The sequence below is a fragment of the Carassius auratus genome, linkage group LG44F (genome assembly GCF_003368295.1).
Source record: "Carassius auratus strain Wakin linkage group LG44F, ASM336829v1, whole genome shotgun sequence".
Taxonomy (NCBI): Eukaryota; Metazoa; Chordata; class Actinopteri; order Cypriniformes; family Cyprinidae; genus Carassius; species Carassius auratus.
This window is the reverse complement of record NC_039298.1, coordinates 5194265-5248775: the sequence shown is the minus strand read 5'-3', so window position 1 is coordinate 5248775 and position 54511 is coordinate 5194265. Positions and strand designations below refer to the sequence as shown.

Here is a 54511-nt window from a genome sequence, read left to right as displayed (position 1 = left end):
ATATATATATATATATATATATATATATATATATATATATATATATATATATATATATATATATATATATATATATATATATATATATATTAGAATTTTAACTCATTACTTTTCTAAATTTAAACTTCTCAATAATCCTTAAATTTATTTATTTATTCAGTATGACATAATCTCAGAATTATTTTATTATTTAGTTTGGTTTAGTTTTTTAAATCAGATGATTAATGTTAGATTGTAAATCATATTTACTAACTTTACTCAACATGCATAACAATTTTTTTTTTATCCTAAAAATACTTTCTGCTATTTATTTATTGATTAATTTAATGATATAATATAATATAATAATAATGTTGTACTTCTTTTAGTTTTTTTTCACTTCTTAATATTATAATGTTATATAAATATTTCACATTTTAATGTAAAATGCTGTTAGCCAATTACACAGAACACCATTTGACCAATATCTATTTGTCTTAATGAAAAGACTCTCATTCATCTTATTTTGAGAAAAAGTAGTTAGTGATATTTCATATATCATTGAATTATTTCTTACATTATTTCATTATTTCTGTATTCTGTTTCATGAACCACAAAATGATTTAATGGTCGAACATGCAGATAATCTTGCTTTTTTCCTCAACAGTTGTCACAAGAGGGCAGCAAACTCTATTGTATTATTTAATTTCTGTTTTGTTTTCTCCTAAATCCCCATTAGAGAGTGACCGGCAACAGTCATAATATCAATTAAAAATAAATTAAATATTATATATTTATTATATATATTAGCATATGCCTTTATAAAAGTAATTTAACCGTCTTGTTGACACAATTTCAAGCATTGCTTGTGTGCATGGGAGCCAGTTCAATAATGATTCAGGCATGAAGTGGATATCAGTGTCGTAAAAAGAGAATTATTGACTGGTAGCCATTTGCTTGACTGAACTACTTTTATGATCTTTTTAAGCGTGGCAGAGAGCTGCTCTTCAGATCCCTGACCTCGGGCTCCATGTCCAAACGGATAGTGAGATCAATACCATCAACCTGTCTGCACAAGCTGTGACTGCTTGATGGTGGTTTTATTGTGCCCTCTCAATCCCATATCTAATAACATAAACATATGTCAACCTGCTAATTACACCTGACAAAATCAATTATGTTACACCAAAATGTAGCAGCACGAGATGGGGGAAGAGTTTCTGCACTACCTGTTAGCTACCCAGACCATTATATTATTTGCATTACTCCATTTGCATAGTCTTTATTTTTCTTTCTTTCTTTTATCTATTCTTTGAGCCCATTCCTTAATGACTTTCACCAATACTGAAGACTTGGGGTGCTCTCAACTGATACCCTCTGACTATTTTCAGAGCCTAATTCACAGAAGACCATGTGCATGATCCAGATATGAAATTACTCATGAAATCTTTGCTCATCCTCCAGGCCTTGTTCAGATTCTAACAGAAAACTCTGCTAAGTCCTGGAAATGTCAAAGAGAGCAAATCTGAGTCACCTCTGTGAGCAAGGTCAATTTTTCCAATTTAGAGCAGCAGGATTAGAAAGCCAGACTCCTATCAGTGCGTGTTACAATCAGAAGCCATCAAAATGGCACAGTGGGGTGTCGTGTTGGTTTCTTCACTCACAAAAGAGAGTATTTTGTGGGTCTGTGCTCTCATGGGAGAGTTTGGAACAAGACGCACTGACCCTCTTTAAGGGTCGCTGACCTTCTTTAAGCTTGTTTAGTTTCAGACTTTAGTGCTGAATCACTGATATAAACAGTAATGTGATTGTATTATTATTCAAAACTTTACATTTGTAAAGGTATTATATTTTTTTTAATTAAATATTGTATTTTTATTAAAGTCTTTAAATTTATGTGTGTGTGCATGCATTAATGAATATTTAATAAAAATATAGTTACTTATATTATTATATTAATATATATTTGTATTTTTAACTATTTTATATATTTCATTATATATATTTTAGAATATATATATGAATATGAATGTATATAAATTCTAGTATTTATTTTATATGCATTTTGAATAGTTTAAAATATATTTAAATATGGAAGTGTTCAGCTAGTAGTAAACTGACTCATCTCTACTCCTGTCATGGTACGACTGAACACTGGAGTCTGACAGACACATGGTCACTTCCCAAAATAACCCAGTCATCACTGACACAGATGAGTGGAAGTAAAGAGAAGATACCGTAGGCATGTTTCCAAGTGACAAAAAAGAAAAAAATGAAATGAACATTTCCAGAAAGCCCAGTGAGATTAAATCATTCAAATTATTAAGCAGAATGAAACATTTTAGTCACCATTCAAGACAAAAATAAGCTATTTTTCAGTATTATGACTTTAATTATACAGTGCAACTGTATGTTGTCGCTGCTCTCTTTATCTTTGTTAGCTTAAATGAGGACCTTTTGTTCTCTTATTAAAAATACACCTGCATGCAGTTTAGTATAATCAATATTCCCACTATTGGTTTAACCTTGGTCTTTGAGGGTCTTGTATTAATAAAAGTGATGTATATATATAAAAGTTAGTGATATGAGCCAGAGTAAAAACCAGTTTCATGGTTCAGTTCATGACCCACAAGTCAAGACAGATTAGACCTGATTGGGTTGTTGGTGCCATATGTGACCTACAATCTGCTAGCATTAATAGACATGAGGGTCGCCAATCTCCCTGGGCAAAGGTTTCCATGGAAACGACCCCTGGATTCTCTAGTCTGCCGTTTTGCAGCCCTCACTCATCTTGAGGCTGAATTATCCTAGATTCCTTTATGTCAGTTCCATATCCTTCTGCTCTATTTCCTCGCTCTCTCTCACTCTCTCTCTCTTTCCCTAACTCTCCATCTCTCTCTTTCCTGTGGTCTTTCCCTCTCGTGCTCTTGCTAAGAGCTTTGTTGAGTGCCGTTAGGGATTTGACAGAAATGTGTATAATCATGCTCTATTTTTAATGAGTCATTATGATTTTCCTCTAAGTAAATGTGCAGTACAAAACCATCTTATGAATTCCGTGTCAGTGATTTACAGTTTGTATTAACTTTATTTGCTCTTCCTGCAAAGATCTTTTAGACAGAATCTACTAAAAGTAAAATATTTTTCTATTGTGATTTTTTTTTTTTTTTTTTTACAAAATTTGAACTGCAACTATACTAATAGCTCCACTATTCATGATCTGAAATGATATCTGAAATCCAGTGCTACACTAAGTTAATTCACCGGGAGTACAGTACAATAATCCGTGTCTGAGGCCTGAAGTACTAATGTGTTGAGAAATGAGGTCATTTATCTTCTTCACACCAGCCCCTAGTGTGATCTGTCAGCTTTATTATCTTCAAAATGATAAAACTGCAAGTGACTCAAGGGATTAGAGAACTATTTGATAGACGATCCCATGCATTTATCAGTTAACTCCATCAACACCCTGCACCTAGACAACACATTTTTCACCCAAACTCCAGGGGGCACTGTTGCTATAATATGAATTTATGCTGTCATTGATCAAATAAGTAAATTCAGGGCAAATTAATTGGCTTGTGCATCCAATAGAAGAGTGCTACTTATTTCAAAATTCGAAATAAATAATCATTTTGATTTAAGTGCCTCCACGGTGTCTTTAAGTTATTTAGATATTAGTAATTTAATACAGATTAAATTACTAACCTTATAAATATTTTCCTCTTGCCAGTTGCTAACATATATAGGGAAAAATATATATTAATAAATCCATAAAAATATATGTAAATTAAAAAACTTTTTTTTTTTTTTAAATAATCCGTTTTTTTTTCAGTTTTAGAAATTAAGTTTGTTTATTTTTGGGATTTAAAAAAAAGTATTATTATTTAATTACAAGCATTATTGTTTAATTTAGATAAATTTATAAAGTAAATTAATACATTTATGAAATAATTTACTTGAATTATAATTTATATTTTATTACATATAATATGATCTGATTTTATCACATACAATTATATTATTATAATACAATATAATATAATATAATATAATATAATATAATATAATATAATATAATATAATATAATATAATATAATAGTTATTATCTTGCAGACACTATTAATAGTTGATTGTTGAGAATCACTCAGTCCCGCCCCCTCGTCTGCGTTTCAGTGGTTTCGTCCAAACTTGCTTTAGTTCTTCCAGTCCGATGGGGTTTATTCGAGTGCTTGTGATCATAGTGTATTCACAGATGGCCTGCCGAACAAGTTTTCAATGAATATTATAGGTCTTTACAGTCAAATGCCCAAATTCACGGCAATTATGGATATAATTCGTTTGTTATGGATAATACGGATTGTGTGGGCTGTTGAAGGTAAGAGCATGTGTCTGTGTCAAACGTGCGCGCTTTAAGATGTCAGATACTTTTTACGCTACATGATGCTGATGATATTGATGATGAAATTAAGATGATACTTTTTTTTAATAAAGCCTCCGACACTAGTGTTTTACAGTCATGTCCTATTATCTCAAGTTAAAGGCTTCCGTTTCCATTAAAGTGCACCGAGAACAGGTGCACTGTAACTGTCTGAGGGAATAAATGAGTTGAAATGGCTTTTCTTTGGTCAGCTGCTACTCTCCTTTTACATCAACACAATATAAACCTTTCAATCAGAGCAAAACCTAAATGGAATTTTCACCACAAAATGAAATTCTTTCCTCATTTACTTACCCTCATGTTGTTCCAGACCTACACGACTTCCTTTATTTCTGTGTAACACAAAATATGATGTTATGCAGTTTGTTCCGTTCACTTTCATCAAAGTAAATGGTGACTGAGACTCATTCTGCCTTACATCTCCTTTTACTATTCAGAGAAGAAAGACAGCCGTATACAGATTTGGAGCAGCACGAGGGTGTAAATCATGTCTCTTTAAGCAGCATTACCAAGTCCCTCTCTAGAATGATCTTAAGTAACATTTGAGAACATATAGGCTCATAGCTAGTGAGCTGTCTAGTAACTACACAGCATTTTTGTCTATTATAGAGTGAGAATGCAAATAGTAATGCTGTCTAGCTAGGTTTTGAAAAGCATGCTAGAGTAGTATTGTAAGTCAAAATGCCTTAAAAATATTTTAGTCCTTTCCATAGTATATTTTTGTCTGTCATGCTCCAGTCTTTCTGTTAGTACACGTGGCCCATTGTCTCAAATCTCCACCTGGAGACCTGCATCAGCACCTCATCACCACCTGAGACCTTCAGAAAAGCTGCAAGGAGCTTCATCTTAAAAAAAGAACTTCATAGTGCAGTCTTGTTTTAATATATTATGCAAAACAGTTGCTTAATTATGTCTGCAGATTTGTCCTTCAGTCTTTTGAAGTAATTTAGATTGTCATTAGAAGTCTGTACATTCTCATGTTATATTGTAGAGCGATTCAGTGTGCTTATATACATTTTTACTATACCCATTATTTCTTAGAGAAGGTCCTTAATGGCGGACCTGTTGCAACCAGAGATGGTAGGAGAGACAATAAAACAGTTACACATTTCTTTTGAGTATTATTTTATAGATGATATTGTCATGTTGTTCTTAAACACTTTTTATACATTCTAAAAAAATTCCAAAAAGGGGTTTGTGATGTCATAGAAGAACCATTTTGGGTTCCCCGAAGAATCTTTCAGTGGACAGTTCTTAAAAGAACTTTTTTCTTTAACATGAAGAACCTAATGTAAAGAATAATGTAAAGAACCTTATAATGTGCAATGGAATGCAATGCAATGCAATCTGGAATCTGAGGGTGCAAAAAAATCAAGATACTGAGAAAATCGCCTTTGAAGTTGTCCAAATGAATTCTTAGACTTTTAGTTTCAATATTTCTGAAAATACTGCATCATATTGTGCTTTGTTTGTAAGCAAGATCACAGAAAATGAAGTGAATTAAGAAGTAAAGTTCATCACTGTTCACTCTTATGATAAAAGAATAAGAGAATTTCAATTTTCTCAGTTCGTGACCCCTTTAAGAGTTGTGATTAACTAATATTTGTGACCTTTTGTATGGACATTTCTCTGTGGAACATCAGATGAGAGTTTTGCTTAGTCTTGTGCCATCTGTTTATAGCGATACACTATGAACAGTGTCTACATGACGCTTAGCCATACCCTGAAATCACAGCCTCCGTTTGTTTGGTCTGTCTGATGGATGTGAGGAGTTAAAGCTCATTTATCACACCTCAGAGCAGATCCAGATCTTGGGAGTGAAATAATTGTTTACAGCACAGAGACACAAGACTTAGGCTGCGACTAAGGACATGGATAATTCCTCAAGTGAGTGAGGATGTCTCTGTGAATTAGACCCTGCTCTGACTAATCTAATGAATCCATCCTGTTTCAGTTGTGTTCACTGGGTTCTTTGTTTGCCCAAGGGCAGTGAGTAAATCATTTGCTGTAACGTGAAGAAAATACATGGCTGGACTGCCACTGAAGCTCCTGTTCTGTTTTGTTCTGTCAATCATGTTGCAAGCCATGATGACAGGACTGTGCGGGAAAAAGCAGACCCCCCCTCAGCTTTTGTAGAGAGAGTAGTATGCATAAATTATACTAGCAACACATTAGTGTCTATTTGTTCTGTTAGAAATACGCTATTTATGGTTTTGCACAGGATGCACTAGTGAATCTAACCTATACTGTATATCACTACAGGGAATGGTTATGGGAAGTTTTTTTATTGATATGTTTCTATTAATAAGGTGCTATTAATTTATTCAAAAGTATAAAAAGTATACATGTATTCTCATTTTCATTTACCTTGTTGTACTAAAATAAACTATAGCTGAAAGAAAAATAAGTACATTTTATATAAAAATCGAAAAATATTAAAAATTATAATAGGACCTCATTATTGAAAAACAATGCTCCTGACAAACAAATAAATAAGTACATTTTAAGAAGTGTGCTCACCTGTGTTCAAGGTCTTTTTATATAACGGTTATATTACATTTTAGTCTGGTATTTCATACAGTTATCTTTGAAATTGATGGTTTTCAAAGACATTTGAAACCATTCTGAATACACTGATGATATAACCAGGTTTTTCTTATATGTCATTGACTATAGATGTGGGAGATTCTTAACTTCTGCAGTTTTTCTGACCTTAACACCATTATGCAACCACCAACTACTTTTTTTCCATTAAAAACACCGCAGCCGTGTATCCCAGAAAGCACCTGGGTTGGTGTGATGTGTGTCCTGCTGCACTTCCTCGTCCCTGTCTATTAGGACCAAGACCTGCCTCTGGCATCTGCGACATCTTTCTGAGCCTTGAGCCTACATAAGCACGGCAAACCTGACCAGTTTCTGTCATGCCAGACAGCGTCGGCTCTGTGGCCTGGCAGACAGAACAAGCTGTCTCTGAATCAGTGAATTTATGTGTGATGGGAAACTGGGAGTTTCCATATGGCCTCTGATGAAATGACATGATTTTGTCCACAGGCTTGTGAGGGGGTCAAAATGGTGAAATTATCAGGTATCCAAGAGGGACTTGCCATCTGCTTGACAACTTAATTATCCATCTGTCTTTCTGTCTTGTTGAGTGATCATTTTGAATAAAATGAGGTGAAATGGATTGTCCTCTTAATGTTAATTATCAGCCAGTTTGATGAGCGCCGTCATATTGATTTAAATTCATGCTATTTTTGAGTGCAGAGATAAGGGTACAAAACAAATTTGGTTCGTAAACACTCAGAATCTCATTTAACAAAATGTCAGAGTGTCAGTTGCTATCGAGGAGCAATATCTCTCGAACCACCACGCATACGTGGGTCATTTTATTAAATGGAGAGCACAAGCAGGGTATAGTGGTCAATGTGAGAGAGCAATCCATTTTATGGATGTTTTTAAGCACAAAGTAATAAGAAGCACACAGGACAGGATGATATTTCTGGAGTTTCTCTCCAAAGTTGAAAAGAATTGTAAAGTATTAATACTGAAGTCCTCCAGTTTCCTCCATAGTCGATAATTTGGCCGCAAGTTGGTACAAGTTGCATTTTTGTGAAAGGAGAGAGTGCATCTGCATTATAATACAAGCACCTGCCTATTCATGTTTGCTATTGATGACGGTCATTAGCAGAGAAAAACTGACCAATCAGAACCAGCCATTTCAGAGCACCATGTAATAAAGTTTGGTTAAACCAGTTAATTTTATTTATTTATTTATGAACATATTGTTTTGACTGGATCTATTAAATAATTAAAAAATACAGAAAGAAATTGGGTTTATGCATACAGTGACATGAATAAACCACCATGATGAGCATGCTTTTAATATCTTACATTTTTGGATGGCAGAAAGTAAAAAGGGTCAGGAGGATACAGCTGTCCTTACTTTATAATGAAAAGAAAATTAAGTTTGGCAAAAGTAAAAAAAAAAAAAAAAAAGAACATTAAATACATTAAGTTTTTCGTCTTCTTTGCTGTGGACTTTTTAATTTGACATTAGCCCAAGTAGGCCTAACACTGATAAAATGAGTCTAGTAGCTTCATGCACTTATCTGATAAAGATTTATTTGAGCATGTGGCTTTATTCTGCATTATTGTGTTGTTGTTTATCTGATGAAGATCTATTTGAGCACATGACATTGTGTTTGTGCTCATATGATTAAAATATATTGGATCATATGGTACATTAAGCATTTCACACCAGTCAGATCTGCATGCTACTCAAGCTGGAAAGATTTTCATCTTGCTACTACAGAAAAAGCTAGTGTGTTTTTTTTTTTTTTTTTTATGCCAGTCCAAACAGAATGGATATACAGTACAATAAGTGCAATTAAATTCATTACCTGTACCTGAAAGGGTTCAAACCTGGCCTAGTCTCTACTCACGGGTGTCCAATAGACTGTGTTCTAGAATTGTATTTTCTTTGTCGAAAACGAATCTGTAAGTTGTTTTCATTGACCCATAAGCTTTACATTCTGAAGTGAACTTAATGAAAAGAGAAGAGAGATCCCTGAGCTTAAGAATCTCTATTCAGGGTGATTAAAAATCAGATGAAAAGTTAATTTGCTCCCATAGCCTGAAGCTGCTAATTTACTCTGAAATCCACCGAGGATCTGATTTGCGAATGGTTTGTTCTTGAGTGATCGTCAGTATTCAGTCAAAGCCTTCTCAAACCGAACCGTTTGGAATCATTTTTAACCATGTTCTGTATTTGTTACTTATTTTCAGATAATTGATATTCATCTACTCCATAATCTTTTTAGATGGAGATAATTTGCGTCTGGATGTGACGTCTGTGTTCCATGTATAATTTTGTTCTGTGTAAACTTCATTATGTGTTCTTTCATTTTCAGGTATTGAATGTCCCAAAGCAAGCAAAAATGAGTATGAATGGACATCCCAGATAATGAGCTGATATTGCATAATCATAATATCCTCAATAGTTACAGATGCAGATGCAGTCAATCCACTGCGTCTTTGCCATCAGAGCAGAAGTGCTCTTATTCCACGGAGAGCTGACATAAAATATTGAAATTCAAAAAGCTCATGACCTACTTGCTCACTATTCTCAATTTCAAAACTATCTGAAAGCACAAGGGTATGTGTTTGGTTGAATATCATTTGATTTCTCAGTGTATACGTTAGTGTTTTTGATGCATAGTCATAGTCTTGTGATGCTTCTTAACATCCACCTCCTCATACATTAGTCATGCAGACTGTATTTGCATTTAGTGTATTTATGGAGTAGATTTTTTTAAGGTAATGTATTTGCCATTAGTAATTCATGAATGTACTCTTTCTGTACCTTCATTTGGGCCCTTTTCTGCACCTTTGATTTAATCATTGTTTGTCTGACATGAATACACATAACTGTTCAAAAGTTTTTGGTCAGTGAGTTTTTTTTTTTCTTTTTCTTTTTTTAAAGAATGTAATACTTTTATTCAGCAAAGATGCATTAAATTAATCTAAGTGACAGTAAAGACATTTATAAAATTACAAATGATTTATTTTTCAAACTTTCTGTTCATCAAAGAATCCTGAAAAAAAAGTGTATCATGTTTATAAAAAAATATATTAAGCAGTACAACCGTTTTCAAAATTGGTAATATTAGTAAATGTTTCTTGTGCATCATATTAGAATGATTACTGAAGGATCAGACTGGAGTAATGATGCGGAAATGTCAACTTTGTGTCACAGAAATAAATTAAGTTTTAAAATATATTCAAATGCAAAACAATTATTTTAACTTGGAATAATATTTGAATCCTTGGTGTGCATAAGAGATTTCTTAAAATAGCATGATTAAATCTTACTGAGCCCAAACTATTGCATGGGCAGGGTTGAAACTAACACTCAGAAAGCCCGAAACGTGAATGGCCTGTAAATAAAACAGCAGTTGGCCTGTAAGTGAAGTATAAATATAAGTGACATCAGCGATTCAATTAAAAGTCTAACCGTCTACTAAAACATCTGTCACAACCTCTGTAAACTCTTCCTTCAGTGTCAATCACAGGTTCATATAAGTTTTTTTTTTTTTTTTTCAGAACTGTGTGACAACAACAAATGTGTGTAATATTCAGTGGGTTTATGAGTCTCCAAAAAGAAAAAAAAATACAAATCAGGATCTGTATAATCTCGAATGAGACGAGGACCTGTGCTGTTTGTCACAAATAATCCCATTGTTGCAGGCATAGAAATCAATAATGCGAAATATACTCAATTGGCAGGTGTGGTTAATTTTGGCCTCTGAATGCAAGTGGTCAGAGTATGGTTTGTCCACTTCAGGGTGCTTTTTTTCGGCTCTTGGCCCATATCGCTACGGAGATGAGAGTTGTAAATAGGGAAAGAAGGGGATTAGTGTTGGGTCTGTAAACTGTGAGCAGGCTGCTCCACTGACCCACTGCTCATTCAGAGCCATCACATTTGGCTCCTGTCTACAAATGTTAGACAGTCACATAGCAGAGATATGCTGGGGTTATATGTAAAACGTCCCCCTGATGTCTGCTCAGAATCCTGACAAAACCGAGTGAAACAAATCTCTTGTTGGACTGCAGCGAATGCTTTACTGACACACAGACATGTTTCCTCGATAGCTTTTTTAGGTCAGTAAATCCCAATTCTGTATCCAACAAAGGATTTATGAGGAAAATGCTTGTTTGATTTCTTAAAGGGATAGGTCACCCCTCAAAAAATTAATATTTTGGCATTGTTTACTCACCGTCATGTCGGTCCTAATGATTTTCTTTTCTGTGTGCAACACACAAGTCGCAAATTATAAATGTTTTTTTTTTCTTCTTCATTAGATTAAAAACATCTTAGATTTGTTGCATTATCAACTAAATGAAATATACAAGCGCTAAAATTTCTAAAACTAAAACTGAAATAACAATGGAAAATTATAAGGTAAATAGAAAAAAAACTAAATAAAATTACAAAAGCACATACATAAAACAAAAATTTAAAGAATTTAAAAAATATATTTTTTAGTATTTTAGTATGTGTTAATTACATATAAATAATATTAAAATAACTGTCAAAAACATATTCTTTTATGTTCCACAGAAGAAACCACATCAGGGTGAGTGAATGATGACAGAATGTTAATTTTTGGGTTTAGTGCTTGAAGTGCACTGTGAAACTACAAAACTGTTTCCTTGCTTCTAGATGTCAGACATGACTAGTGCTACTGTTGTTTTGTAGATGGATTGTGACTTGACACACTGCGGCAGTCCCCGTGGTCTAGTGAATGTTTTAACGTCCCACCCACAGGTTGACTGACAGATCTGGAGCACAGAGGATCAATGCACCCTGTCCCGTTTCTGGATGTACAATTCTGAGCGTGTCCTCACACTAGTTCACATGTTCACAATGTGTCATAGCTGCTCACTGTAGGGCATGGAAGCTATTGATCAGTTTAGAATATCTATTACAATCAGCACTGTCTGAATCCATCGTGTGCTGGAGACATGCTGTTTCAGTTACATAATCATGTTTATGGTTAATTTTTTTTCCTTTTCAAATGACTACAACCGCACTCAAGCTATATACTGTACATTAACTACACAAGTTTGGTCAGAAGTTCGTGCTTCAATGAGATACCATCTGTGCAAAGGAATCACATGATCAATATCACATTTTTTTCAATTAGAGATCAAGAAGCTTATTCAATTTGAGTCAGCATTTCTTTTCTTTTTATTTCCAGGTTCAATTTAAATTTTGAATCCCAGACTTTCAAAGAAGTCTCAGACTTTTGGATCCCAATGTATGTAGCAGTATATAATATCAGTGTTGCGTGTGTTTATGTGTGTGTGTTTTGATATAATGGAATGTAAGACTGTAGGGATCTGCATAGTTTGTGAGGGGTATTCCTGTATGATCAAAACTTGAGTTAATACATTTTTCAGTATGTTTCAAGGGCAATGTTTATGCTTTTTCCATCTGAAAAAAAAAAAGAAAACTGACAAAATCATCTAAACCTCTGCATCAGGTACATGTTTGTCATGTGAATTCGCTATATTGACCAACAGAAAGTCTTCTGACAATAGACTTTTTTTACCCACAAACCTTTGCAAAATTATGATAATCTGACTGCAACTTAACTCGATGAAGCTGTTTTGATAATCTTTTCGACTTGCTTTTATAAAGAACTGCTTCGTAACATTAATTTGTTAGTGATTAAGACATCATAACTTATTCTATGATTGTTGTAATATGAAGGAAAACTGTAGTGGGTACTATAACAAGAATTATTAGAGATTTTTTTTTTTTTTAGCTGTTATTCTTGATATGTCTCAATCTGTTTTTTTTCATACAGCCTCATACATCCCACAGTATGGAAAGGCAAAGGAACAGCGCGGCCATAAAAAAACATTAAGTGTAGCTAATACAGTAGACTCTCAAGAGTACCCTCACAAGAGCAAATTAGACTTCAAGTATTCAGCTTCTCAGCCTCTGTTAGCCGAAGTGGTGTTTACCGAGCCTGTTCAGATTTGTAACTGGTAGTGTTTACCAGTTTCTCCACTTAAAGTTGCACTGTTGATATTTTCTCACTTGTAGTAATGTCACGAGGGAGGATTCTATGTTTATCATATTAAAGCATTTGACAGAAAAATCAACATTCCTTAATCCTCCGTGCCTTTATATATTGGTATGTGAGATTTATTCGGCTTCATTTAAATACCACACTGTGATACATATTATATTTTAGACATAGCATGGGTAACATAATGTTCCAAAGAGAGTGATTTGGTATGAGGAAGATGAGGATCTGTGGATTTGGTGTATGTGCTTGTGTTTACCGCATTGGCATGGCTCGGCATGTGCAAACTGGATGATGAAATGAATAAATAAATAAAAATGTGGGACTGAAAGTTGTGCCTTGGCACGCTGACCTAAAATCCAGTGAAGACTCGCCATGTTTCCCGTGGGATTAATCCAGTGTGGCATACAGAGTGTAGCGCAGCCTGTAAGGATTATATGTGCTGGACTTGGGCTCCCGCTGCCCTACTTTTCATTAAAATATATAGAGAGAGAGGGAGAGAGAGAGACTGCATGAATGCCTGGACAGATGGAGTGGGGGTTTGATTAAACAGTGCACCAAGAACTGGGAGATGCTACAACTTTCTCTGTCAATGCACAGACAGTTGTAAATTGTTCTGATTTTCATTATATTGTTGCATGGATCTTTTATTTGAATGCATGAGGCTGTATTAGTAATCATGTTTTGTGCTTTTTTGGTTGGACCCGAAGGCTTATAAAGTCTAAGAGGATTGTTTGTTTCGTCTTGCATTTTCCTCCCAGGCTCATCATATTCTCACATTCACAGTACTAAACCCACAGCGACAGTGCTGTTCCTGAGAGAAATATCTTTGGTTGCCCCTGAGCTGCAGAAGCTGCTGAAATATAAATGAGACACTTAATGGCTGAGGCTGTATCGAGCCAGTGTTTACAGGGATCCCAGGATTGTGTGACATGGGACTTCTGGCTTCGATCTCAGGAAGTCCTCTTGCCACTTGCCAAATCCTGATTCATAAATGCCACGGGGAGTCTGTGTGTCACACTAGATGTGTTTATATTGCCTTGACTGAGGCCCATATGCCCTGGCAGGACCCCCATATGTGATCATCCCCCAAGACATGAAAAATGCTCAGTCACATTTCTTATATACATGAAAATAAACGGCTATACACTGTATTACAGCTTTGGACAGATGGTTGCACTCTAATTTTTCTAAATATTTACGGAAAAAGTTTCCCGTCTCCATTCTGAATGTTTCACGCAACTGGCTAATGGGATTTTCAGATTAAGACCCTATAAAATCAAAATTCTTGGGAGGTTTAACAACTTTAACTTTATTAGCTTTGAGACTGTCTATGCTCCTTAACATTGAAAAAATACAGATTTTTGGCAAAGGTACAGATTACTAGAAAAACAGACTAGAAATACTGAAGAATCACCCTGCACTCCATAGACTTTTTTTCCTTAAACGATTGGTCTTAAACAATTTCTAAACAAATACGGTACTCCATTGGCATCTCAGTCAGTCCAAGATTTTCATTCATCAAGTGCTAAATCCGATTCAAATTCGCAAGTCATTGGCAAGCACCTCTGTAAAACGTTACTTGCCAGTTGGGCGTTCACTTTTTAGGACTTCTTACAAATCATGGTCGTGAAAACCCATTATGGCTTATCAAATCGCAAAGGCTGTGTGTTAATTAAAGGGTCATGAAACCCCAGACTACTTTTTTCTTAGATTTGATCAGAGGTGTTTGTGTTGCACATCATGGAAGACAATGTTAGCATCCGATTTTTTTAAAAATTTTAACTGTTGGAGAAAACTAGTTAATTTGAAGCTTTTTTGCACTATTTAGATCTTCCAAGTTTAAAATCTACATTGTGTTGATGTCACACATTTGTGACGTGGCAATGGACTATAGTACATTCCTAATTTGTGTTTTGTTTCCTTAGACCAGCTTCAAAGCAGTACAACAAAATCTTTCTCTAGAGTCTCAAACCTGTCTAGAGTCTCAATTATTATGATTTTGGGAGTGTGTGGAAGCCAGTTGTACCTGGCTAAATAATGTGAGATCAAAGTCATATTTCTGGACTATTTTATCCTATTTGCCTGCCATATTGAAAAGAAAGGCACCCTCTGTCACCCGGGGAAATTACGAACTAGATGTGAAAGGGAAGCAGATGTTAGAACATGGTGTGATCTATCATCTGTGATGGATAACACTTCCAATCTAGAAATGGCCATTTGTAACATTTGATTAGCAATAAGAGTCAAAAATAGCTAACTATTACCACTGTGAATTGGGCAACTGTTATTCTTCATCTCAGTGTGAATCATCCTTCATTTAACATTCAGAAAAGCTATCCATTATGCATCATAATTACTGTTAGACTTGAAGAACAATGACCTCACAAATGCTCAGTAAAAGGCTCTTAGTGGAAGCATTTTAAACTTACAAGTTTTTGACATGCATTTCTTTTCAGATGTGTTGATGGACTCCACGACGGCAACGGCAGAGCTGGGCTGGATGATATATCCATCATTGGGGGTGAGACTCATTGAAATAATTTAGATGATCAGACCTAGCATAAAAAATGAATAATTGAGCGCTCAAATTCAGCGTGACTCAAGTGGTGCAGAAATAGAAGTTGAATGAATTCCAAATTAGATGATTTTTAATGCAATCCATGCCATTTGTCTCATTTCTGCACATTTATACCTTAGACGTCATGATGTGTCTGTAATGGTGCGAAACAACAAATGAATGTTCCATAAATATGCAAATGGCATGAAAAACTTGCTTTTACTATTAGAAGCACACATTGCTTATTCAAACATTATTATCTGTGCTTTGTTCCTAGTGGGAAGAGGTGAGTGGCTATGACGAGAACATGAGCACCATTCGCACCTACCAGGTGTGCAACGTCTTCAATGGCAACCAGAACAACTGGGTGCGCACCAAATACATCCAGCGGCGAGGAGCCCAACGGATCCACGTGGAGATGAAGTTCTCCGTGAGAGATTGCAGCAGCATCCCGAACGTCACTGGCTCTTGCAAGGAGACTTTTAATCTGTACTACTTCGAGGCTGACAGGGACGAAGCCACCAAGGTGTATCCCGCCTGGATGGAGAACCCTTGGATCAAGGTGGACACCATCGCGGCCGATGAGAGTTTCTCCCAGGTGGACCTGGGTGGCCGTGTGATGAAGATCAACAAGGAAGTACGCAGCTTCGGTCCGGTGTCCCGCAGAGGCTTCTATTTGGCCTTTCAGGATTACGGAGCATGTATGTCGCTCATCGCTGTGAAGGTTTTCTATCGCAAATGCCCCCGAGTTGTTCGGAATGGGGCCATCTTTGAGGAGACCTTGTCAGGTGCGGAGAGCACGTCTCTGGTGTCCGCCCGGGGCAGTTGTGTCCCTAATGGAGAGGAAGTGGATGTTCCCATTAAACTGTACTGCAATGGAGATGGGGAGTGGCTGGTTCCTATCGGGCGCTGCGTGTGCAAGGCAGGGTATGAGTCTGTGGACAATGGGACCATGTGTAGAGGTGAGTTTTGGTTCAATGTTGCTTACTGAGTATTTTGAATACTTTGATCTGCACTTAAATGCAACCCGTCCTCCAACCAATACGCTCGTATAGGTCGTTTGTCCAAATCCCTAAAATACGACTCATCAGAGCCGTATACTACAATTGCGCCCATATCGGCAAAAGGTTGTTTTCATATTAATGTTTTGTACTCTTTTATTTGCACTCTGGTTTGCGTTTCGTGTAGCTCAGTTGGTAGACTATTGCGTTATACCTTTATATGTAATCATGCTATCATGGGTTCGAACCCAGAGAACGGACGTGCACATAAAATGTATATGCTCAGTAAATCATAACTTAGTATGATTTCTGTGAGGGTAAGGTTTAGGGGTGGGGTTAGGTGTCGTCATTCGAACGAATAAGCCACCTAGTAAAATGTACGAATTACTGTGAGATCGGTGTAAAAAGTCTACACATTGCATTTAAATAAACGTGCATTTTGACTGGTAATGACGTTATACGTAATTTCATGACGACAGACGCAACATGATACTGTCATTTTTTTTACGCCTGCTAAAACGTAAATGTAGGTCATAATAAGGTGCTTGCACAAATGACCTATATGGTCGTTTTTTTGTTGGAGGACAGGCTCCTTAAATGTATGGAGCACCAATTTGTTTACCCCTATGATTTTACATAATTCTTGATGACAGAAAATATTGTGTTATAGTTGTGATTGTGTTATTATCAAACAGTTAACTGGCATCATGGAAGTTCAACACTTGGTTTTGCAATTTTTTATATTCTTTTTAGGAATTCAGGTTCTTATTAAGCTTTGTTTCTAGAACAAAGATAATAATTAGGAAAAAGAAAGCATTCTTAAGAAATGTTATGCACTTAACTTAGCCTTGAGTTATACTAACTCATTCTTAGCAGAAAGTAAGTTTTAAAAGTAGTTTTGGCTAATAGTTTTGTTAATCCATCTCAGAAGATATGAAATATTGAGTCATACAGACTTTAGAATACTTTTACATCCTTTTTGGAGCTAGACAGCAGCACTATCTTTAAAAGCTATTTTTGTGTCTAATGAAGTTGGCATCAAAATGAGAATTTGAAACTACATTATGCTGAGTAATTAATAATTAATTACCAAATTCTGCCGATCTCATCCTTGTCTGGTCTGATTTTAATGACACACTAAAAACTGAAACTTTTGTTGTTACATGGGGAGCAATTTCCAGCAGAACTGACCCTTAAAAAGGTCGTTCATAGGTGTAACTGGATGTTGTCAGATTGATTTAGACGTTACAACATGAAGCACATTTTTAGGTAGCCGGACATTTTTTTTTTACGGTGCTAAATGCCAGCAATGATAAATAAATAATGAATAGCCTCAGCTTCAGCCTCAGATTCCTGCACCAACCTAAAATACAATGAAAGAAGGGATACATCGCCAAATTAAATTTGAATTAAAAAAATAAAATTTACACTATCACAGAAAAGGACGACAGTGTCCTTCCTGAATGAACACACACACACACACACATACATTACATAGTCTTACTATTGAGAGCTGCCCTGCAGGTACAAAACATTCACTGGCCTTAACTCTATTGAATCCAGTTGAAAGACATCGAGCCATTGTGTCCTCCAGCCTGTGTCTGTCCATGTGCAGCGTTCTTCTTACAGTGTTATTTCAAACAAAATGTGCACACATGCATGCACACAAGCACTGACCCTTCAAACTGTTTTTATAACATGAGATTTTGCCGTTAGTCTTACATTACTCGACAAGGAAATAGCTCTCTGTGTCTGAGAACAAGGGAGCTATAATGAATAGAAATCCTCCAGTCAATTGTAACGCTGCATTGATTGGAATGAATAGAGGGATTTGGGTAGAAAAAGGTGTTTTTTTTTTGCACTCGCTTAGCACTCTGCAGATATGATTACATTCAAGGAGAGCAGGGCGGCGATGAGGGAATGATTTTGGCAAGGTTCTCCTGGGTACTGTTGACAGAATCTAAATTACTAATATCCCCCCATCTGGAGCAGCTGATGGATAGAAATCGGCAATATCCTGGGTGAGCACAAGGCAGAGCGTCTCTTTATTTCCCCTGGTGTTAATCCTCCTCGCTGCCACCACTTTAATGACACTCCTAATTGACTAATTTGGAGTGCGCAGGGGGAACTGGGTGGACGCTTAGACGCTGCTCTCCATGGTGAGTCCATTTGGAAATCAAGCACAAATAATGAATCCCCCTGTGGTTGTTAACCAAGGGCTGCATGTAGCCAAATGGATTTATGAGTTCCATTTTCTGTCTCTAAAGGAAATATGCTGTAGCAGTACTCATTAAAGCCAAGTAGAGACATAATGGTTTAATTGATAGCAAGCTTGATGTGTAATTCTCTTATACTATAATACTGGAACAATGGCACAGCACTACATACTTCAGAACAATGTGACTTCAAAAGCCCTACATGAGTGGTTTCATCTTGTGTGTGTGTTTTTTAAACCTTCCATTGCTCAACCATAAGGATTTTTTTCTGTTGTCTTAGCTGTACTCAGGCTACTAGTTTTGTACTTGCTTTGATAATGTTTTTAATGGCTCCACCTCATAAAATGCTAACTTTTCAATCAATTTTTTTTTTTTATATAATTGTTTCGAAAAAAAAAAGGAAATCTAAATAAAATAAATAAATAAAAACGAAAAACATTTTTACGATATGGACTTTCGTCTTTTCTTTTGATTTTTATTAGTTAATGTAGTAATTAAAAATGTAAATAAATTTTTTGGATTTTTTTTTTAATAAATGATACATATTTTAATAAAATAATTAATTTTTACTGCATTCAAAAAAAAAAAATTTGCAAAAAAAAAAAAATTTGCAGAAATTTCTTTTTTTAGAAATATAAAATTATATGATTTATTGTACTTTTTAATTCAAATTATTTATTAATTCTATATTAAACCTACAATTAATGATTTAGGTTTTTGAGCAAGAAGAATAGCTATAAATTATACTGAGCCAAAACTCTTACACTGGCCCTGGGCCATCAGGCCGTTCTTATTGTTGATCCCTGTTAAATATTTAGCCTATTGAACATGACTAACCGTCCTTATGAAACGAAGTATGGGAACAGCTTGCGAAATAACATTTATATGCGTCTTGTGCCAAGAACGCCTCTCCTCTCCATAGCCGAGAGCTGAAACTCACCCACACCTCAAGTAATTATAGGGGTAGCACTAATTCATTTAATCCAGCCGACATTCTGACCCTCTCTGTTCTTCTCTTGAGATCTTCTTCAGTCCGCTCGCTGTCTTTCACATGTGGTTTGTGATGGATATTATTGACTGGCCTTCTAGATTGCATTTCATAAGGAATTACATAGACCTTAATGTACAGTTTCTCCTTGTTTTAACGTTTAATGATTACAAATAGCGAAATTCAACCGGACAGTGTTGGCTGCAGATGAATTACCTCTACTGTATGGAGCTGGACTGTGGCCAGTCCCTCAAGCCAAGCCCGCCTGTGTCTCCAAATAAGATGAATGTCGGCTGATTTTGCTTACATTGTGTTATGACCAATCAATACAATCCTCCACAGACAGCTGCAATGTGGATTTGTTTCAGAATGTTGACCTTTCAATTAGAAGTAATGGTTTTGTTATCTTATCTTTCAATATGGGAGTACCTTAGGCCTTAACCTCAATTTTTGATTTGACCTCAAAGCTAAACGCTTACAGTTAATCAAGGCTGGGTATTCTTAATTATGTAAATGCAATGTATCTGAAGTGTTACATTTGCTAAATCCGTGTCCACTGGAATGCTGTAACTATCTTTTAATCTTTCACGGTCACTGTTGAGGGCCACTCAGTGACCTTCGTGCAATGCTGCCTCTGTTTAAAAGCTCTAGTTTCATGTATTTACACTGGATAATGTGTTCAGATGTGCACTATAGATCATAATGTACCAACACCCTATGTTTTCAGCACATTGGGGTCACAGAGTCTGTCTGTTCCTCAATTTTACTTCAACCTTCATGACTGTAGATGTTTTTCCTGATGTATAGAGAGCTATGGGTTGGTATAAACATGGGTTTTTCTGATTAATTGTGATCTTCATTGATGATTGATGAATGGCATGACTGAGCATTCTGACTTGGAAACAGATGACTCTTATAAACTAGTTCTTAATTAATTAAAAACATACTGGGGGAGCAGTGTAGGCTGATTAGCAATTTGATTCATGAACAAGTGACTCTTAAGAACCAATCCTTTTTAGTTAATTGAAAACATAGTGTGGGACCAGATTCACCAACAAATGACTATAACGGGGCGGTTCTTGGTAAAGAATCAGCTGCATACAGTGAGTAATCTTCATTTGAGCACTTATCTGTGTTACCGGTGTGATCTGATCATGAACAAATTACTCGACTAAGCCGGTTGTTTTTTATAAATTAAAAACATATAGGGCCTTATAATACACAATGCGACGCAGGGCAAAGTGCAAGTGTGTTTGCTAGTTTCAGTCGGGCACCGTTAGCATTTTCTCGTCCAGCGCCACGTCGTTTAATTAGCAAATGCAGTTGCGCTCATTTGTGCGCCCATGGGCCTTCTGGTCTAAAAAAGAGGTGTGTTCAGGTGCATTGCTGGTGCATTGCTATTTTATGGAGATGAAAATAGACTGCGCCATAGACCAGCTCAAACCTGGTCTAAAGTCTGGTGCAATTTTTTTTTCTTTGTTATTTAAAGAGCATGTTAGCATAGGCGGGTCCACAACACGCGTACACACTGCTTATTAAACACAGGGATGCACAGCAGCACACAAACATGCATATATATATATATATATATATATATATATATATATATATATATATATATATATATATATATATATATATATATATATGCATACATGTCATAATAGATAGTCATCGCATATATCAGAATTAGGCTATTTGCTCGCACACATTAAACGTTGACTTTTCAGTAGCGACAATATAAAATACTGATTTTGGTGGAAACCAACTCTTCATTTCCTATATATCCAAAGCAAAATAAACATTTTAACCCCAGTATTCTCAAAGTAATTGAATTTAATAAAATTTGAATTGAACCACTGATATTTTAGTATTAATTATATGCTATGAGTATTAAAAGAATTGTGTATTATTATAGTATTAATGTTTATTAATATTTTTTCCCATTTTCATTTTCCAATGTAATTTTAGTTTAAGTAATTTTGTTATGCACTTTTGTAACTTTGGTATAACTTTTTGTAACTTTGGTATAACTTTATATAACTTTAAGTATATTTTTATTTAGCTTTATTTGAATTTTAGTTTAAAGAATTAAACTATTGAATTTTAGATTTTAGTACTTCAACTTTTAGTACTTTCAGTTAGTTTCAAAGGCAACATTTAGAATTTGCATTATATTTTCTAATCTAATAATTTTGTTTTATTTCAGCATTATTTCCATTTAAAAAATGTATTTAAATAGTTTTAGTTAACAAGACTGAATTGAAAAAGGAAATCAGTATGGAAACCTAGACCTATATAGTGTCACATGCAGGTTGTGCAAAACAAAGTGTCCAACGAAGTAGTATAATCAAAGTTCTTTTAATAATCCACAGGAGAGAATATGCACAACCAAACACAAGTCCAAACGATAGCAGACAAAGGAATATAAGGGAACACAGTCTTAAGTAATAGAAACTTAATTGGGAGAACTGAAACAGGAGTGGAGCTAATTAAATCAAAAACCATGGAAACAAACAAAGCAGGAGAACACAGAAAACTAAACTAAAACAGATCATACATGTGACATATAGACCATACACAGAACTGGTCCAAAGCCAGCATGGGAAAAAACATCTTTAAAAAAATGTGTGTGTATGCTAATTGTATAATACCCAGGGTACACATTTCTAGTAATTGCACAGGTAATTCTCATATTGTATTTTCAGAAATTCTTGGAATATATGTCCACTCCCCAAATTTATCACTACCAAAACACATAATAATAATTTAATTAGAAGGGTTATATTGACCTATTAAGATTTTCTACATCTACATTGTAAAAAATATTGATATATTATCTATTTTATAAAAACAAAAATTCAGAGGTAAATCAATAACAATTAAATTTTTAACAATATTTACAGTGTCATTTATGAGACTTGTTGTATTTTGAATCCATTTTTTTTGATGATAGTTGCATACACATTTCATTAGTGACAGTAATGCTTTGGTAACAACCACATCACATTACAGAATTTAAACTTTTTTACATAGTTACATAATTTACAAAGCAAACATAAAATAAATATTGGGCATGGCAGTAAAGAAGGGTGCTGGAGCTTGTCTCCTGAGCTGACTTTATCAGGTACAGCTCTCTAATCCAATCTCAGCAGCACATTGCTGCAGGGAGGTCGTCTGCTGCCTTATTTGTTCCTGTGACTCAGGATGTATTTCAATTTGTTTCACCGCTTCACTGGATGTAAAGAGACTATGGCCGAGCTATACAGAAACCAAAATAGATTGGTATTTGTGTAAAATCACATGCATAAAATATCTGCATATTTTATTTGTTCACTGACAGATGTGCCTCTCGCCCTTGAGTTGCAGGGTTATGTTACAGTCAAATCAAATGCTTTCTATCTCATGCTTCTGTAGAAAGGTAAGTTGTCATGCAAGGCCAGGTCATTATTCTACAGTTTTTGCTTTCTCTCGTGTACAGTAGTGGATTATTGAGGATTTGTTTGGATTGCTTTGTCATTCAGTATTTCACAAAACATGGATATTAGTGAGTTGACCGACAGAGACTGACCATTTCTTCACCGCCATGTTTGTTTAGCTAACAATGCAGATGGTGATGAAATGTTTTTATTGTGTGGTGAGACTTTGCTTTCATGTCATCTTGGCTTGCTGTGATGGACAGATGCTGAGATATAAAAGTTTCACTAGCAACTGGCTTGTAACTAGAGCTGGATGAATAGTTATGCAAATGATGATTGGTATTGATTGTCCCTCTAGGCCAGACTTGTATCAGATCTTTCTCCTTACTGTGAAAACCCCCCATGTGTCCTGATCCACTTTAATCTTCCATTATTTCTGTATGCGTGTAAACCATGAATTTTAACAGATGCATCCAGACTGTTTCCAAGTCATGCCCACACTGTTATGTTCTATCTGAAAGTGCTAGTTATCTGTGGTTGGTTGCAGGTAATAACGAAGTATAATTTCCATGACTTCACAACCTGTGTGAAGGACTCCTATGACAGTTACACGTACCACAAAAATAGTAGTCTTGCCCCCTTTTTTTAGGTGTATGTCACTCTCTTGTTTGTCAATAGCTTATGTGAGCAATGCATTCAGCGTGGTTTGTTTAAAGGCTTTCAAGGCAGAAGTGCTTTGCATGTATTGGACTGTGCATTGAAGCGCATAGTTTTTCAGCTGACCTTTGTGTCTAAAGATGTTAGGCTTACGATAAGGGCAAGTCAGAGTTTTAGCTTGTTGCATTACAGTCAAAACGTTGTTATAAAAAATATAAAAAAAAAATTGACAGCAGCTTTTTTTTGTTTTGATCTGTACCAATTGGTAGAAATACTAAACTTACTGTTGCAACTGCAAGCAAGTACACACTGTCCACAGTCAGTTCCAGTTCTTTCTGAGAGACATGAAAACCTGCATGGATATAAAAGATGAGGCTTCTGTGGAGCACGGGGGTTAATCAATGCTGGGAGCTGGATGTCCACACCGGAGCTGCCTGGCCCTCGTCTCTTTGATGGGAAGCAGGTGTCCTGTTGTCATCGATGAGGGGCTCATTGATCAAAGGCCCTTCAGGAGTCCAGTGCTCATCCATCAGACTCCAGCAGCCAGGCAATGCAACTGTCAGTGCCTCTCCTCCTCGCACATCACCATGAAAGAAAACGCTTCACTGGCCAGGCAAAAAAAAAAAAGTCAACTAGTAGGGCTTTTTCTGAAGACCCATACAGAGAAGTGATTTCTTTTAGCACAGTATGCTACTCGTATAGTTAGAGCTGCATGATAGATTAAATAAATTCAATATCTTCAGATCTGGCAGGTTATGATTTAATTATATATATTGTTTAATGTTTCGAGTTAAGTGTGGCAGTTACATGTCTAGTTCGTGATCAAGTGTTTTTTAGTGTCAGAGAATGGCTTGCCTCATTTACTTGTGTGTAGATGAACACCGTTTTGAGCTTTACTCTAAAACAAGAAGCACATATTTTGATCTGCTTGCAACCCACAAAAATAAATTCTTGATGGTTTACGGTTTTAAAATGTTGAAATTAAGATGTAAATTTTAATAATGTTATAGTAATATATATATTCTATTTTTTCTTTTTTTTTAACTTTTTTACTCAATTTTTATTGTATTATTACAATAATTATTATTTTGTTTTTAATTATTTTAATTATTTCTTTTTAATTGAAAGTCATATTGAATTTGTTAAAAACAGTGGGAATGTGGCCTATAAAAACTCAAGTGGATTTTTTAAACTCCAAAATAGTTATTGAAAGAGGTTTGTGTTGTATGAATACCCAAATTTGTAAATAAATAAAAAATCTCCCCAAATCGTACAGCTCTGTAAGAATTTCACAGTTCAAAAAAATATGTGTGTGTGTGTGTGTGTGTGTGTGTGTACATTTTTTTTCTATGCACAAGCACTCCTGATCAAAATCACTCCACTAACACCCACTATTGATCCTAAGTCATATGGTGAAAATTCCTTTATTTTTTTCATATTGCACAGTATATATTGCAGAAAATCAAAATAACGCAATGTCATTTTTTTTTCAATATCGTGCATCCCTAGTAAGAATGGTGATTATACACGTGGGCAAGATTATGACGTGTTGCACAATGTCACAGATGTAATTCAAAAGCCTGCAGTGTGTCAAACCAAAGCTAATCGACCTACATGAGGACGTAAATGGTGCTCAAAACAGGCTGCCCATCGTCGTTTCTGTTCACACATTGGCACACCTGCTTAAATGAGTGACAAAAGGCCTGTGCGGGGGGCATGGAAAAATAGGGCATGTGAGGTCTCTGTTGTGCAGCTGTGAAATGGGGCCCAAACTCAGCCAACGGCTGTCTGATTGGAAAGGGCTGCTGGTGAAATGGGATTTTATCCATTTTTCATCTTGTTTCATCAGTCAAAAAAATACCATAAAAAGGATTTCTTGTAAAATCAAACATCAGCTTACTGAATCTATTAAGTAAATACATTAGTATTAAAAATTAGCCTTATTTATATGTGGGTGGTTGACATTTACGGATGATTATTTATGGAGGGAATTTAGAGAACAAGACATGAAAATAATTAATATTATAATTTGCACATAACCGTGGCTACTTAGAAAAGTGGGATAATTGGACTTTTTAATTTTTTTAGCTTGTTTTAAAAGAGCAAGATATTAGTAACAGCTTACTTTGTGATGGACATACAGAAAAATCTGTAATATATTGTTAGGTAACTGTTTTAAGGTCTGCCTTCAGGTCATAGTTGCTTAAAATGTAGGAATCAACTATTAAAAACCTATAACCCATATAGTTGTCCATCAATCTGAAAATATCGAGGGCACACACGTCCTCTTAAATGTATGGTGGTTATGGCCCTAATGATTGACATGCTTCATAAGACATATTGCAATATGTGCTTTATACAGTTAGCATAGCTAGCATACTTATAGCATACACAATGACACATAGCAACAGTCCTTTTAATATAACGTTGACCAAACATGAATGCATATTTGTGTGAGAATAAGACTGACCGTAGATCTGTAGCTCTAAAAATAGACCATGTCATGAAAAAGTTACAAGGCAAAATTCTCCACCTCACTTCCAACGTCCTTCACAGATGTTATCTGTTCTTCCTGGCTGAGCAAGGACAACTTTCCCATAAAAAGAAATATACAAATCACAAAAATATGGTGTCACATCACATTTTATTTTTTTATTTTATTGTATTTTTGGGCTAAATCACTTTAACCTAACATAGGTATAATATGCACAATCCTCAAAATTTTTATGCCTTTGCAGAAGATTTTATCCAAAGCATCTTACATTGTATTAGTTCATGTTAAAATATAGAAATGAAAAAGATCTGCACTCGTCCAAATTCAGCCAAAAAGTCTATTACATTTATTACTCAGAGGTCACAAAATATATACAAAAAGTGCAAAGGTGCAGAATGTTTTCTGGTATTAATCTTTTCTCCATGCCATCATGTTGTATGTTGCCATGCATAAATTAAGAGAAGGATTAGGGTTAATTATTATTATTATTATTATTATTATTATATTTTATGATTACATAAATATATTAATTATTTTTTTATATATGTTATAATGTATTATTTTTTAATTAATATTATTGTTATTATAAGGATTATTAATACATTTAAATTACTCAATATTTAACTGTAAAATATTGACAACAAAGATAATAATAATAATAATAATTATTATTATTATTTTTGTTTTAGAATGAAATATTTTGCATTATTATTATGAATTTTTATATATCTATATCTATCTATCTATCTATCTATCTATCTATCTATATATATATATATATATATATATATATATTATTGTTATGATGCTATTATTATATTTAATGGCAAAATATTACAAACAACAACTATTATTTTTATTCATTTATTCATTCATAGAATAAAAGTCAGTGTTGTTGAGTGCTATTTGGACATATTTTTCTATTATTAAGAATAAAAAAAAAATCATGTTTGGAACAACATGACGGTGTGCAAATGAGGCTGACACAAAACACTGGTAACAAATTAGCAGTCAATATAAAGGATTTTTTCCTACACTATACTGCTAATCTTCTCTCTTTACCGTCTCCGTAATAACATTAACTCTCTAACAGTATATTAATTTAGCATTTTATCAATTTCCTATTATCTAGTTTGGCACAAGATGAATTAGCTTTGACTTAGCATGCTGACCCAAGGGGAAACACAGTGCTTTGATAAATATATATTTACCTGCCTAATGTCTTTTCATACAGGCAAAGGACAAGATTAGCATTATTGACTTGTTGCAAACAATTAAGAAGTTTAGCAAGCAGCCACCCTGAATTGATTTATTACGCCAGACTTTTGTTTAGATAAAGCAGTTTACTTGTGTAAAGCGTATTTACCTTTGTCATTTGGAGAAGTTATTTATCAAGCCTCTGGATCATCGTCTGAATGCTTACAGAAACCATACTGAAGATCCACGATTGAAATGCCCCACTGAAACACACTCATCACCGTTGGATCAGCTTCATTGTTCACTACTGCTGTGCATTTTCTGCTAGCTCTGTCCCCAGCAGTGCCACTGAGTGACACATTCAGATATGGCTGACAGCCTCACAAAAGGAACATAGAGCATCTTAGATGCATGATTTTGACACCACACAGTAAGATCTGGTCCGGGTGTCGTAACGTCACTTAAAAGAGCTTGTTCTATGAATATGGGGGTCTTTGATTCAGGTAGAAGTTAGCAGATGGAGCTGACACCATTAATATTTACAACTCTAAATGAAATGAATACATTTGAACTGTCAGTCACGGCACAATGGAGGCAGTCAGCAGAAAAAAGCTCCCTGGAGAGCAGAGGCTGAGGCGTCTGTGAGCACTGAAATATTAACACCAAATACTTTGAATGAATAAAACAAAATCACTCTCTGAGGGAAATAGGTTGGCAGGTAAACTTGGAGACTTAAGGGTTTCTGTTTTTGCCCTTTTCAGTAATGCACTCAGCCTTGAAAATGGAAAATATGTTTTTGCACTTGTAGTATAGTAGAGCTCTGTACAGGAGTAGTGTGACTAAAATCAATATATGGGGAGGCAACAAACCTTGGAGCCAGCCTGAATGCTTTTTGTGTCTCTGTGCCTCCTACGTTTATCAGTGACACATGCAAAGAGCACAAAATGACGTAAATGTGCACTTGTAAGTGCTCCTATATTGCAGTCACAATGAAGCAATTGTGGTGTGTTTTTGTCTGTGGCTATCAGGTGCTAGTTGGGAGAGTCCTGTCATGATTCTTACAAAAGAACTGACAGAAAATGCTTTATTTAATAGAATATGATTGCTTGCTTTATGTTCTCAAACATTTGCTGCCATATTTGAATATTTACAGCCTGATTGCATGGTAATCATAATGTAGGCTAATGTTTACACTTAAATGTGAAAATGTGCAAAATGGATGCATTGACAATGAACAGTACTGACAGCATCTAATAGGGCTGGGTAATTTTTTTTTTTCCGATTTTAATCGATTCTCAGTTTTATGAAACTATATAGATACTTTTTTTTATGTATTTATATGTAAATATAATTAAATACATTAAATAAATAAGTAAACTTGTTACATTTTAGATGCTGTCGGTACTTTTTTAATGTTCATCTCAATGTTTATATAAAAATGCAAGTATTCTAAAACATTTAAGTTCTAACAAGATTATGTTGACATTTGTCACTCCAAAAAAATTAGACACCTTATTTAAATGTTGTAATGTTGTGGCCAGAACACATTTTCCATAGACAAAAAAAAAAAAGATCAGTTTTTGTTATTTAAATGAGCCTGTCAGTATTTTAAGGAATTGTTTTCTTCTCTCTAGACTGTACACCCTAAATGTCCTTCAACTCAGTCTGGCTGTGGCCCATAATTATTCAGATTCCAGACATCAGTGATGATAAAGGCATGAAAGAGACTGTTAATGACTTTACTCTCTAGAGCTTCCTTTAGCTTTATTCTAGTGGTTTATGTTTAGATCTCTCAAGCATGTGTCTTGGCCAGGTGCCCCTCGATTACACGACTAGTTTGGGCGCCGTTTGGCCATGTTGGCTCTCTGAGTACAGAGGGGCTGGATTCCTGTCTTGGTGCCTCCCTGGCTCCGTCCTGTCCTGCTGGGTAATCCCGGCCGTCTCATAAGAATTCAAGATTAATCTCAATCTTCTGTTGAGCTCAGCCTAGGCGATGAAAGTCTGGGAGAGTTCCCTCACACAGCGGTGGGAATTAATGCCCTTGTCTGAGGATGAAAACAAGATGTTGGTGTGAGCTACGACATGCTACAGCTGTTGCCATTGTTCTGTAAGAATGTACGGTGTGAGACTTCAGTGTTAGAGTGCATAGTGTTCAACTTGCTCAAGCTGTTGTGTCTTATGCGACCTAGAACATTCTGATGTTTTAAGAGCCAGTTGAGGTATTTCTGCAACCCAGCACTCTGCAAAATGTGGTGTTTTGACAGAGAACATTTTTTCATCAAGTTTTTGGCATGCCATGTTACTTTTTCATTATTAATTTACTATATCGGGTGCAAAAACACAAACAGCATGTTCAAATAAAAGATTCTATTAGTGGGTGTAATTGATTTTTGGTGGACTTCCTGCTAAGTGTTAACAAGCATCTAGAGGCATCGGTGGAGGCTCACTGTGGAGATTGTTTATACAGTCTTGAGACGAGCTTTTCATAGTGTGTTTACTGACAGCTGTGCTCTGGGTAGGCGTTCCGCTGCGGCTCATCACATGCTGTCTGGCTGCTTGTGACCGTATCTTCACTGTGCTGATATTTCAGGTTCCTGGAGTGAGGAGGTTGCTATAGGAAGCATTGCAAATATGAGATTATTAGCTATTTTATTTTGTATTTCTTTATTTTTTGCTAAATTAATGTTTAGGAAGTTTTAATATGGGTTTCCGAAAAATATCTATATTTTTTTGCAGATTGTAACATATAGCTATCCTTCAGCTATCCTTCATTAGTGTGTATATGCCTCATCGGGCATTCTAACACAGTTCACACACGTGCACCTCAAATAAGTTAATAATAAGGAATGCAATAAAACTGCTGTCACATTACGTAAAGTACCACATACAAAGTTTAAACTTACTACTGAGAAACGTCCTGATCAAGTCATGCAACAGAGTTTTTACTAATATTAAGAAAATTATGTTTTCTGCAAACCTGCATTTTAATCCATTGTAGGGGACTCCAGCACAATATTAGGACACTTTTTAAAATACCATATGACCTGCTTTTTAATGCATTCACCAAGGTTTTTTTTTTTTCTTTTTCTTTTTTTTTTTTTTTGAAACATAACATAACAAAAAAGATAATACTCAGAAATGATTAATGGCTTCTGAAAATTACAGTTTTGCCATCACAAGGATACATTTTATTTTAAAATTAAGAATGTAAAACTGTTATTTTCAAGTGGATTATTTCACAATTGTACTATTTTTACTTAGCAAGTTTGAAATCCTAAACAAATTGAAGTACAGGACTGAGTTGTCTGTTGAAAATTTGTGTTTCGTTGGAGAGTAAACTCCTCAAACACAAATTATGCTGCTACTTTTGAAGGCTTCATGAAACATGGATGCTCAAGGAAAAACCTCTTCACTTTAGTAACTCCTTAAATTCGTCATTCACCTTGATATGGAGATGACAGGCGGTATAGTACAAATGAGTTCAATCCGTCACCCCCATTAAACAAGTGAACTCCCCTGTGTGAATCCTGAGATGAGTTCAGCAGGTTGACATGGCACTTCTAATGGATATTAATGCCTCTCCAACTGCCTGCTTTGAGAAGCAGGGTTACAGACACATCTGTGACCTCAAGTTGGCCAAGAAAATTGTCGGCGAGGGCTTACAAAAGGCTGCATCCATATCTTATATGGCATGAAATTATGTCTGTCAGTGAAAAAGGCCCATGGTGTCAGTCTCTGCATTGTCTGAGGAAGAATGGACCTTTTTCTTTCCTGTGAATTTAATTTCCTCACTGTCAACCGCTGTGATCTCAGGCAGTGGTTTTTGAGCTGAGCAGCTTTTTATAACGCGACCAAGTGTGTGCAGATAGAGTCGTGTAGTGTAAATTTGATTCATCCTACTGATTGATGGAGCTGCAAAAAGCCTTTACATAAAAAGTAAAAGGGGGGGTGATAGCCAATATAATTAAATAAAAAAAAAAAATCTATATTTAAGAAATTTTAAATTATTTGACAATGGATTCAAATAAAAAGTCTAAAATAAACATACTTATACTTTTAAATGACAAAGTATTTTTCACGAATAAATATTTAATAAAAAAAGTAGGTAAACACTATAGCCAACAGGGCACTTAGTACTCTGGGAAGTTTGTGTGCATTGGAAATCATATTTTTCTATATTTTCAAGCCTGGGTAACACTCATTTTACGTACAGCAAACAGTAAGAATAGCATGATTATGACAGTGGGCAAATGCATAAAGCACAGCATAATTTGAAATCACTAGTTTAATGCTGGATACACATACACGCTGCACAAGATCTCGCAGCTGGATTCGACTAAGTGTGCAAGGTTTGTGAAATTAAATGTTCATTAGTCATTCAAAGATTTGTTTAAATGATATAAATGAGCATTTGCTAAATGGTGATGGCAAACGAGAAAGTATTATAATGTTTGCCTATTCCTAATCACATAAAAGCATTTGTTATAATACTTTTTGTATACATTAATTCCTTTGTTTAGCCATTCTGTCTGATTATTAGACCGACTTCTATCCGTATTAGACAGAACTGCTAACGATGACAGCGAACAAGGAGAATGTGAGCCACTCTGGGTGCCGTCAAAATAAAAACAGGCAGAAAAACAAGAAAAATGACAAATATCGGCCGATATATCGGCCTTGGCGATATATCAGTCGACCACTAGTCATTGCAACTCAGTGGCATTTAGCAGTGTCTTTAGTTGTTATGTTTTAAAGACATTTAATGTCGATTGAGTTAAGGAACTATTGATGTTTCTGAGTTTTTTTAATTAATAATTTTAAGTAAACAAACCATTCTCATTTAGTCACCATGCTAAGACTCACAGGTCTCTCCTTTTTAAACGTGTCACTACTTTGCAGATTTTTCCTACCCTCAAAGACTGAGTAAAGCATGAGCAAGTAGTATTCGAGTGTGGACTTTGAAGCACTATTTCATTGGTTGAAGCTCCTGGACGAATGCACTAAATTAGTGTATCTTTCGAGTCTGAACGAGACTCTGAGTGGAAACACTGAACAAACTAGGACATCTCACAGTAAGTGAAATAAACAAATTAGGACATGTTTGTTGGCGAATGAGTTGGCGTTATCAAGTTTAACCAAGACACAGACTGTGACATGTAATTTGTGGAAGAGAATCGGCTGAATGAATGTGGGCATGTTTTTCATTCAGTGTGAAATGAGTCAATCTTAGGTGGAAGAATTATCCTAGTTATTCAGTCTTTAAAGGATTTAAGGATATTTTTGAAACCCAGTTATTTGAGGTTATTTTAGTTTTTTTATAGATAAATCCATGTAACCATCCTTTTAATAAAGGATAAGAAGAGAAGTGAATGATTCTGTTGGGTCAGTTATTTATTTAATGAGTCAATAAACTCAATAAGTCACCACCTACTGGTAAAGATGTAATCTAAAGGAGCGGTCACAGATTTCGGCATAAAATTCAGATAGTTTTTACTTTTTTTTTTGAGAGAATCTACCAATAAGCATCTTACTTATAGCTGTCTCTGCATTTTAAGATGAAAATGTAGAAAGAAAGTCGGAAAAAGAGGAAGAAAGTACTTTAGCATTGAGAAAATTATACATCTTTAAATTAGTGAGTTAATGTTTAAGAAGCAAGAAAATGCCTTACACCAAAGGATAAACTCTTATACTGAGGCAATAACGTGTTAACTGTGATTTTCCCTGTTGTAAAATGTGCCTCATAAAAAAAGCACAACTGCTCACAGGAATGAAGATAAACAGATCTGTAAGATTATAAAAAAATGTGAGGGGCCACAAAGGTCTTTAATCAGTTTCTCCCAGAATTCCATTAGCACTTACTTAAATACTCCAGTCATGTACTGTACACGGCGCACACATCTAATATGTCGGCGGGATATTGTTCTGCTGTCGTCTCTCTCTCACACGGCATAGGCTCTATTGTGGAGCCACAGATTTAATTCCACTCCTGTACACTGTCACTCACACCCACTTCGCCTCATTCAGCGGTAACCAACACCTCATTCACCGCGTCCACCGCTCTAACACACTCTGATGTGTGAGTGTGGAAGCCTTATATTCCTTCTAGCAGAAAGAGAATGTTCTGTCATCAATCATAGGCTGAGAGCGCCAGCCAAAGGGCAATGTTTTACTGCCAAAGCCATTTGGGGTATTAGGCTAATAGAATGAGTTTCATTGTACTTCCTACAACACACTTTGCTCTTGGTAAGTGTTGATTGCTTTGCACCTGCAGACGATATGTGACACATTACATTTACCCTCAAACTTTGATTTATTTCTTGTCAGTGGGCTATTTCTGTGTGATACAAACATTTGTATTATTGTGAGAGTTGAGGTTATTTTGGCCGATGGGCAGACGTGGCAGCTGTTGAGCAATTTGGTGTGAGCGAATAAAGGATGCTGTCTGTCTTGCAGTCTGTGACTGGGAAATGATGTGAGTTTCGGTTGTGTCTAAACACTGCGTGAATTCAACATGTCATCGTGCAGTCACATGACTGGATGGTGTAGTCATCGTTTTAAATGTTTTCTAAATTATAAATATGGTAACGTCCCGGTTCACCAGAGAGACCCAGTTTCACAAGGTAGGTCTTGACTCTTCACTAAAAATGTAAATATGTCACAGTTTCAGCTGCTAGGACAAATAACTTACAATTAAAGGGATAGTTCACCCAAAAAAGTAAAATCTGTCATTTACCCTGATGATACACTGAACAAAACGAACAGGTAAATAAAATAAAAAAATGTTTCTTGAGCAGGAAATCAGTGTATTAGAGTGATTTATGAAGGATCATGGGACACTGAAGACTGGAGTAATGGCTGCTGAAGATTCAGCTTTTCCATCACAGGAATAAATGACATTTTAAAATCTTGCAGTCTTTTGAATGGTAGTGTATACAGACTAAATATAATGGCACTAACATCATGTTCTTGGACATGTGACCTGAAAATCAATAAAGCCAGACATTAGATGATGTTTGATATATCAGTCATATGGATTCATTTGGGCTTTATTGACTTTCTTAATATGGACAAAAACAGCCTGATACAAAATGTCCTTTTAGCTACCTTCTCTGAAAGGGTTTGTGATTCACATCAAGGATGACACTGAAGGAAAAGAAATCTTTATTTTATATTATTGTGTTTATTTAAATAGCACTTTTCATATATGTATTATTTCAAATTTGCTTTAAAGAAATAATAGACTTAATGGTTTCTGTTTTGTAATAATTTCAGCAAATCAGTCTGCAAGAACGGTTGTCATCATAATTTCACGCACACTAGCTGCTGCTCCCCATCATCCTCTCAATGCAGGCAGATCACATTTTGAGAACATCTTTTTGGGGGCCCTCTATTTCCTGATCCGACAGTTAAAATGTCATTCTGTTTCTAAACTGTTTGCATTATCATGTAAACATCTATTTTGTTTTCTTTCTGTTTTTTGTTTTTTTGCAAAGGCAGATTCATTATGAAGCTGATATCATAATCATAATCAACACCTAAATATCCAGTTCAGACTTTATAAAAAATTACGTTTTCACAAAGTAAGTCAATTCTTCATTTAAAAAAATATTCTGAATAGCACAAGCGCATTTGCATTTTGTTTTCAGTAAAACTAGACAGCAGGGGAAAACTGTGCTGTCTTTTTTAGTTTATTCCACCATTCGGCTCTTTGTATGCCAAACAAAAGATTATCAGTGCGAGACCAAGCTTCAGAACTGCTCTGGAGGCCCATCAGAATGCATTATGAAGGCTTTCACTTCCTACATTTCCTTTTGATTCCAAACTAAAACATAAAGATGGCTGTTTTATGAGAAAATGTGCTTAATGTGGGGAGACATTAAAGAGAGGGATGATAATGTGCTCCAGACATTTACAGTATGTATGATTGATGCATCTTTAAACAAACTCATTAAATCCATTCGTAAATGAATTACTTTTTTATTCTGATTTACCATTGACAGTAGTTTGACTCCGCTTTTCTTAATGCAGCATGTCCATCTGGGTCCTTCAAAGCATCTCAAGGGGACCAGCAATGTCTCCAGTGTCCCATCAACAGTCGCACCACCAATGAGGGTGCAACCAACTGTGTGTGCCGCAGTGGACACTACCATGCAGACTCTGACCCTCTACAGATGCCCTGTACAAGTAGGTCATTCTCTTATGCTATTTTATGTCATTTATGCTAGGTTTGACTCTCTTTTTTGAAAATCAGACTTGCTTTGATGTGGTCCATACAAACACCTAATACTCTTTGACTATCTTCAAAGCAGTCAGAAATAATATTTTCTCAGTACAGATGGCAAGAAATAAGGATGCATGATGTTCCATGTCAGTTATCAGCTGATATTAGTAGTTAAAAAAAAAAAAAAACTGAGTATTTGTCGATAATTAGAATTCCATTTCTCTGCTAATATGTAATTGTGCAGCTTATTTACTATATTTTTGTGTTTAGTTTTCCTTTGCCATCATCTAACACTCAAAGTTAATCTTAAAAAAAATAATAACTAAATTGTAAATCTCAAAATGTTTATAATTTTTCATACGGTATGTTGTGATTCAACTGTAACTTTTTTTTTTTTTTTACATAAAAGAATAGAATTTTAATTTCCAAAATGTAGTGATTTTAGTATATAACTTGAAAATAAAGTTTATTCTTTGTTCATTATTATTATTATTATTATTATTATTTAATAATGCAAATTTTAACTTTTGCTGTCAGTCGATTTAAACAATTACTTAATTAAACACACATTGTTTTCTGAAATTAATTGAAGATCTTAAAATCTGGTTCAAATCAAAAGAAGTCGTCTGTCAGTTAGACGGCCCTTGGTTACTGAATTAAGTTGATACTGGAAAAGACTGTTGCAGTAAACTGCTTTAATTTAGTATCAGCTTAGTTCAGCACTGGAGATTCATGATGTACATACTTTAGCAGTCTTTTCCTTTTTACATGGGGTCGCCTTTTTAGAGTTCCAGTTAAAATGAGTGTAACCCTGAACATTCATTCCTTGCTTTAACTCAGTGAGCAGCGAGATTGGCCCGATGGGATTTGCATAATGCTCTGTTCTTTTGGGAGGGTGGTCCTGTGTAGTACTCCACGCTGTCAGTAATCTGAACTGCTGCACTGGGTCCAGGATAGAGGGAGGAGAACATTCTACCCTTTCACTCTTGTTTTACATTACAATGAACCACTTCTCTTTTCATCTCTTGTCATTACCCATTAGGAAATTATTACTTTAATGTGGCTTGTTAGAAAGCGGAGATTACTTTGATCCAGTTTCTTTTTAAAAGAACGGTGATAATAGACTAATGAATAAGTGAAAATCAGATCATAAAGACACAAGACAAAGCAGTTAGAACGTGCTCAAGTCAGCAGGGCAGCAGAGCCAAGGGCCGACGCACGTAAAGTTACTTAACATCACATAGCCCTAAATTAGGGATAATTTAGGTGGCCTATTATTGTGACTTGATGATGAAATTAAATTTGATGACTAATTCAAAGGGTTCACATACTTTTTCTTGCAACCTTACACCATTTAATCCAAGAATCTATTCCTAGGCTGGTTTTAATTAAACTCCTGTCTCGATAAGACATGGACTTGCTGATGAAGCAGTGTGGTTTAACTCTCCACAGCGGTTCCGTCTGCACCCCAGAGAGTGATTTCTAGCGTGAACGAGACTTCCCTGCGGCTGGAGTGGGATCCACCGAAAGAGAGCGGAGGCCGGGAGGACGTGGTCTACAACATCATCTGTAAGAGCTGTGGTTCTGGGAGAGGGGCCTGCACACGCTGCGGTGACAATGTGCAGTTCGTGCCCCGCCAACTGGGCCTGACCGATCCCCGGGTCTATGTCAGTGACCTGCTGGCCCACACGCAGTACACCTTTGAGATTCAGGCTGTGAATGGAGTGTCTGACCAGAGTCCTTTCTCACCTCAGTTCACCGCTGTCAACATCACCACAAACCAGGCCGGTAAGACAATAGTAAACATCGCAGAGGATGTTCATAGTAAAAATATTAATAATACATAAATAGTATATATGTATGAAATATGTATAATACAACTGATTTAGTATATTATAATATAATAGTATAATATATATTTTTTATATTATAGAATATTATATTTTATAGTTTATTTCATATTATATTGTTATGGTATTATACTATACATATTATTATATATTAATATATATTATTAAAATTATATTATAATTATATTATAATTAAAATTATATTATTAATAATATACGTATGTGTGTGTTTTTGTTTATTTTTTTAATTATATTTTTTTTATATATATATATGGAATTGATCTGGAAACTACAGGTGCTGGTCATATACTTAGAATATCATCAAAAAGTTGATTTATACAAGGAAACTTGTATATTATATTCATTCATTACACACAGACTGATATATTTCAAATGTTTATTTCTTTTAATTTTGATGTTTATAACTGGCAACTAAAGAAAATCCCAAATTCATTAATTCAGAAAATTATATTGTGAAAAGGTTCAATATTGAAGACACCTGGTGCCACACTGTAATCAGCTAATTAACTCAACACCTGTAAAGCCTTTACATGGTGTCTCAGTCTAGTTCTGTAGGCTACACAATCATGTGGAAGACTGCAGACTTGACAGTTGTCCAAAAGACGACCATTGACACCTTGGACAAGGACGGCAAGACACAAAAGGCCACCTAAGAAATGTGTCTAATTGTAGCCAGTTGATGCCACTGTTCATGTTCCCAAGGTTTTTTTTCCGCAACAGAAAGGTGCTTTGAGTTTTATAGGACACTATCATGAAAGTGATGTGTTTGCATCTTTTTATCTTCACCTGATCAGATTTCTCCTGTTCCCTCAATTTTTATCTGAGAACTGAAAGCTAGTCCACAACACTCGTCATATTGCTTTGTACAGGGATTTTAAATGCCAGTCAAAAAGAGCCAGTTCAAAAGGAACATAATAGTGTTTAATAGAGCATTTTAATGAGAGCCGTGCCCCCGGCTGTGCAGCAGTGAACTCGCTGGCCCTATCACTGGAGGCTGGGGCTCCACCGGTGTGCCTGTCAGTACACATTACCGCTTCACTTCGGCCATTAAAAGACAAAAATCCACCTCACACCATCCATAACACCCAAACCCCCCACCAAACACAGAGAGAGGGACAATACCAGGACCGGCTGCTCAGCCAGAGTCCAAGCCTGAGCTCAACGGCTATGGGTTTACACAACACTCAGGGATTGAGTTATTTATTAATAATGTTGCTCTGAGAAACTTGATAATGTTTTTTATAAAATATATGGTGTGTGTATCAAATAAATAAAAACAGTGTAAGAAAATGTGTTATTATTATTATGAAAAATTGGATATTAAGCCTCAGGGAAGGAATTTCGAGAGTAAAAAAATAAATAAGCATATTTCTTAATATCATAAGAACCTAAAAGGCCTAAGAACCTTTAAAAACCTTAGGCCTATAGGTATTCCCATTAATGTTTTCAAGTCTTTAATACTTTGTTTTAAGCTGCGATCAACTAGGAAATTAATTTGCTACAGTGGAAATTCGCGTGAAAAAAAAGAAAGATTCTGAGATCCATACTCGAAATACTCGTAATCTGTTCCTTTTATTCTCATCCAGAATACCGCAAGGACATATGAATTAATGTTTTTCACTGAGAGAGTACTACTTGTATTTCTCATAAATCGCAGTCAAAGAGCCGCGGAATAGTGAAGTACCAATTACTGCAGACTCTTTGGAAAACCGATCACTTCATCAAACCAAAATAACTTATTCTCATATATAATGACTTGCTGTATTTTATGGACGCATACCTGTGGTGGATTCTCTCCAGATATTTTGGGAGCTGCATTTCTTTGAAAACACTGTTAAGAAAAAAAACATGGCTGCTTAGAATAAACAAAATCCAAATGCTAATAGCATTTTTTGTTGTTGTTTTGTTGTTGCCATTCTGTTCCATGAGTTTTATAAACACTACCATTAAAAAAAAAACCAATATATATATATTTATATTATGCAACACATCTTTTTTCAACATTATTGATAATAAGAAATGTTTCTTGAGCACTAAAGCATATTAGAATGATTTCTGGAGGATCATGTGATACTAGTGCTGGTCACCATTCATTTTCCAGTGCTTGGGAAAAGAACAGCTTGAAGATTTCATGAAACTTCTGTTTTTTTTCGTCAAAGAAAGTAAGTCTTACAGGTTTCATATGTCATACAGTAAATGATGGATGATTATGACTTTGGCTTGTCTGTAATAAGTTCCCAGAGTGTAGTCCTGTCATCAACAATAATTTATGGGGGTTAAAAAGTTGCATGCGCCTGAAGAATTGAATCTTGTGATTGTTTGAAATGGTTCGTCTTCCTATTTGGAGAGTTAGTCTAATCACATCTGTCTTTCCTAGTGTTGTTTGGAGGAATCTCTCCAACATACACAACGGCACGCTCAACTCCTCAACAGTCCCATCCTCCTCACACACCATCCCATCATTCAGTGCAGTAAATCAAGACACAGGGCCTGTTCTGCCCATCGAAACTAGTGCATGGAAAAACACTTAATCATAGCTCAGGATCGAAGTTTACAGAGAAACCAAATAGCACAAGACGGATTTTTCTCACAACATTGTGCGTTTAATATTCCTGAGCTCTGATCAGCAACAGAGAAAGTATAATAACCCGAGGCCTTGAACTCTCTGAGCGATCAACCATCAACTTTATGCCAACTATAAATACAATGTATAAAACATCTTAAAACAGCCCTAATTATACAGAGATGGCACACGTGAAAGCATATCAGTGTCATTTATTTGACCAGTTTATTTAGAAAAATATTAAAATGGTCTTAAAATGCTCAGATATGATCTTACCTATTATATTTTATCATGCATGTCTAGGGAATCAGTACTTGGCATATAAACCGAATCACTTTCCTCCCCACAAACCCAAGTAAGCATGCCAGGAGCATATACTCTGCCACCCGCTGCTCCAGCTGAACCCTGTTCAAGGCATCGATTGGCTTTAAGGCACTGTGATTTGTTTGATCTTTAAACCATAAATGCAGTTTTACTAGCAGCGATAGTGTTTGCCAGCTTTCACGCTTGTCTTTTCGTTTCAAGCTTGTAAATGATAATGAAGTGTTACATGGGCTTCCAGAGTCTTTGTTTTAGTAGTCAGCCTGAAGCTGCAGTTGATATAATGGCTCCTCTATATCCAAAGCTGCACGGGTGCCAGAGAACTGAGTACAAGGCAGTGGGCAGTTAACATGGGAGCTCCACAACTATAGACATCATAGGTGACCTCTGTTGGAAATGCTGTTGTACTTGTGCAGTACTAAAACCAGTAATATTAAGGGGTGACCCCAAATAGGCGATGATTCGATGCTTTGATTCCAGGAGCCTGATTTGACTCCCAACCTCACATTCGAATATTCGCAGAGGTGTTATGATCATGCCATTTTATCTATGAGGGTGCTCAATCTCTAATTTCACATATACTACCGGTTTTCTCCCAATAATTTAATATACAGTCTAGTATTATAATTGCTGTAAATAAGAATCTGAAAAGGATTTTTCAGGTAGGGTACAAGTAATTTCAAACAATTTCGGTCGGTTTATATATGTAGTGTATATTATTTATCTCTTATGAGATGCGTTTGGTTGAGTTGCGCTGCAGAAAAGTATTTGTCCTTACGAGGTCAAGAAAATATGATCATATTACCCCAATTTTACAGTCTCTGCACTGGCTACCTATTAAGTTCCGCATCAGTTACAAATTATCATTACTTACCTATAAGGCCCTAAATGGTTTAGCTCCAGCGTACCTAACTAGCCTTCTACCACGTTACAACCCATCACGCACCCTAAGGTCACAAAACGCTGGACTTTTGGTAGTTCCTAGGATAGCAAAGTCCACTAAAGGAGGTAGAGCCTTCTCACATTTGGCTCCCAAACTCTGGAATAGCCTTCCTGATAATGTTCGGGGTTCAGACACACTCTCTTTGTTTAAATCTAGATTAAAAACACATCTCTTTCGCCAAGCATTCGAATAATGTATCTTTTTAATTGTGAGTGTAGTTGCATCTGATCAAAGGTGCATTTTTATTCATTAGCTTGGGTTAAACTAATTTTACTTTGTTGGATCAGCAGCTATGCTAATGATGTCTGTATTTTGTTTCTATGTTTTGCCACGGGATTCACATCCCGTGGTAACTAGGATTTACACAAGCTCCAGTCTGGATCCAGAACACCTGAGAAGAGATGATGCTGACCCTCAGAGGACCTCAGATGATGCTATCCCTGAATGAACAAACAGAACTAACAATTATTCCTAAATGTGTGACTTAATCATATAATAACTTAATTAATAATATTGATAGTTCATCGCCTAGCTGACTACGTCTTGTATTATTATTATTTTTTAGTTTTTCTAAAATCCTGTCAAATGTGCACAAACTACTAGCTACTACTAAATATTGTAGAAACATAATTTTCTGTAAAGTTGCTTTGTAACGATTTGTTTTGTAAAAAGCGCTATACAAATAAACTTGAATTGAATTGAATTGAATTCTTCAGCGCGCAGCACAAGCAGGACAAACGATGCATAATATTAATAACTATGGGACTGTCATATGCATAGCATTATAATGAGAAAACTATTATAATAAAATGCTGTTAATTTTTTGAGTTTAGTTGCCGTGTTTCTAAGCGTTGTTGCATGAAGAATGCTTTCACAAAAGGAGTTCATTCAGAGTCAACAGTTGTGTTGATTAATATTTTTGTGAAAACTGATCATTTTCCAGGCCTCATTGATGAATAAAGAACAGAAGTGATTTGAAATCACCTTTTTTCAGTCTTTGCTGTCACTTAATGAATAAAAATATTATTTTTTTTATGGAGCATACAAACGTGGGATTTTCGTGATTCATTTTAATTTATTTATTAAGGATTATGCGATGTATTCATTTGAATGTTCTTAATAAAAAGAGGGGCATTGGCTTGGCTGAGATTCTGTGTTGTGATCTAAACTCATTCAGCATTGAGAAGCTCTCTAATGTAATCCTTATTATGAATTAATTTCTCATGAAAAGATTCTTAGATGAATTCCCACACGTTATGTATCCAGCTATGTTTATTTCTCATTCAATCGTTACCTTTTTTATCACCTTCTCTACAGCTCCATCTGCTGTGTCAATCATGCATCAGGTCAGTCGAACCGTGGACAGCATCACACTGTCCTGGTCCCAGCCAGACCAGCCCAATGGGGTCATTTTGGACTATGAGCTGCAGTATTATGAGAAGGTAATAAATCATCAAATACAAACATACTGGAAATTGTCCAGCTATTCTCTCAAAAAATGAAGTTCAACTGAGGTGAACTTAAAAAAAATCTGTTTCAATAAATATAATAATAATATTTTGGGATAAATGAATTATGCTCTTATACAAGCTTAAATTAAGATTAATTAAGAGTGGAATCTGAGCTCAGGCCACATTAAGTGCCTGTGATCCCTAAATGAAGTAACTTCAATGAAGAACTAAATTAAAAACACTACATGAATAACACAAATTTCCAATGTGTCTGTGAAGTTCTGGATTTCTGTACATCCCGTTATGCTAATGAAATTGCTAATGTAGTACCAACAGAGTATATTAAGTAAACCTCCATTGTGCTAACTTAGATTAACTATGTGCAATGAAATGAAAGTTCACAAGTTGTTGCATTAGCATAATTGTAATTAACTAAATTGGTCAAGCAGCAAAACCAAAAGAAATTAAACTGAATCATTGACATTTCTTCTAAAATGTGGACCATTTTATTATTCTAAACATGACTTTAATTGCTTCTGTATGGATTTTGTTGTATGTGATTTTTGATCTTTGGTTCAAATCTAGAATACGGCAGAGTCGAACTCCTCTCTACTGCGGAGTCAGACGAATACAGCGGTGATCCGGGGCCTGAAGCAGGGGACCATCTACGTCTTCCAGGTGCGGGCCAGGACGGTGGCAGGCTTTGGACGTTTAAGTGGGAAGATGTACTTCCAAACAATGACTGAAGGTACTGGACTTTAACAAACGTTTGGCAATAGACATGTTGGTTTTGCTTTTCTGCTTTCCCAATTAATAGTCAGATTATTTCTTTACAAGTCAGGTGCCATAGTCTGGTTAAAAACCACTTTCAAGTCTCTGAAATAGCTTTAACCACAGTGTGTTGGACCACAATGTGGGATCTGTGTGTCAAGGGCAAAGCCAGAAACATGAGCAAATAGCCAAGCCATCGCAGCATGTTGCTTGTTCTTATACTAATCTGAGACGTGTAGCCATGTTCACTTTGACGAAAATGAAAACATTTGACAGAAGGGAACACTCTGCTACTTGGAAACGCATTTATTTGTGTTTAGCAGGCATCAGAATATTCTGAGGCATATCTGACAAAATCCAGAAAGTGACTGTTGACAAATTGTTATTAAAATGTCACACATGAAAAAAAGTGTTGACAGTCAATTGCTAAAGATGAGTCAACACCCTGTAAAGGTTTGTCAGCCAATCAGAATCAAGAATTTAACAAAACTGTGATATAAAATGTGGCAAATTTAGTCAGTTTTCCGTGTACACTACTGATCAAAAGTTTGGGCTCAGTAAGAATGTTTTTTGGAAGATTCATTAAATTGATCAAAAGTGACAGTAGAGACATTTATGAACAGTCAAATCATTTAATGTTACAAATGATTTCCGTTTCAAATAAATGCTGTTCTTTTGAGCTTTCTATTCATGGCAGAACCCTGGGGAAAATATATCATGCAGCACTATTTTCAATATTGATAATAGTATGAAATGTTATTACAAATAATAATAAATATTTCTTCAGCACTTAATTAGCATGTTAGAGTTAGGATCATGTTAGGACAGTATGCAAAGTGACTTTTTAATTGTATTCAAGTTAAATGTTAGATTTTTTTTTGTGATGAAAAATAACAAAAGCTGATCTGATTTTGTGTCTACCATGTACACATCTGAAGAGGAGTACAGCTCCAGCCTGCAGGAGAAGCTGCCCCTCATTATCGGCTCTGCTGTTGCTGGTGTTGTTTTTCTCATCGCTGTGGTTGTGCTCATTATTGTCTGTAACCGGTGAGTCTGTTGCTTACCATGATCTGGAATCGATTAAACAAAACTGAACAGATGTTTCAAAGTAGCCCCTTTTTTCTGACATTTTCCTTCTTCTCCTGTTGGGGTCTCATCAGGAGAGGCAGTGACAGGACAGAATCTGAATACACTGACAAGCTTCAGCATTACACCAGCGGCCACAGTGAGTAAACCATTCAGTGGCTTTATAATATTTCATTTGTGCTTATAATATTTACTTCATCTTTTTAAACAAGGCTCAAGTCAATAAATGAAAACAGCAGAGCACATATCAACAACATTTTAACCACGGCACAAATTGACTTACAATTTGAAGATCTTTGCCACAAAATGACACGCTATGAACTTCAGTTTATTCAAATTGGTTCACGTGTCGATAAAATAAGGTAGTTGACCATAATTCGATTTTGCTTCATTTCCTCTTCCAAAAGTGCTTGCTTGTTTAGAATACTTTATTATTTAGTGTGCCATACAATTCTGTTTCATTGATGGGTGTTATAATGTTGACAGATAATTCAATAAGAAAAATCATTTACTGTGAATATACAACACTGATTCTTAAGATATGGGACAAAACGTAAGTTATAAATACAACTACAGTATATATATATATATATATGTGTGTATATAAATATGTATATATATATATATATATATATATATATATATATATATATATATATATATATATATATATATATATATGTGTGTGTAACTAAATACATGTATCAGAAATATAATGTAATATAACATAATATAATGCTTGTACATTTGTGTTATTTTGGAGATCTGATTTTTTTTTAGGGAAGATCTTCAAAACTTTAAAAAAAATAGAAAAATTAATTTAAAATTTAATTAAAAAATTGGATTTTGTCTCACCCTGTCTTTTGAGAATCAACATTACACTATTATTACAGTATAGGCAATATATTTGGTGCATACACTGCAGCTCCTGTTTCTCTTTCCAAGTGGCTCCAGGAATGAAGATCTACATTGATCCTTTCACATATGAGGATCCCAATGAGGCGGTGCGTGAGTTCGCCAAAGAAATAGACGTGACCTGTGTGAAAATCGAGCAAGTCATTGGTGCAGGTAAATTTCACTGTTCACATAAATAAGGAATATTTGAATATGCATAGATTTAATGGCATAGAGTGCTGATTTGCAGTCTAACCCACATCTTGCATATCATCTAGATTACATATAAGCAAATCGACCATTAATTAGAAAGCAGCTGAAATCTAGCAAAGCATACATTTACACCTTTGATTATTGTTAAAACGTTTTAGTAAGCTGGGCTGGTAATTTAATTGTTTTCTTCTGAACTGGATCAATCAACTGGTCTAATAATTTAACCTTTTAAGGTGAGTTTGGAGAGGTATGTAGCGGTAATCTCAGGCTTCCTGGGAAGAGGGAGATTCTGGTGGCCATTAAGACTCTGAAATCAGGCTACACTGAGAAGCAGCGGCGGGACTTCCTGAGCGAAGCCAGCATCATGGGGCAGTTTGACCATCCCAACATCATCCACCTGGAAGGAGTGGTGACCAAGAGCACTCCAGTAATGATCATCACTGAATTCATGGAGAACGGATCACTGGACTCCTTTCTTCGGGTAAGCTTCACTGTTGCTGCAAGAAAACAACAAAAGTAACATTGAAAGTGCACTTCAATTTTATAAGTTGTCTTTGACTTGCTGACATCTAGTGTCAAAAACATTTTTAGCTACCGATGCCATTTTATGCGCTGTTCACACAGTTTACCATCATTCAGTTGTTTAACAAGTGAAATAAATCAACATGCCCACTTCTTTTTACTTTTAATTGGGCTGCACGAGCCATATAATCATGGTTATTTGTAAAAAAAAAAAAAATAACCTACAATAACCACACAACAGCTTTTTAATTCACAGTGCGTGATATCAATACTTGAGCTGCTTTAAACTGACCCAGGATCCCATTGGACAGGGCCCAGATGTGTCTGCCGAGACTGAAGTCCAGATGTTTTGCCACAAGATTTTGCCACAAGCTCACATAACAAAGATGTTTTGTTAGAAAGGCTGATATAAAAATGTTAGAAAAGCTTTTTTTTTCTTAATGTAGAGAGGAAACATATGTGTAGCATTTGTCATCAGCACAAAATTGAATTATATTTTAATATATTTCATATATCTCTGTATCTTAGCAAAATGATGGCCAGTTCACTGTCATTCAGTTGGTTGGCATGCTGCGTGGCATTGCAGCTGGCATGAAATACCTCTGTGACATGAACTACGTACATCGTGATCTGGCTGCCCGCAACATCCTGGTTAACAGCAATCTAGTGTGCAAAGTGTCCGATTTCGGGCTTTCTCGCTTTCTGGAAGAGGACACATCAGATCCTACATATACAAGCGCCCTGGTGAGTGTCTGTCTAATGGGTTATATGGACTGTTGCTATGTGGCAGCATCTACTTCATGCTAATATAATATTTCTTATTAAATTCAATGTCCACAAAGGGAGGGAAAATTCCAATACGATGGACTGCTCCCGAGGCCATTCAATACAGGAAGTTCACGTCCTCGAGTGATGTGTGGAGCTATGGGATCGTAATGTGGGAGGTCATGTCCTATGGAGAGCGACCATACTGGGACATGAGCAATCAAGATGTATGAATCAGTTCTTATATGATTGCATAGTCATATTGATGATTACAGATTCTATTCTATTTTTCCATGAAGAGCTGAATAAGGATGTCCCCTAGTGGACGAACAGTGTCATTAAACACCACCTGAAAGTGCATACATGAACATGTGTATAACATTTTTATTGTTTTGTTAAATTGATGTATTTTTAAGTATAACATGTTTAATAAATAATTTATCTTCCTATTTATCTAGGTAATAAATGCAATCGAGCAGGATTATAGGTTACCTCCTCCTATGGACTGTCCAAATGCACTGCACCAACTAATGTTGGACTGCTGGCAGAAGGACCGAAACAACCGTCCGAAGTTCAGTCAGATTGTTAACTCTCTGGATAAGATGATCCGTAATCCTGGCAGTCTGAAGGCCACCACTCCTCTCTCTTCAGGGTAAGAGATTTAATTCTGGGTCAACACGGACGAGAAGGGGCCAGCAAGCACTGAGCACTGAATTGTTTTCAGTTCAGTAGTCTGAACCGTATAATCGTAAAAAAAACGAATTGTTATTGCAAAAAATTTAAACAATCAATCTTATTAGAATTCAGTATTCTTACCACAGCCATTTGTCTGAACTTTATAATTAGAATCTAGTTTTAGTTTTTTTAAGTTAAATTTGCTCAGTTTGAATCTGTATTTAATCATTTAATATCAGTGTAAACAATATTAAATATGTGATTGTTTGTCACAACACGGAAAAATTTTATTAATCCCCCTCCAAATTTGAATAAAAAACACCAAATAAATAAAATAAGGTATCAAAATCTTGAAAAATTACGCACTATTCTCTGCTCTCAAACGCTAGGGATGTGTGTCCACTCTCTGCGCTTAAACCACGCCCACTGGCAAGAAAACCATCTCTCTCAGCTGTCAAATACTGCTACAATCTGAATGGATTCGACCTCTGGCTGCTTAATTAGATTTACACAGCCATACATGTTTGGCAATATGTATTTACGTTACGAATGCATAGCTAGCTAGCAAGCTGTAGGCTGTAGTAATTTAACGCTAATGACAGTAACTCATGATTGAGCGGGTGAACCACTGATGCTAATGAGCTCAAGTTATTAGAGGGTTAGACGAGGCTCCAGTGTGTCATTGAGACAGATTTCATCCCCACCCAAAAAATCCTGAACACAAAAATGGTTAAAAACAGTTTAACGGTATTACTACGTAGTCTTTGTAAAGTGTTTTCAGCATACATTTCTAACATTTATAATGTGTATATAAGGTATTTAGAAAAATGTAAAGACTGAAGAGTAACAAAAATAGTTTATAGTTTATAGTAATCAAATGTTTCTTGAGCATCTAATCAGCATATTAGGGTGTACTCACACTATGCACGGTTGCCTTGAACCTAGCCCGAGCTTGATTATCCCTCCTCTCCACTCCGTCATGTATGAGGTACCGGAGACAACCACTCTCGCTAATATTCTGCCGAATAATTAATAATAATTAATTTATCATTGATTTTCACTTGTATGTATCAGCAAATTATTACGGAGATAGCTGAGGTTAATGAAATAATTTACAGTTTTACTCACAAACTACATTTCCTGTTTATCAATAAGGTAAGAACGAGAGCCATTATAAACCTTAATCTTGTTGTTTTAATTAAATTTACTGAAAAGTATAGCGTAGTAGTAAATATGTTAATGATGGCACAGATCACTCTCACTAGTCAAACGAACCGTGCTTTGGGGATCAAACACGTTCAGGCGCGGTTCAAAACAAGTAGTGTAAGTTCATCCTTAAGAATGATTTCTTAAGGATCATGTGACACTGAAGACTGGAGTAATGATGCTGAAATGAAATATTAAATTATAGTAATTCTATTTTTTATTGTATTAATCTTTCTCAATATGACTGTTTTAAAAACAATTTGATCAAATAAATGCGGCCTCGGTGAGCAAACTTTAGTTTGGTAGTGTATGATACAGTTTTTCCTTTTTAATTTATTTAGTTGGGTCAGATGGTGGGGTTTTTCTAGTTTAGCAGAATACACTTTTTTCTTTTTTTTTTCTTTTTTTTAAGATAAGTTCACTTCCACAATGAAAATTCTGTCATCATTTACTCACCCTCCACTTGCTCCAAACCTGTGTGAGTTTCTTTCTTCTGTTGAACACAAAAGATATTTTGAAAAATGTTAGTATCCGAACAGTTGTTGGGCATCATTGACTTCCATATTAGGAAAAAATATATATGCAATACAATGATTCCCCTCAACTGTTCGGATACCAACATTTTTCAAAATATCTTTTGTGTTCATTAGAAGAAAGAAACTCATGATACACATGATATAATTCTCATCCGAGTGAAGTTGATTCTGGTGCTGTTTTGCAGCGTACATCTACCTCTGCTGGACCGCAGCACACCAGACTTCTCCAGCTTCAGCACAGTGGACGAATGGCTGGATGCCATCAAAATGGGCCAGTACAAGGAGAACTTTGCCAACGAAGACCTCACTACCTTTGAAGCCGTGTCTCAGATGAATATGGAGTAGGTTTTCGCTATCTTCTGTATAGCTCAACATATTCACATCAGTCATTTTCATTCAGTTCCAGCTTTAGCCACCAGGAACCTATTACTGTAAATTTGATAGATAGTCTTGTTTGCTTAGATCTTTCTTTTATTGTGACATTATGCAGTTGCTTCTCTCACACCCTCTTTCTGTCCTTACAGTGACATTCTGAAGGTGGGAGTCACACTAGCAGGCCACCAGAAGAAGATTTTCAACAGTGTGCAGATGATGCGAGCCCAAATGAACCAGATCCAGTCAGTGGAGGTTTGAGTGGAGGATGGGAGCAGTCTGTGCACACCAGACCCCTGTGGACCTCCAGAGCCCAGCAGTAGTCACTTTCTCTAGGGATGATCAAGAGCAGATCCCCACAAGACCGCTATGGTCTCGATACTGCACCAGCACACTGAAGGCAACCTGTAGTCTTTGCAATGGCCAAATGAATCCTTTAAATTGGCTGCATTTAAATGCAAATTTATATTCCAGTATTATCTCTGCCTTTGCAGTGTATCTGATAAACCACATAAAAACCTCTCATGTCTTTTGGAATTTTAGTATATCTGTCATTTAATAGACAATTAAAATACATTTATAATTTAAGGTGGCCACTTTGTCAAATATACCATTTGCATAAAAAATTATAGCCTTTTGTATGTAAATTCCTCGCTCTAAGCAGCTTTCTCTATTGTTACATCCTGAAATGTGCTAAATCACCTGCCAGGTAACTATTTTTGCTCAAGTATTTCTAAGCATTTTCTAGGTCCATTGAAAAGCATTTATAAAGTGCAGCCATTATACTATTAAAATTCAAATATTAGAAGAATATCTCACAGTTCACAGAATTAGAATAAAATGGAGTCACTTTTATCATGATATGTTATATTGGGTATAAATTTATTCAGAGCGTTTCCATGTGCAGAATAAAAGAGTTGCAAAGCTTGTTCAACCATGTAAATGTAGCCACCATCACAAATTATCTTATAAAGATGATAATTATTATTCCGGGCAAATTCATTAAATGAGAAATAATCCGATTTTGATTATATAGCCCCTTTACTCTTTAATATGATTTGGCCATATTCACCAGAAATGCGTTGAAAAATTTAACATTTAAAAACATTGTCTCAGTGTGCATCTGAAAAGGACTATGGACTAATAGCAAGAAAAAAGGAGAAGCAATTATACATGTGTGATGCTCATGTATGATGAGGAATGATCCATTTGATGGATCTTGTGCTGGCAGAATATGCCAATATGAGGACTGTTGTTAAAATTACAACTATGTGAATAGTAGGTAAAGCAACCAGTACTGGTTCAGTCTGTTTTGTTTTTTTACAAAGAAATGTGATGAATATTTTTTATTTTCTTGATGAGTTTTATTTATTTGTTTTATGCTTTGTAACACCATTACTTTGCAATTATCCATATAACCATGCACCAGTGTTGTACTATAGATGTTCTTGTCACATATCAGAAGCACTTCATGTGCTGATTTCCTCACAGAGCCTGCCGACTTTTATAGAGTGTGCATGCCGGTTTTTATTTGATGTTTACTTTCTATCCCAATAGTATGTGTCCCTTAGTCTTAATTTTTCATGTTTAGAAAAATATTTGACAATTTCTTATACTTATGTATATGTATACATATATAATTATGTTTGTGCATATATACAGTACATGCTGGCACTTTACAATTAGGGTACAATTTGTTTTAAAGGCACTAATCCCATCTTTTTTTTTTTTTGTAAGAATTGTTCGAAGTTTGACAAACTATTATCTAACAAGATTAGCTTGAAAGTAGCTAGATTTTGAACTCTTCTAAATGATCCCGTCTTTCCCTTGAATTTTGTATTTGGCCGGTCCCACTTTTATTTTCAGGCCTTATTTTGTATCCTATTTGCGGTCCACATGAAATAGTTCTTGGCACCAATGAAGCGCTGCACATACAAAAAGCTGCTTATGAAATTGAAGAATGAGATGAAAAGAGAACAGACCTTTGGGAGACCTAAAGACATATTACAAAAGACTTTTAAGTCTGCTTTAACTGAAAGATGTGTTTTATAATAATTATGAATTTTAACATCGATATTCTTCCTTACTGTTATAGTTTTGTGCAGTTTATCTGAATTTTAGTGCCGTGGCAAAGGTTATTTGACAGTTTGAGCCTGGATTAAGTGAAAAGACTTCACTGGCCGTGCCTGGACAATTTGTTTTAATATATATATATATATATATATATATATATATATACTATATATATAATATCTTTGACATGTTTTACACAAACTTCATGACATATTCAGCATTATTGTAAAGTACTTTGCGAAATACATGCTTGCTTTTTTGTTGTTTTCAGTAAATACAGTGTTGGTTAATAAGCAGTTACAGTTCTAGTCTGTTGCTCTTCCTGGAGCACAGCACATTTGTAACCCAAAATAGTTGTTGAGTTGACACTGTGACAACGTCTCTCTAAAGTGAAAGTGCTTCCTATCAACTTGTTACCTGGTCTTCCATGTCTAAACACTTTACACATGTATAAAAAAAATACTCTTGTTCACTTTCTTAGTACGTCTGAATCTCACATATTTTTGTTTTAATCACTCTCTCAGCACTAAAATCTCTTACCGACTTTCGCTTGTTTTCCTCGTAGGCATACTGACTTTTAATGGGAGCCAGGCTGCTGTGTCCTTTGTAAAGCTTTGCCTGACAAACTCATAACCGTTAATGACTATGTGCTGCAATATTTAGGTAAATATGCTCATATCTATATTCCATGCTTTCAATTTACATTTAATACATACATTTTACATTATTGTTGGGCAACATTCTATATGTTAAATGTAAAACTAAAAGTGAATGTTTTGTAAGCAACATCATTTATTATTGCAAAATCATTTCTTCTTCCCCTTTTATTTGAAATTTTAACAAAATTTTAATTTTTTAATATGCCATTAGTACCATAACAACAGAATGGTAATAAAATGGTTGTATGAAAAGAATGTACATATGTTAATATATATGAAAATACCTTCATTTCAATCTTTTTTTTTTATTTTTTTTTTTACCATTTTTAATTGTAATGTGGCAATTTTTTTCTCCAGGTTTACTTTCTATTTGATAAAGAATCAGTTTCTCTGTGGTGAATATATGACTGTGGATTAGGCCATGTACACGCATAAAATAATATGCACAAACTTTCATTGGTAATAACTCCTCATACACGCACTCTACTGTCCACCTTGACCACTGTGAGTGAAGCAGGAGGCTCTGGATTTTGTATAAATGTACATTTACTGTAACCCTGTGAATGATGTTACAGGTGAATAATTTGTAGTAATGCTATTGGTTTATTTTCTATGAATGAACATTTGTGGCCCGCTTTGTTTTTCTTCAATAAAATATGGAGCAAGGGTCAGTGTCGGGGATCATGTGATAAGTGTATTGTTTTTGGTTCTAAGTCTAAATGATTATTTTGTGTTTGTGTTGTGGATGTTGTATTAGTCCAGACCACCAGGGGGAGTTGTAAGCTGCTAAATGAGATCAAGGTCTGTTGACATGCTTATGAAAAGTGGACTTTTGTATTTTATTATTATATTATATTTAGCAGCAGAAATATTGGAGAAATCACAAAATGTAAAAAAAAAAATAATAATAATAATTTTTAATCTTTGTAGTATTATTTCACCAGAAACTTATGTTTTCTGAATGTTTGATTTTATGCATTCTATCAATAATTTTTTTTGTTGGTATTTTAACCTTATATTTTCCTGCAGTTCATGCCTTGAAATCTATTGGCATTTGACCTGCTCTGCCAGCTGAACTGAAGACTTGCGCCTCCTGCCATCTATTCAGCCTAGTCTTGTTTTATTGACATCCTCTACTCTCACCCAGATAGCAAACAAATTAGGAAGCTGTCAATACTCTGTGTGTGTTTGAGGGAAAGAGAGATAGGGAATAATCTTCTCAAGCTGTAGTATTAGAAAGATTAGAAAACTCTTGGCTGTGATGTGGGAGCTACTGTGTGGAGCCTGAATTCAGACCCATCTGTTCTTTGCCAGTAGTTGTTCCTTCTTAATTATCATTCATTAATTTTATTTTGCAGGTGATTTGTGACTGTTGATGCCAGACATGGGCAGTGTTCTGGAAGGACCTTTTAACTCTATTTGGTGATGCTTAATCTTGTAGGTAGCTTGCTGGACACCAGTTTTTCTCTCGCGGTCTTGACAAATAGGGGTCAAGTAAAGTCACATCAATGGCTAATCTTTGAAACACGATCAAACTGTGTCATGCCTATCTGATAACTGTAGTATCACCTCGTTGGCTGCAGTGGACAACAGTGTTTATTTAATCCCAGTGGAATTAGCCACCACAACAAAGCATACCAAAAGTACAATGCAATATTAGTCCAGTAATCCAATAACCTGTATTAAATATGTGGCTATGTAATGGTGCACTTATATCCACATAAACTGAATTTGTCAGTACTGTTGTGATTGAAAGTGCTTTAATGACTTGGCCTAGTTTTGTTGATCCCTTGCAGTTAGGACTTCGATTCTGTGCATTCAA

The 54511-nt window shown here is 35.4% G+C and overlaps 1 protein-coding gene across 2 annotated transcripts; it reads left to right on the top strand.

Annotated features, from left to right (window-relative positions):
• The first annotated feature begins 4198 nt into the window (after positions 1-4198).
• LOC113068386 (ephrin type-B receptor 2-like) lies at positions 4199-52140 on the top strand. Of its 2 annotated transcripts, none has more exons than XM_026241131.1 (16): positions 4199-4355; positions 15475-15539; positions 15853-16537; positions 35576-35731; positions 37221-37556; positions 42784-42908; positions 43503-43665; positions 44627-44735; positions 44849-44913; positions 45729-45842; positions 46115-46362; positions 46932-47147; positions 47246-47395; positions 47627-47820; positions 49771-49926; positions 50110-52140. In XM_026241131.1, the coding sequence occupies exons 1-16, from the start codon at positions 4256-4258 to the stop codon at positions 50216-50218; spliced, it is 2991 nt and encodes a 996-aa protein (XP_026096916.1). In that variant the 5' UTR covers positions 4199-4255; the 3' UTR covers positions 50219-52140. The 2 variants fall into 2 exon arrangements, with proteins under 2 accessions (XP_026096916.1, XP_026096915.1); XM_026241130.1 differs by having other exon boundaries at positions 45720-45842.
• Positions 52141-54511: the final 2371 nt, after the last annotated feature.

Coding starts and splice junctions, on each gene's coding strand:
- LOC113068386 (XM_026241130.1), top strand. CDS start 4,256: ATGAATATTATAGGTCTTTACAGTCAAATGCCCAAATTCACGGCAATT. Junction 42,909..43,502: donor AGCTGCAGTATTATGAGAAG/GTAATAAATCAT, acceptor GTTCAAATCTAG/AATACGGCAGAGTCGAACTC. Junction 47,148..47,245: donor CTACATATACAAGCGCCCTG/GTGAGTGTCTGT, acceptor ATGTCCACAAAG/GGAGGGAAAATTCCAATACG.